This window comes from Papio anubis, chromosome 11 (genome assembly GCF_008728515.1).
Source record: "Papio anubis isolate 15944 chromosome 11, Panubis1.0, whole genome shotgun sequence".
Lineage (NCBI taxonomy): Eukaryota > Metazoa > Chordata > Mammalia > Primates > Cercopithecidae > Papio > Papio anubis.
Genome location: NC_044986.1, coordinates 94297660 through 94358607, shown reverse-complemented (window position 1 = coordinate 94358607; position 60948 = coordinate 94297660). Strand labels below are relative to the sequence as shown.

General features: G+C 38.5%; 1 protein-coding gene across 2 annotated transcripts; it reads right to left on the bottom strand.

Annotated features, from left to right (window-relative positions):
- Positions 1 to 2235: 2235 nt before the first annotated feature.
- On the bottom strand, positions 2236 to 49485 carry KIF5B (kinesin family member 5B). Of its 2 annotated transcripts, XM_003903528.4 has the most exons (26): positions 48906 to 49485; positions 41381 to 41468; positions 32862 to 32935; positions 31808 to 31912; positions 31251 to 31299; positions 30629 to 30684; positions 30037 to 30124; positions 29775 to 29899; positions 28376 to 28480; positions 27931 to 28076; positions 27112 to 27260; positions 26262 to 26455; positions 24595 to 24663; positions 22956 to 23162; positions 20629 to 20772; positions 16423 to 16611; positions 15714 to 15831; positions 14791 to 14852; positions 14587 to 14696; positions 13078 to 13179; positions 11779 to 11839; positions 11592 to 11663; positions 11319 to 11423; positions 10415 to 10631; positions 8827 to 8977; positions 2236 to 4757 (listed from the first exon to the last, which is right to left on the bottom strand). In XM_003903528.4, exons 1-25 carry the CDS (start codon positions 49029 to 49031, stop codon positions 8847 to 8849), a joined length of 2892 nt encoding a protein of 963 aa, XP_003903577.1. In that variant the 5' UTR covers positions 49032 to 49485; the 3' UTR covers positions 2236 to 4757; positions 8827 to 8846. The 2 variants fall into 2 exon arrangements, with proteins under 2 accessions (XP_003903577.1, XP_021798853.1); XM_021943161.2 differs by lacking the exons at positions 31251 to 31299; positions 31808 to 31912; positions 32862 to 32935; positions 41381 to 41468; positions 48906 to 49485 and adding an exon at positions 31358 to 31376.
- Between the last annotated feature and the right edge of the window lie 11463 nt (positions 49486 to 60948).

Here is a 60948-nt window from a genome sequence, read left to right as displayed (position 1 = left end):
CCACTGTACTCCAGCCTGGGTGACAAGACCCCGTCTCAAAAAAAAAAAAGAAAAAAAAGACCCCATCTCAATTCAAAAATAATTTTAAAAATCTAATTCTCCAGCCATCAGTTATGATACTGTATTAATTATCCACCCCCTATCCTAGTTTGCCTGCATGAGTGTATAAATTTTCTCACTAGTTTCTATCACTCCTATATTCCCTTTTGCATCCCATTCCTTAGATGTGCTGTGATTTTTTTTTTAATTTGGGAAAAAAACTTTTCAGATTTCTCCAGGAAAGGAAAAAAAATTAGTATGAAGGCTCATAGAGCACAGCTAAAAAATAAAATAAAAAGGAAAAAATACAAAACTAGTCACTACTGGAAGATCGTAGTGATGCAGCTCATTTTGAAGCTTATAAATAAAGGGAAAGAAGCATTTACCTTATCTTTCCTATACAAACTATACACACACACCCCCATTCCCACTAGATAACCAAGTAAGAGACCAAGTTTCTCTACTGCAGCAAACAAATGAAAAAAAATACTGTAATTCTGTATTCCCTATTTAATTGATGGATCTAGGCACTGATCAATAGTGACTTAACAGTTCAAGAACAGACAAGTACACATGATGTGTCACCTGATGGAAGAATACCACCACCTATAAATACTGTCCCCATCCAACAAAACAACTATCTGAATCTGATTATGTCTGTGGATCCAAAACAAATTTATAGGAAATATAAAGGACACAGAAATTTGTTAAATGATATGAAAGGGATGCAACTGCAGTATCTAGGAAACTACAAGGCAAAAAAGTTATTTTCTTCATACATTGCAATGAAAAAAGAGTGGGACTCTTCATTAATATATGAACTTCCATTGGATCTTCACTCAAACTGTTTACAAAAACTAAATATCTGAATATCAGGAAATTATAAATTTTTTGATGTGATAATGGTATTTGTTGGGTATGTTTTAAGGAGTCCTTATCTTTTAAAAATACATACTGAAATACTTATTAAAGCAGCAAATGCCGGGCGTGCTGGCTCATGCCTGTAATCCCAGCACTTTGGGGGGCTGAGGCGGGCAGATCACGAGGTCAGGAGATCGAGATCCTGGCTAACACCGTGAAACCCCATCTCTACTAAAATAAATAAATAAATAAATAAAATAAAATAATAAAAAAAATTAGCCGGGCATGGTGCAGGCGCCTGTAGTCCCATCTACTTGGGAGGCTGAGGCAGGAAAATGGCTTGAACCAGGGAGGCAGAGCCTGCAGTGAGCTGAGATCACACTACTGCACTCCAGCCTGGGCAACAGAGCGAGACTACGTCTAAAAAAAAAAAAAAAAAAGTGTATGTTTTCTAGGATTGCTTCAAAATAATGTGGGGGGGTTGTTGGGGGAAGATGAGTAGATTATGGATGAAACAAGATTAGCTATAGTTGATAATTGTTGACACTGAGTAACTGGTACTTGGAGTTTATTACTGTCTGATTTCATATCTGCTTAAAATTTTCTACAATAGTGTAAAAACATATAAAGCCCAATGTACCCCAAAACAAGAAATAAAAATTGCCACTTGAATTTAGGAACAATCTTTTTAAAGTTATTCTCCAGCTAGACCTGAAAGATCGAGGAAGTATCTAAAAAACAAACATTAACAGGTGTTATTATCCTGGTTAATAAAACCACCAGACTCAGATGAACAATGGGGACTATACAAAGTAAAATACAGGTGAGACTGGCCGGGCGCAGTGGCTCATGCCTGTAATCCCAGCACTTTTCGAGGCGGAGGCGGGAGGATCACATGAGGTCAGGAGCTCGAGACCAGCCTGGCCAACATGGTGAAACCCCATCTCTACTACAAATACAAAAATTAGCTGGGCATGGTGGCGCATGCCTGTAATCCCAGCTACTTGGAGACTGAGGCAGGAGTCCTTGAATCCAGGAGTCCCTGAATCCGCACTTGAATCCAGGTGGTGAAGGTTGCAGTGAGCTGAGATTACACCACTGCACTCCAGCCTGGGGGACAGAGCAAGACTCCATCTCAAAAAAAAAAAGTTTTATAGGTGAGACTGGTCATTCATTTCTAGCTCTACACATTTAATACCTGCTGTCTAAAAGACTGCAAGACATTAGGAAACAAAATATACATAAATATAATGATGTATCAGTCACTATTCTGTCAAGACATGCCTGAACTCAGTCATGTAAAATCAATGTAACACTTAAGTTTTAAGAAAGTCATTACATTTCAAAAAATCTTCCTCTTTATTTAAACATAAAACGCATTTACAGCATGCAAGTTAACTTAAAATTAAACGGTGTCTTCCCAAACCAAGTATTTGTGAATGTATCTTCAAGCACTGAAAATAAACCAACATAATCCACAGGTACACTCAGACTCTTCTGTCACCTCATGTTAAATGGAGTTAAGCACAAACTGAGAGTTAAGCACAGCAGTTAGTTTGCTTAAGTTAGGCAAATAATTTAATTAATCGCCATGAATAAATATTATTCTCTTTATTTCACTGAGTTTCTCTTCTGAACCATCTGTCAATGCCATTCAGAGGAACGTTAATATATCCAGTCAAAAAGATACTGCAAATTGAAATGTGTCAATATCCTAGACAATCAGAAATTTTCATTTTTAAGAGTAAGTGCTGTGTTTAATGACCTACCATAACAAAAAGCAGTTCACTGAAAACAAATTTATGAAATTCTTGGTACACTTTATGAAAGTCTGAAATTATAAATAGAAAAGAACCATCAAGATATTTTTAAAAACCTAACATTGTATATTCTGAACCACATGCTAATTAAAATTCATTGTTCACTACACAGCACCAATACCCATGATACATCTTACAAGAACGAAACTAACATATTCGGAAAAAAGAGAAAAAAAAATTCTGCTTCATTTATGAATATTGCCAAAGGAGGCAAGTTTTCAACTGAAAACAAAACATACAGGTCTATGTGAACGCAGCCAAATGTTTCTTCACTTAGAAAACGATCATAAAGAGGTGGCAGCACTCTTTTTGCTTGTTAACTGTATTACTTATATCTGGCTGCACCAACATTTCATTTCGATTTTTGGAGTGTTTCTTCTGATCAATCCTAAAAGCAACACAATCATTTTAGAGGTTGCAGACTACGACAGCAAAGATTTTTGACTATTAAAAAAATAAATAAATAAATTTATATTTTAAATCAAAATTATTATAAAAGTGGAAATTACAATAGTTAAGGAAATAGAAAAATAAGCCAATTATGATCTGAGTCTTCTGACTATGGCTCCAAATTTAATACAAATATCTGTGTATAAAACTTTTGCAAAAAGTTAATTCTGCCAGCCAGATCCTAACACAGAACTTTCCAAGTTTCTCTACTGACTAACCTTAAATCCCCATTCTCTGTGAATTTCTGCTAACACAGTTGCAGTCACCGCCCCCTACCATTGATGAAGCAAATAGTGAAATCTCTTTCCCTATTATTTTATAGTTTCCTAAAATAAGCTGTTGACTTACTTTAATCATCTGAGGAAAAAGTGGCAAAAATACGTATACACTTAGTACTAATTACAAAATTATGGGCTATGGCCAACAAAATAATTTATTTAATGATTATTAGTGACTTGCAAACAAATTACTATTTTTAGACTAAACAAGAAATAAATTAGTGTACAAATTAGTGTAGCAGGTTAAAAACACCTCAGGGATTTCAGACCAAAATTGACCTATATATATTTTTAATTCATCACATATGTGTCCTGTTTCTTCATTTTTCTCAATTTCCACAGGCTATAAATTTAGGTCAGCCAATAAAGTACTAACAGTATAAAATTATGTTTAATCCTATAATATCTTAATTCATTTTACTAATATTAAAGATGACAAATTATTACCTGTCCAATACTTATATTAGCTAGCAGGCTCACCAGAATAAAGCAGGGTATTTTCATTCCATCAAGACTTGTGGAATACAGAATCAGGAAAAAGAGAAATATAATTCCTTTTCCAAACTCTCTTAAACTAAGATCTGTTTTTGATACTTTAAAATATTTCTATTCAAAATAACTCGGCAACAGGCATTTCATGAGATAACAAGTAGCCTTGCTCAATCTCAAATGCCTAGTTAGGCATTTGTAAGGTTTCAGTGCTCAAACAGTAGTTTTCAGGAGCAAACTTCAGAAACAATACAAGTAATTTTAACCCTAATAATATCATTTCAAGGGATTTTAAAATACAGTACTGACTGGATATATTTTATGGGCATGTAGTGTTGTAAGTGGTAAAATTTAAAGACATTTAACCTAAATGTTCCATTTTCTCTTTAAAAAAAAAAAAAAAGGAAGACTAAAACTTCAATAGGAAAAGAAAAGAAGCAGTAGCAACTAGGTAATTTAAAATAACTGAGATTAAAAAATAGACAAGAAACAAATACAAAAAGTACAGTCCTATAAGGTACAGTTAGCTTGGCACAGAAAAGACTAAATTTAAGACATGATAGACAAACTGTGTAATAAATAGGGCCACAGTTGTAAACTGTCCTTTTTCCCTCCTAAGATGCCAAAATTGCACTCTAGTTGTGTTGGGAAGCAGCAGAGTTTACAAGAAGAGTAGGTAGGAAACGGCTGTACAGGCCAGGTATAATTTATACATTTTTTAAAAAGTTATAATTCTACAATCCCAAGGGAGTAGAGGTTATAGTCATTGAATGACTGCTTGATACCATGTCCTCTTCATACTTCGATTACTTTTTAATACCTAAAAATGGGAGAAAGCATAGAGAGTAAATATGTTTAGTTTTACAAAATTTGTGTTTGAGATAATCATGAAGAATAAAACAAGAAAATAAAATATGCCAATAGTTTATAAACATTTTACCCAACAGCTGTGGCTACTTTCCCCAAAATTACAAAGACGGCAATAGTAAATGAGTTGGTTTCCTTTTATTTACTGCCTAAGTAGAACTGTTTAGAAGCAGTAATGTTTAAAGGGAGGTCAGCCCTCCCTTTGTTTTTATTCTCCCCAATAAAGCTATGGGTAAGCTGATTTATGAATTATATTTGTTTAAAAAAGAAAAAGATGGCTAATCTTTTAACCAGCAGACAGTGGTCAGTGACATCCTTAAACCAAGCAACACTAACCAGCAACTACTAGTTACATATACAGAAGCTTTAAAAAAAAAAAAAAGAGGGGGAGAGGTGTAGAGGAATAGGGATAAACAAGAGGTGTATACAGTAGGAAAAGTAACAGCAAAATAATTCTAGTAGTATTAAACATCTTTGTATTAAACTGCCTACTTACCTATGCATTTAGAAAAACTCAACCTATTTAAAGTACTATGCAAGGCAGAAGACCAGCCATGTAAAACTGGGAACTAAAAGTATCAGTATTATAAATGTCATCCTTTCCAAAAATAAACACAGTGACTTGAAATGTTTTTAACATTAAAAAAATTTCTCGCCAGGCACGGTGGCTCGTGCCTGCAGTCCCAGCACTTTGGGAAGTCGAGGGGGGAGCAGATCACCTGAGGTCAGGAGTTCAAGACCAGCCTGGCCAACGTGGCAAAACCCCATCTCTAGTAAAAATACAAAAAACTTAGCCGGGCGTGGTAGTGGGCGCCTGTAATCCCAGCTACTCGGGAGGCTGAGGCAGGGAGAACTGCTTCAAAGCAGGAAGCAGAGGTCGCAGTGAGCTGAGATCCTGCCACTGCACTCCAGCCTGGGCGACAGAGCGAGACTCTGTCTCAAAACAAACAAACAAACAAACAAACCTCTGCAAATTATTTAACATTTAAATAATTTATCACTTAAGTGAATCACATACTCCCCAATCATGGTTTAAGATAGGCTACAAGAGTTTGAAAACTAAGAACCACTATCCTTGGACCAGCATCAAAACAAACCTGTAAATAATTGTATTTTTACACCATAACTTTCAAATCTTAAAAACCTAGTTTGGCTGAGTTAGCTATCTCCCTTATGTGCTAACCTGGTGTCACCATGCAGGGATCAGCTATACAAAAGTATGGTATACAGTTAACATATACCTATAATGTTAACATATAACAGTATACAGTTAACAAAAGTATGGTCTATCCTCTCTATAATGAGGTAAGTTTAAAGTTGACATATGAATTTTAATGTGAGGACAATATCCAAAAAGGATAAACTTTATATCTATGCTTTGAAATCCCCTTGCCCAGCTTCCACTTCCAGAAAGGTAGGAAAAGGCTTGCATCTACTGAATACTGTGTGATGGGTAACATCTTAACTCATGTAATTCTTTTTTTTATTTCCTGAGACAGAATTTCGCTCTTGTTGCCCAGGCTGGAGTGCAATGCCACGATCTCGGATCACTGGAACCTCCACCTCCCGGGTTCAAGTGATTCTCCTGTCTCAGCCTCCCGAATAGCTGCAATTACAGGTATGCGCCACCATGCCCAGCTAATTTTGTCTTTTTAGCAGAAGCAGGGTTCCTCCATGTTGGTCAGGCTGGTCTTGAACTCCTGACCTCAGGTGACCCACCCACCTCAGCCTCCCAAAGTGCTGGGATTACATGTGTGAGCCACTGCACCCCGCCAACTCATGTAATTCTTAAGAATGACTTCCATCTTACTAATAAAACAGAGTTATTAGTCCAAAGGGGAAGAACACAGGAGCTATCTCTAATTATCAGGAAAACCAGCTATTGTATGTCTACTGATATTAAGTACTTATTATCTATGACATAATCTTGTCAAAAATGTTTATGCTGAGTCTAATCAATGCTTTTGCATAGAAATATAGGGGAGAGAGAACAAGGTGACTACACATAAAAACAATCAGACACAACATCCAGAAGGTATTATACCCTCAAGACAACTGGGTCTACTCTTCATTAAGTCAATATCACTAAACAGGGTGCTCATTCAAGATCAGAAGAGATTTAAGGGATAAAACCAAATGCAAACAGCAGTCCTGAATTGTACTCTGGTTTAGACAAACCAGTTGTACAGGATAGTAAAAAAAATTGGAAAAATCTGAATATGGAATGGCATTAAATAATATTAAAAATATAATCTTATTGGGTGTGATAATATTGTGGCTATGTAGAAAAATGTTGTTTTAGAGATTCATTAAATAGTCAGGCAATAAATCCATAATTTATTTTTATGCTGAAGTACTGTAAAACAAGTCAGAATGAGAAAGAAACTATTAAAAAGTTTATCTGCTCAAGTTCATAAAAGGAGTCAGGATTCCAACTTGGATGGAACTCCACAGTACTGTTTTAAATTCTACATTGTGTGAACAAAATGTTTAAAATTGTTAGAAATGTGAATCCTTCAGAATATTTCTTAATTCTCTACTCAAATTTAGAGCCAGTATTATGCCAAATGTCCAAGTATAAACAAGCAACATTAAAATAAAGTTGCTTTAGTATTTGTCAGAAACAGCTAATCATTTCGTAATTATCTAGTATATTTTATTTCCAAAGCATATACACACATCAGGGACTTTCTGAAGAGTTAGAGTTCCTGCTATATGATGAATTATTAGACAACCAGTAACTAATTCAATCATGCTGTAGAAGAACGTGTTCCAAATATATTGCTAAGTTTAAAAAGCAGGCTATGAAATACAAAATTAGCCGGGCGTGGTGGCGCATGCCTGTAATCCCAGCTACTTGGGAGGCTGAGGCAGGAGAATCGCTTGAATCCGGAAGGCGGAGGTTGCGGTGAGCCAAGATCTCGCCATTGCACTTCAGCCTGGGCAACAAGAACGAGACTCTGTCTTGGAGCGGGTGGGGGAAATGCAGGCTACGAAGCAGCATATGTAGTAAAATAGGTGGAGTGTATTAGAATAGTTATCAACAGTTTAAGCTTTTAAATTGAAAAACTAATACAGAAAGTTCCAAAAAGAGAAATATAGTACATTGTATAGTATCTCTAGATGTTTTTTCTAATTTGTGATTGTTTTATGCCCTATAAAGAACAGATATTACTTATACAATTATAAATAAAACTCAGAAATTTGTTAGTAAGCTGTGCTCATATGCAATTTGGTGCAGTCTTTTTAGAAACCAATGTGTTAGTATGTAGCAAGAGCCTTAAAAAATGTTCACATTTCCTTGTAACTGCATTTCTGGGAACCTCCTGGAAATAATCTCTAACAGGTTAGGGAATACAAGATGTTTCAGGCCGGGCGCGGTGGCTCACGCCTGTAATCCCAGTGCTTTGAGAGGCCAAGGCAGGCGGATCACCTGAAGTCAGGAGTTTGAGACCAGCCTGGCCAACATGGTAAAACCTCATCTCTACTAAAAATACAAAAATTAGCCGAGCATGGTGGCGGGAGCCTGTAATCCCAGCTATTCCGGAGGCTGAGGCAGGTGGATCGCTTGAACCCAGGAGCCAGAGGTTGCAGTGAGCTGAGATCACGCCATTGCACTCAAGGCTGGGTGACAAGAGTGAGACTCCATCTCAAAAAAAAAAAAGTTTCAAATTTCATATATGAAAATTTTAGTTTTTGAAAATTTCAGTTATGGAAAAAATTATATAATTACATGTCCAGCAAAAAGGAATGTTTATAAATCATGGTACATCCATTAGACTGAATATCAAGAGCTATTACAAATGGTCCAATGCTAGATTTCAAAACAATTAAGACCACAAATTTGAATATACAGTATGATCTAAACTATACAAAAAGATCAAGCTAAATTACTTTTATAATTGCTTAAGTTAAAAAAAAAATCATAACACCAATGTGAGAATTTTTTTAAAAATCAAAAAACCTATTTGACAACCAATTTTCCACAGACAGATATGAAAAGCCAGATATAAATAACAAACCTGTGGGTAGGTATAAATGTTTACACTTGTTTGCCTCCTCCACCTCGCACTGCCACTGGCTGGCTGTTCTGAACAAATGCACCTCCTCCACGAATTGCACTTGGGTGAGTTGGAGAAGCTGCTGGATGTTGCCCGGGACGAATAGGTTTAGCTAATATGAAAAATAAAGACGGACTTTAGAATAAAGCTTAAGATGTGACTGCAATGACCTGTTAAGGTTTCTTCTATTCACAACAAATTCCCAAATGTTTTGTTTTTCTTTGCCTTTTTGTTTCTCCATCACATTTTCTTTTCTGTAGCATCCTTTTCTCTAGGACCTATATAATTCTTAGCCTTTAAAAAAAATCTTTCTGGCCAGGCATAATGGCTCATGCCTGCATAATCCCAGCATGTTGAGAGGCTGAGGTGGGTGGATCACTTGGGTCTAGGAGTTGAAGATCAGACTAGGCAATAAGGCAAAATCCTGTCTCTACAGAAAATAAAAAAATTAGCTGGGTGTGGTGGCATGCACCTGTAGTCCCGGCTCCTTGGAAGGCTGAGGTAGGAGGATCGCATGAGCCTGGGAGGTTGGGGCTGCAGTGAGCCGTAATTGCACTACTGCAGAACAGCATGGGTGACATGCAAGACCATGTCATTAAAAAAAAAAAAAAAAAAAAAAAAAAGGCTGGGCACAGTGGCTCACGCCTGTAATCCCAACATTCTGGGAGGCCGAGGCAGGTGGATCATGTGAGGTCAGGAGTTCGAGACCAGCCTGACCAACAAGGAAAAACCCTGTCTCTACTAAAAATACAAAATTAGCTGGGCATGGTGGCTTGCACCTGCAATTCCAGCTACTAGGGAGGCTGAGGCAGGAGAATCACTTAAACCCGGGAGGCAGAGGTTGCAGTGAGCCAGGATCACGCCATTGCACTCCAGCCTGAGCAACAAGAGTGAAACTCTGTCTCAAAAAACAAACTAAAAAACAACAAAAAAACACTTCCTGCACCATTTTTTTTTTTTTCTTTTTGAGACGGAGTCTCGCTCGTCACCCAGGCCAGAGTGCAATGGTGCCATCTTGGCAACCTCCACTTCCTGGGTTCCAGCGATTCTCCTGCCTCAGCCTCCCAAGTTGCTGGGTTACAGGTGTTCACCACCATGCCTGGCTAATTTTTTTGTATTTAGTAGAGACAGGGTTTCATGATGTTAGTCAGGCTGGTCTCGAACTTCTGACCTCAGGTGACCCACCTGCCTTGGCCTCCCAAAGTGTTGGGATTACAGGCGTGAGCCACCGCGCTTGGCCACTAATGATCATTCTTAAACATTAAATCATTGCTGATGGCTTATTTTCTTGCAATTCTCTTGGCTTTAATAATACTGCTCTGTATAGTTTCTCCATTCCAGGACCATTCTTGCTTGCTTCTCTAGTTCTCATTTATCTTCTTGTTCTGCTAATGTGGTTATTCCTCTCTCCCAACAGTGCCACTCTTTGCTAAGTTAGAAAATAAAGACAGATGCACCATGACAACACATAAAATTCGGATTATGTTTTCAGCTAAACGCAAGCATTCAAATTGAGCAAGGTTTAAAGGTTTTAATGTGTTCTACTAACCAATCTGTGCAGAATGCCCTCTTCTGGCCATATTCTTTGACCTGACTGCTTCCTTTATGCGATCTACTTCTTGCTGATAACGTTTGCGATCACGAGATGCATTTTCTTTAGCTTCTTTCAGGGCTGATTCCAAAGCTTTCACTCTCTCAGCTGTAGCTCGAAGTCGCTTTTCCAACTTAGGAAGTTCGCAGCGGAGATCTGCATTATCACGTACCAACTAAACGTACACAAACAAAACAAGGATTCCAGATTTAACAGGATGATTTGAAAAAGTACGAGCATTTCATAATTGCTCTTTAGAAAAGAAGTAAAACTGCATTTTATATTGTTTCCCATTTATCTAATTTAGGCAGAAACACACAGGGAATACATCCATCTCTACAAATCATACACACATCTATTTATTGACAAAGGTATAGTTTCTTTTAACTTTTTAGGGGAAGAATTGTTCTCTCCCTCTACTAAGCAAAGACAATACAAGATAGTGCTATGTTTCTTCAGTAAGACAACTAATCTGGTGAAATGAAAACTGCTTCATTATATTTGACACACTGGGGTATTAGATATAAAAAGACCACTCTCCCCAAAAGACTTTGCAGTATTTTAACTGCAGTCTTGTGTAGTAGAGATTTCAAAATTACCATGAATAAATTATGAAAATCCAGTCTTAAAATCCTAAAGAGAAAATGAGAATACATGTTTTTACTGCCTCTTTTGGTAATAAGGTTGTTAAAAATACTAACTTCTCTAAAAGTTACTTGTGGTTTCTTTATATAATTTCTGATAAAATGGCTCAGCATATAAACATTCCTGAGGACTCTGAAAGATTGAAATACTCACTTGTCAATCCTCGATTTTTTATTTTTACTATCTTGCAGCTACCAGAAAATATACTCTTTAGTACCTGTTTGTGCACTTTAGTGAGCTGTTCAAGATTATTTTCAAGAAAGGAGATTTTTTGCTTCTGAGCAGCGCTGCCTCCGGTGTCATCAGAATCAATCTCGGCACTCTGAGAAAAGAGGTCAATAAGATTATGAAAATTTAAAAAATAAAAAAAATCTAAGCTTAACTATACAAAAATTGACATGACTGTAAAGTTATTTCACTTTGAATACAAAGAATTACCTAGAAGCAAGCACCATTTATGCAAACACCCACCTCAGCATAGTTACTTTACCTTTTTAACTCTGGTAGCCAGGTCCTGAACAAAGAGTTTGCGTAGGTTGTGTAAAGTCTGAAGTTCTTTTGCCTTGGATTAAGAACAGTGATATTTTTGGAGTTCAGACTTTAAATTTAGAATAATCATGGTAGAAAAAAACACACAAAATATTCCCAAATCCTATTTATTTTCATGTTTTTCTTACCACTGTCTCTTCCAAACCCTTCAAGTCTTGTCTTGCTTGTTCTCGTCTATCTTGCATAACCCTAACAGTAGAAGAACAAACATATATTTTCAAATTTTATTCTGTAAAACTGTACTTAGCATGAGAGTTGAATAAAATCTTTTGTATCTGAAAGGACAAATTCTTAAATAAATACAAGATGCCTATTTTAAACAATTTATCCATGCTGTCTTTTTTTTTTTGGACACAGGGTTTCTGTCCCAAACACTGCTCAATGCAACCTCAACCTCCTGGGCTCAAGTGATCCTCCTCACCTGTCTCCCAAGTAGCTGGGACCATAGACATGTACAACCAGGCCTGTCTAAAAATTTTTTGTAGAGACAGGGTCTCACTATATTGCCCAGGCTGATTCTCAAACACTGGGCTCAACTGATTCTCCTGCCTTGGCCTCCCAAAGTGCTGAGATTATGGGTGTGAGCCACTGCACCTGGGCGATTTCAAAAAATTTTCACATGCCTTCTAAAACAAGTTTATTGTTATACATTCCATATATAGCAATGGAAGAGATGAAATAAAATGTGGCAGAATTCAAAGAACAAGGAATGGTTCTAATTTATATTTTAAAATATGCCACATATATTATACTGCTATTTATCCAAAATGATACTGATTGATTATAAACTATCAAGTATTCTAAACAAAATCACAGCTGCAAGTTAGCAGAATCTTCATAAAATCCACTCTGAACTGGTCCTGATGTTCCAACTATCCTAATAATATCACAGTTCATCTGCAAATTGTCTCACAAACTCAAGGTATGTGAAAAATTATAATCATGAATTTTCTACCTAAGATTCTAGGAAACTGAGTTTTGAGAAAATAAGAAAAGATAAACTATGAAAACCTCTGTTCAAAATGGCAAGGCTAAAAACCACAATGCTCTTTTATGCAAAAGAAAATTTAACAAAAAGTCAGTTTTTGTGATAGATCTTAAAATCTTCTAAATTACTTAATATATTGTTTTAGATTCATTTTTATGCTGGATCTTGAAGTAATATGGAGATAAAGAAACAGCAAGCAGATTGATAAACAGAAATCTAAATCTTAACCACAATGAAATATAAGACCTTGCTTTCACTAAAATACAAGTATATATTACAAGTATTTAGATATAAATCAAACCAACTCAGTGGATTTAAGAAAAAATCCTTTAGCCCATACAAAGTAAAATGTGTATCCACTGGCTATATCCAAGGGTAATGCCTATAATTCTCTAATTTAGCTTTTATTTTTAAACTTTAATTAAAAACAATTACTCACGTAAGTTCGTGTAGTTTTCTGCTCTTTTCCTGATCTGTGGCTTTCAACTTCTCATGTTCTACTCTTAGACGTTCCTGCTCTAACATCATTTTCTGGTTTTGGCTGACAAAAGAAAAAAAAAATTAACACAGTATCAATATCATAGTTTTCTCAATGTCATCATTAAAATTTCCAAACTTTTAAATTCTATAATCTCATCAAGGACTTTTCTGTTATCCTATCCCCCATGGAGGAAAACAGGGAAGGGACCTGGCTACTTGCAGGCATACAAAATTTTTTGTTATTTTGGTTTGAAATCATGATTTTGTTCTCCTCTGTCTTTCATCTTCCTGAATCCTTATGCCTACTTCCATCAGGTACTCATAGTAAGACCTATGCCCCAAACCTAATCATCATTTTGTTGTGTTACTCTCTTCTGGTCCCTACTCAAATTGTTGCAGACTCTGACTTCCACAAACTCTATGTATGTGCACATGGTTATGGAGGCAGGGAAACTGTCTTCTAGATAAACTAAGATGACAACTTAAAAGAAACAAAACAAAACAAAAAACCTTTGAAAATCCATAGAATTTCCAGAAAAGTTTTTCCCAGTTAAGAATTTTGAATCAGGGTCTCACTCTGTCACCCAGGCTGGAGTACAATCATAGCTTGCTTCAGCCTCAAAACTCCAACACTCCTCAAGTAATTCTTGTGCCACAGCCTCCTGGGTCACTGGGACTACAGGCATGTACCACCATGCTCAGCTAATTTAAAACTTTGTTTTGTGTAGAGGCGGAGTCTCACTAACATGTTGCCCAGGCTGGTCTTGATGAACTCCTGGCCTCTGGTGATCCTCCTGTCCCGGCCTCCCAAAGCACTGGGGTCACAGGCCATCAGCCACTGCACGCAGCCAAGAATTTTTTTAAAAAAGGAAATTAGGCCAGGCACGGTGGCTCAAGCCTGTAATCCCAGCACTTTGGGAGGCCGAGACGGGCGGATCACAAGGTCAGGAGATCGAGACCATCCTGGCTAACATGGTGAAACCCCATCTCTACTAAAAAATACAAAAAACTAGCCGGGCGAGGTGGCGGGCACCTGTAGTCCCAGCTACTCGGGAGGCTGAGGCAGGAGAATGGCGTAAACCCGGGAGGCGGAGCTTGCAGTAAGCTGAGATCCAGCCACTGCACTCCAGCCTGGGCGACACAGCGAGACTCCGTCTCAAAAAAAAAAAAAAAAGGAAATTAAATAAAGGATTTGGAGGAGACTGTGGTATCTATTTGCAATAATGGACTTAGGTTGGGGTTTTTTTTCTTCCTTTTTACTGAATAATTTAGAACAAAAGATCTAAAAAAAAAAGTTTCAAAAATTTCACCTGGAATTTAGAAGTTTTACTCATAAATGAGAAAATTCTTTATTTTCCAAGATAAAAATGTAATTTTGATGAAAACTGCAGGTTTCTAATAAGAATATACTGTGTCCATCAGTAACTGCTTCTTTCCTCCTGTCTAACTAGAGAAGTATAATACTTACTCTTGAAGATCAGTAATAAGTTTTTCTTTTGCTTCTACTTCATCTCTCAAACTACTGATCTGTTTTTGATGAGTTTCTCTGTGGCTTTGGATCTGCTGTTCAACAGCTTGCTAAAATTTTGAGGGGAAAAAGGATGTTAAAGTCAGACTAATCAAAATTAATACTGATGAATTAAAGTCATTAGATACGTGACATCAAACTTGCCTTAACTTCATTTGCAGTCTGAACCTTATTTAAGTGCTCCTTTTCCATTTCATGGACTTTCTCTGTTTGAATAGAGAGAAAATAGAAGAGTGAAATAAGCCTTTAAGGTTCCTCATATAAACCAAGGAGCAAATGGATTTTACAATAAGCATTTTCCTTAGCAATATTTGACTTCAAATTACCCAAATGTCACCTGCTCTCCCAGTTCAATGACATGTAGACTAGTATACAAGTCATATCCATTGTGTTGGTATTATGTATTCCTTTGTTTGTTCATTTTTTTTTTGCCTAATCCAGAACAGTTAAGGGAACGATAAAGAAATGAGGTAACTCCTAAGTACCCTATGTTAAGACACAGACACAGACACACACACACGCCCCGCCCCCCCTTCATAACTGTGGGAAATCTCCAGATTGGCTATTTCCATATTCAAACAAAATCTTAAAAAAAAAAAAAAAAAGAAAAAAAATTTTCGCCAGGCACAGTGGCTCATGCCTGTAATCCCAGCACTTTGGGAGGCCGAGGCAGGTGGATCACGAGGTCAGGAGATCGAGACCATGCTGGCTAACACGGTGAAGCCCCGTCTCTACTAAAAACACAAAAAATTAGCTGGGCATGGTGGCATGTGCCTGTGGTCCCAGCTACTAGGGAGGCTGTGGCAGGAGAATCGCTTGAACCCAGGAGGTGGAGGCTACAGTGAGTCAAGATAGCGCCACTGCACTCCAGCCTGGGTGACACAGCAAAGACTCCGTCTCAAAACAGCAAAAAAAAATATGTTTCAAAGCAACATTAATATGTATGATTTGTTTAGCATTCCAAGTCAGTCATATCCCTACTATTCTGTCAGTGTGAATATTAAGTTTACTACAATTATACTAAAATAAGAACATAGATGTAACTCATAAACAGTTGGGAGCTATACCTTGTGCTCGAAGCTGGACTAGTTCTTCACTGAGGGAATCGACAGATTCCTCCAGCTGTCTTTTCTTTTGTTCCACATTTTGAAGGTATTCAGTCAATGACTTAATTTTGGCTTCATGCTTTTGGAAAAAATATACTGGTATGAAGTGGAAAACATATCTCATGCATACACTTTAAAGAATATTTGACAGTAAACATTTTATTATCTATATATGATAAACTTGGGAATATTTAAACTTAAAATGTTCAGGAGCCAATTTTGAAATGTTAAAGAATTTAATCAATTAATTAAATGGTCATCATAACTAGCAAACTAAGGCACTGAAGACTCAAATATGAAATACTAATTTTAAAGATACCGCCATCTAACGTTATCATCTTCCCTGTTTGTGAAATTCCGATTGTGGTGAATGGCCCCATTCATTCAGTTGCCAAGCCAGGAAACTGGTTCCCTGCAGTTTTGCCCACCCTGGAATTCTGGAGTCTTTAACAAGTTACTACCAGTCACATCTTTCTGGTAAATTTCTATACATAACCCACATTTATACTAGGCAAATATAACTCAGTTAAATCATTCAAATTTACTGCAGCTAGACTAGGAAAAAAACAACTAAATTTCACCTACAGACACACATTTTTCTGAAAACTTGTACAATAAATACAATTTCTATGTGGCTGTTTCAAAAAATAAATTTTGTTCTGTAACTTACTTGAGAGATACGAAGCTGACATGCTGCTAACTCCTTTTCATTTTCTTCCATTTTTTTGTTGCTCTCAGTTTGTGTGCTTTCTAACTGCTTGCAACGTTTCACCATGGTTTTTACTTCTGACTTCATTTTGCTAATGTAGAGTCTTGCAACAGTGAACTCTTCATCTATCATGCCAGTTCCCTCGGGCTGCTGTGAGGAAAAAGTAAAATAAAAAATTAAAGCCAAAAAAATGTTCAATGTGTGTTTTCCCAATTAGGCTGTAAAATCTTTTTATAAAATATATTTTAGTATTACTCAATATTCATACAAAGTCTGGATCTTATTTTTTTCTTTTATTACTGTTTTCAATGAAAGGTAAATAAACACAGCTTACTTTTTGCTTTCCTTACTTTTTTTTTAAACTGAAAATAATGTTAATACATGCCAACAAGAAAAATAAATAAATGTAAACCTAAGGAAAATACAAAAATATAACCAAACTAATAAATTCTGCCTCTTTCAATTTTTTTATTTCCTCTTCACAGGACCTCTTCAGGAAATTCACTGTTAATCATGTACATGTTCAGCTTAAAATTTAACAAGAGGATATTTAGGTGGTGGGGAAAGGATGACCTTTAAGCTCAACCAAAAGGAACTGTGGTCACTGTATATTCCTTAACTTTCAGAAAGAAATAAAACTGTCTTTGCAGATGATATGATTGATAAAGTTTACATGTACAGTCAAAGACCCTGAATAGCTAACACAATACTAAGGAAGAACAAAGTCACAGGACTTGACACTATGCAACTTACTGTAAAGCTATAATAATCACAACAGTAGAGTGCTGGCAAAAGAACAGATAAATAGGTTAACAGAACAGAATGAAGAGCCCAGCAATAAAACCACAAAATACAGTCAACTGATCTCTGACAAAGGTGCAAAGGCAATTTGATGGAGAGGATAGTCTCTTCAACTGGACATCCAGATGTAAAACAATGAATCCTGGGTACAGACCTTACCCTTTCAGAAAAATTAACTACAAATGGATCACAGACCTAAATGTAAATGCAAAACTAAAAGAAAACTTTAACATAAGAGAAAATCTAGGTGATATTGGGTTTGGCGATAAGTTTTTAAATACAATACCAAAAACACAATCTATTAATGAAAAACTTGGTAAGTTGTACCTCATCAAAATTAAACATTTTTAGTCTGCAAAAGATGACAATTAATAGAGTAAAAAAAGCCACAAACTGCGAAATAATGCAAAGCACTATCTGATAAAAGACTTATATCCAAAACATATGAAGAACTCTTAAAACTCAACAATAGGAGGCCAGGTAAGGTGGCTCACGCCTGTAATCCCAGTACTTTGGGAGGCTGAGGCGGGTGGATCACCTGAGGTCAGGAGTTCAAGACCAGCCTGGTCAATATGGTGAAACCCCGTTGCTACTAAAAATACAAAAACTTAGCCAGGCGTGGGAGTGGGAGCCTGTAGTCCCAGCTACTCAGGAGGCTGAGGCAAGAGAATCGCTTGAACCCAGGAAGAGGAGGTTGCGGTGCCACTGCACTCCAACCTAGGCAACAGAGCAAGACTCCATCTCAAAACAAACAAAAACAAAACAAAACAAAACTCAGCAATAGGGCCAGACACAATGGCTCATGCCTGTAGTTTCAGCACTTTGGGAGGCTGAGGCGGGCAGATCACCTGCAGTCAGGAGTTCGAAACCAGGCTGGCCAATATGGTGAAATCCCATCTCTACTAAAAATACAAAAATTAGCCAGGTGTGGTGGTGCACGCCTGTAGTCCCAGCTATTTAGGAGGCTGAGGCAGAAGAATCACTTGAACCCAGGAGGCGGAGGTTGTGGTGAGCCGAAATCGCGCCACTGTACTCCAGCCTGGACGACAGAGCGAGACTCCATCTCAAAAAAGAAAAAAGTAGCACTCTAACAGACTTATATATGACGAGAGGAAAAGAATTACTTGTTAATGACAAAAATACTGAGGATCCTTTTTTTTTTTTTTTTTTTTAAATCAGAATAGCTATTTGCAAAGATGACTTATTTCCAAAATGCTATGGTATAGTGGGAAATAAAAAAAAAATCTATGGCCGTGCATGGTAGCTCACGTCTGTAATCCCAGCACTTTGGCAGGCCGAGGCGGGTGGATCACGAGATCAGGAGATCAAGACCATCCTGGCTAACATGGTGAAACCCCGTCTCTACTAAAAATACAAAGAATTAGTGAGGCGTGGTGGCACGCGCCTGTAATCCTAGCTACTCGGGAGGCTGAGGCAGGAAAACTGCTTGAACCTGGGAGGTGGAGGATGCAGTGAGCCAAGCACCACTGCACTCCAGCTTGGGCGACAAAGCAAAATTCCGTCTCAAAAAAAAAAAAAAAAAAAAAAAAAATCTAGTGGTCAGGGAACCTGGATTTCATCCATCTGCCACTAAACATAAGCCATTTCCACTCTCTCTCGACACTTTTTGACTTAAATCATAATTATTTGAACATAAAATGTAAGATTTTTCTGAAAAGTTGCAAACCTACAAAGCAAATTTTGAACATCATCTCTCTGGTGTTCTGCGATATAAAATAAATGTACTTTTCCATCGTAGAGATTTCTCTCCATCTCACATCATTACTCTACATCTCACATTACTTCACCATAAACAGGACAGGGCAGAAATGTTTAGACTGATGGTGAAAAGAAAGCAAGTCAAGTGGCCCGAAAGTGAGTACACTGAATAACATATGAAGAGTCATGAGAATCCTTGCCTCCATCAACAAACAGCAACTTTTATTTTGATTTTAGTTTATTCTTTTTCTATTTTTTAAAATACTTTTTCTTCATTTTTAAACTGAAGAATCAGTTAACAGCAAACAGCAACATCAAACAATACAACAGACGGAAATGTGTACTCCATATTGTCAAAACTTTTATTTCAGTTCCAACTCTGGTTAACAGACTGGGCTTTTTAGAAGGCTCTCAATATAAACCCAAGTGTATGTTCTCTTTGTTATTGTAATTAGGCTTTAATCAAAAAGGTAAAGTCTAAACAGCTACTGCAACGTACAAATCTTTCATGTTATATGCATGGTTTTTCAGTTAAGAGTCTTAGTTTGATTCTTTGGTCTTAGTTTTTACCAAGTCACATGCCTGATGCTAACAACCAATATTAGTATTCTTAAAAAGATTAGGACAAAGAGATATAAAGAAAATATGGCAATATTTTGAAAACTGAAAACTCTGGAGCTCATTACATTATTCTCTCTACTATTATATGTTTGCAATTTTTCACACTAAAATAAAAAAGAATTAAGAAAGCGGTGCTCATCTTTTACTTTTCTTTAAATATTTAAAGCAACCACAAGCCCATTCATTATTAATGTATTCCCTGAGCTAATTTTTTTTTTTTTTTTTTGAGATAGGGTCTCACTCTGTTGCTCAGGCTGGAGTGCCATGGCACAAACATGGTTCACAGCATCCTTAACCTTCTGCCTCAGTCTCTTAAATACCTTGGACTACAGGTACGTATCACCATGCCCACATGCTCGGCTAATTTTTAAGTTTTTTGTAGGGACAGGGTCTCGCCATGTTGCCCAGGCTGGTCTCGAACTCCTGGGCTCAAGTTATCCTCCTGCCTTGGCCTCCCAAAGTGCTGGGATTACAGGCTTGAGCCACTATGTCTGGTCCCTGAACTTATCTTAATTGTTGTTCCAATCATTTCACTTATGGAAATTTACTAACGTAATTTCTAAGTGCTAAATCTTTTTTTTTTTTTTTTCTGGAGACAGCATCTTGTTCTGTTGCACACGCTGGAGTGCAGTCGTGCGATTGCAGCTCACTGCAGCCTTGACCTCCCAGGCTCAAGCAATCCTCCCACTCCAGTAGCTGGGACTATAGGGACACACCACCATGCCAGGCTCATTTTTGTATTTTTTGTAGAGACAGGGTTTTGCCACATTGCCCAGGTTGGGGAAAATGTTATAGTAAAGAATCAAACATGAGGTCCAATAAATGCCACCTACTGAATTTATCTATTCGGGCGCCCTTATTCTCTTGCTCCCTCCTGATCTATTTAACATGCAGTTAATAGCACCTACTACACATGACTGATTGTGAGGATGAGATCATGAATACGAAAAGAACTTCATATTAGTAGTAAACAAAAGTACAAGTGTATACAGAAAATTGTCCTTAATATTTAGTTATTATATTTACCTTTACATCATTATTTCCCACAGCAATTCCTATTTCTGCAAGGTCTTTTAGTAAAGATGCCATCATCTCAGCTGCTCGTTTTTTCTGGTGGTTGGTCATTTCCTTAAGTTTCTGGAGCTCAGCATCTATACTCGCTAAAGTTGCCTAAGAGAACCCAAAACAAAAAGTATAGTTAAATCTACATGAAAACTCAAATCAAATACTCACAGATGTTTCAAGTTTTACACATGGTTTTACAAAACCATGCCTTTTCTGCTTTCATTTTCTTGAACCATCTACCAAGTTTTGGGCTCCCAGCTCAAACTTAAAAAATATTTTAGACCTAATAGGCTATGGTAAAAGTAGCCACATTGTTTTCCATTAAGAGCAGGCAGTTTGTGTTGTTATTTCACTAAATTCCTGAGATTGAATAATATTTTCTGTCTAAAAAAATGGGAAGCCTCAAATTTAACTAGATTTGATTATCATCTATTACTATATTATGTCTTATCTTTAGAAAGTGAGTCAGCAAATTAACGTTACAATGACACTGTTTTCTAGATGGTTAGTATGCTTTCTTCATCTACTTTCTATATACTTATTCACTGGAAAGAATCCATGTGACAATACTATGATACAAGCAATTATCCAGGAGATCATGATAAAGTAATATTATCTGTTTAATGACTATAATTATAAATCTCAAATCATAGCTTGCTTACCAGCTGCAAAATCACCAAATTTTGAAAAGTCCAACCCAGTTTGGCCCACTTCAAAATAACTCATATCGCAGATTAGATACAAGGTGAGCATCCCCAATCTGAAGTGCTCCAAAATCTGGGACTTTTTGAGTGCTTACATGATGCTCAAAGAAAATGCTCACTGAAGCATTTGGACTTACCAATTAGAAATGCTCAACTGATAAGTATAATGCAAACATTCCAAAATCTGAAAAGCGTGGGGCTTATTTTTAATGCCATTTACTGTACTGTATTTTTAATGCCATTTATTGACTTTTCATCAATATCTTTTAGGAAAGATGCCATCATTCCAACTGCTTAATTCTTATGGTAGTTGATCATTTCCTTAAGTTTCTGAGTATCAGTAGAGTGTGTATCCACCCAGGTTAATCTACAATATGATACCAATTATCTTGCAAGTCGTATAATATAGCATGCTTCTACCATAATTGTTTAAATTACCGTTTTCTCTAACAACTAAACAGCAACACTGTCTAAGCACATAAATAGATGCTAAACACCAGGCATTTCTAACTCCTATTATCAATGTAATGCTGATAGATTTCAGCTCCACAAGTGAAACATATATATAGCTGTCTTAAGACCAAAATCAGTGGCCAAGGACCACCTTTCAGAGTTGTAAGAAACTCCTGTTATTCTTTCATACAACAATTAGCTTTGTTAATAATGCAACTCAGTAAGAGTTAGTTATAATGGTGTCTTGGATCTCTACAGTACTCAATGTTAACTTCAAGCTAAATGTAACTTTGTAGATTAAAAAGAGAAAAGGAACTCATAGGGGCACAGGAAACCTTTTAAAAGTGTTATTTTGTACTGTTGACTGCTTTCTTCTAGACAAGTTAATGTGAGTGGGGAAATAAAGGGTGGACACGGGTCCTGAGTGCAACTCTAGATGCTGATTTCTAAACAAGAAGCTAGCATTAACCACAACAAAATCACAAAATAGCTCCTTCATGATGTTGAAACAATCACAGATATTATTTCTGCCATCACTGTTGGAGGTTGGCAATGTCTCTCCTGTATCAATTTTTAGCAAGTAAAAATCTCCATCTATTGGGGAACCACAACTACACTGTGCTAAGAAGGCACTGCTCCAGGTAGTGGAAATATAACAGTAAATAAAACATAAATCGTATTAAGTTACATATCCTCACATCTATTCCAAATAATTCACATAGTTGATTAAATAGCATTTTAATTTGTATTGCATATTTAATTTATTGTTTGAACAATCATCTAGTAGCTTTACTTGGCAACTAGGAGCTTTAAATGATTTTTCCTTTAACATTAGTAATAACATTAGGTTCCACATGCTATATACTAAATTAAAAAAATTAAACATTAGGAGTAGCAAACATCCTTTAAAATAGCATTTAAATTAGATATTAACAGACCTTAGGAACTAAGATAACTGTCTTCCTCCACCTCTAAGGCTTCATATACAGAAAGAATAGAAGTTGAAACCCGAGTCCTTGAAAATTGATGTTATCGATATTTGACTTACATAGAAATAAGTTACTTAAGTAGTTTTTAGGTTAAGAATACTTGTACTAAAGCATTAAAAAAGAAAATAAAGCTATATCCTACCGATTTCTGATTCAGTTCATCACTAAGCAATTCATATTCCTTAGTTTTGTCTTCAACTTCCTGAGACTTCTGATCATAATTGACAGCAAGTTCTTCTAGGGCCTGTAAAACTTCTTTCACTTCTTCTTTAGAGGCATCATTTTCCGCTTGAAGGCGATTCAGCTCAGCTTGCATATTATCTTGATCCCTTCTGGTAGATGCCAAAAGCTACAGGACAGAAAATAATTTATTTTCCCCAAAAGTATGCAGGTTTTAAAAAACACCCATGAAGCTTCACCATTTGCCAAGAACAAACGGAGTGAAATATGGATGGTATTCAGTGTGGCAACATTTATTCATTAAACAGGTTTACTAAATGTCAACTATGTGCAAGCACTGTGCTGGATGCTACAAGGCAGAAAGAAAATCAAAGACTGTATGTTTAAGGAACACAGTAGAAGAGAAGATAGGTACATGAATAAGTGCAATACAAGACAGAAGGTAAGAACCTTAAGAGAGGGACAGGACAGATAAAGTGCTTAGTAATACAGGAAAGGGTATTCATGGAGAAGCTGGCTATGAGAGATCGACTGCAGTCCCACGCAAGTTAATGTAATAAAGGAAAACAGCATTCTACAAGAGTTGCTTAAAAATTTAGATTTGGGCCAGGCGGGGTGGCTCCCGCCTATAATCCCAGCACGTTGGGAGGCCGAGGCGGGCACATCACGAGGTCAAGAGTTTGAGACCAGCCTGGCCAACATGGTGAAACCCCGTCTCTACTAAAAATACAAAAATATTAGCCAGGCGTGCTGGCGGGCACCTGTAATCCCAGCTACTCGGGAGGCTGAGGCAGGAGAATCACTTGAACCCGGGAGGCGGAGGTTGCAGCGAGCCGAGATCACGCCACTGCACTCCAGCCTGGGGGACAAGAGTGAGACTTCGTATCAAAAGCAAAAACAAAAACAAAACCTGGTATCAGCACAAAATCTGAACTGCAAGGACACCAAGAGACTGATTAGGAGAACACCACAATCATCCACATTAGTGGTTCTCCTGTAGGGATACCTGGAAATCTGCGGGAGTGTTAATAATAGGGTAGAATGCTAATGGCATTTAGGAGTAGGGACCAGGAATGCTTAATGTCCTATAATGCAAAGGACAGAAAAACATAAATTATCCAATGCAAAATGTCAATAGTGCCCCTTTGAGGAATAATGCACTTATAGTTGAAATACAAAATGCTATAGTTGAAAGATGATCTGACCAGGATTAAGTTCACCGACGGAGAGTATCTCCTTCTTACTGAAGCAGTCTTTGTCTTCACCCTACACACCACTCCCACAAAAAAATTTTAAAGGACTGCTTTTCAATTATCCCCCTGCTCTGCTAGGTGAGAAGGTAAAATGAGAATCCAAAGTAGGTAACAAGAAGAGAAAAGTCAAGAACCAGGATGAAAAAAACGATGGCAGAAATGAACAACAGATTTTATGTGGGTAGATACGACGAACGAGTAAAAACTCATTTTATCCATGTGACACTCTTATTCCCACAAAGAGAGTCATACCCAAAATTATACAACTACTAAAGACAAAGTCAATGGGATTCAGAAACCAAAACTATAAAGCTTTTCTGGAAGCAATATAAAAGGTACTCAACTCACCTCTTCCTGATCCAACATTTGCGTCTTCAGTTTCTCTACCAGTTGACTCTGCTGGTTAATTTCTTCATCCTAGAATTTGAAGTATCCAGTTAACCAAGTAGTTAACAACCTGGTTCTAGTTGTTTCCCAACACAGGTTATAAGATTACTACTCCCCCACAAATATTCAAAACCATTTCTCCAAATTCAACATGGCTTATTTTAATGTCTTTTAAGAAAATGGCAAAACAAAAGGGATTTCTTTCAATTATCAATACTTATAATGGTCATGTACTCCGAATCTGCCATCTCTGCTTAAAACACATTAAAAATATCAGCTTAAAATATTTTCAGCCGGGCGTGGTGGCTCACGCCTGTAATCCCAGCACTTTGGGAGGCTGAGGCAGATGGATCACCTGAGGTCAGAAGTTCAAGACCAGACTGGTGAACACAGTGAGCCACAATGCTCTACTAAACACTTAGCCGGTGGTGAAAGGCGGTAGCCTGTAATCCCAGCTGCCCGGGAGACTGAGCAGGAGAGAATGGCGTGAACCGGGTGGGCTTGCAGTAGGCTGAGATTGTACCACTGCACTCCAGCCTGGGCAACAGGACTCTGTCTCAAAAAAAGAAAGAAAAAAATTTCTTCTAATTTTTTTTTTTTTTTTTTTTTTTTGAGTCTTGCTCTGCCAGCCCAGGCTGGAGTGCAATGGCAGGATCTCAGCTCACTGCAAGCTCGGCCTCCCGAGGGTTCCGCACCTCATCCAACCGCCCTATTTTGTACTTTTTATTAGAGGCGAGGGGTTTCCGTGTTAGCCAGGATGGTCTCGATCTGACCTGCATTGATCCCCTTCGCCATCTCGACACTCCCAAAGGTGCTGATTGGGCTTCAGCCACCGGCGCCCAGCTCTTCTTTACTGCTCTTGTTCTTGCCTTCCATTCTTATGTTCTTAAGTTGCTATTATTCATATATTGACTTTACTTCCATATGCAAAGCAGGAAGATATTATTTCCACTCTATTGTGTTTCCCTTAATCTCCTACATCATCTTTTATTGGAATCTTCAGAGCCCTGATTCTAACAGTTGGTATCACTAAGGCTCCCAATGACCCAATGCCAAGTTTTCATTAGAACAGGGGTCCCCCAGTCCCCAGGCCACAGAGCAGTACTGGAAGCCTGTTAGGACCCGGGACGCACAGCAGGAGGTGAGCAGCAAGCATTGCCACTTAAGCTCCGCCTTCTGACAGAACAGCGGCATTAGAATATCATTAAGAGTGTGAACTCTATTACGAACTGTGCATGCAAGAGATCTAGGTTACAGGTTCCTTATAAGAATCTAATGCCTGATAATCCAAGGTGGAAGTTTCATCCCAAAACCATCTCCCCCACCCTGGTCCATGGAAAAATTGTCTTCCCTGAAACCAGTCCCTGGTGCCAATAAGGCTGGGGACTGCTGCCTTATAAAATTCTTTCAGCTTAAAAAGAGGGGGAAAAAAGATACACCCTCATACAGTTTCCACATAGAAATTATGACTTATTTTGTTAATAATTTTTACAAGATTAACAGAAATCAAGGAATATGTATAAAGATCCTAAGTGCCCACAGCACTAAAATATGAAAAATTAGAAAATAAAAACACTCATGTCAATAGTATCCTAATATAAAACAGACCTAAATCGGGAAATACCTACCTTATCATCAAGCTGTTTGTATAATTTGGCAATTTCTTCTTCACACTTTCTTCTTTCAGCATCAGTAAAATTTCCCATAACTCCAATTGTGGTTGCTGGTTTATCATTGGTAATAGCAATATCTTTATCTACTGTGAAAGCTTCCAAATTGGCTTTCTCTTTGTCAAACTGTTCATCAATAGGCACCGTCTCCCCTAAAATATGATAAAGTGGTTAATAAGAAACAACATGTCTAAAACTAATTTCAATTTCATTCCTTTAAAAAAATTTTTTTTTTTTTGGAGACGGAGTCTCAATCTGTCACCCTGGCTGGAGTACAGTGGTGCAATCTAGGCTCACTGCAACCTCTGCCTCCAGGGTTCAACCAATTCTATTGCCTCAGACTTCTCATTAGCTGGGATTACAGCTGCCCAGCACCATGCCAGGCTAATTTTGGTATTTTCAGTTGAGATGGGGTTTCACCATGTTGGCCAGGCTGGTCTCTAACTCCTGACCTCAGGTGACCTGCCCACCTCGGCTTCCCAAAGTGCTGGGATTACAGGCGTAAGCCACTGCACTCAGCGTTGTTCTTTTAAACTTTTTATTCTCTGATTGTGTTATTTTCAAATAATCTGTCTTCAAGTTCAGATGCTTTCTTCTGGTCAATTAATTCTACTACTGATGGTCTCTACTGCATTTTGCTCATTTTATTTTTCAGCTCCAGGATTTCTATTAGATTTTAAATAATTATTTCGATGTCTATTAAATTTCTTGATCTAGTCACTTACTGATTTTGCTGAACTATTTCTACATTTCTATGCTCTAAATCTGTATTTAACAAACTTAAGATGACAAATTCTTAAGTTATTACCATTACGCCATCTGTTGAGTTCATTTTCAAGCCACTGAATGGTGTTCCGCAGGATCTTATTTTTTTCTTTTTCTTTTTCATACTTCTTTTTCCACTGTTCTGCAGTTAATTCCACATTGACACAAACTGTGTTCTTAATTGTTTTGGCCCTAAGAGATGTAATTGGAGGAAAAAAGGGATGAGACTGAAATTATTTTTAATTTTATCTATATGGAATATATGTATATATGGCTAAGAAATTTATTCTTGTCCAATAATCTCTTAGACTAAATACTAAAAGACACAACCTATGAGGTTATTTACAACCCAACTAAATTTGAGTCTGCTCCAAAATCCGTCAATAGCTTTAAAAAAAAAAATCACTAAAAATAAAAGACAAAGACCTATATTTTTCCAATTTGTTTGCAAGGCTGAATTAAGAAATTACTGTTGAAAGTCAAAGACGGAATCATCATTACTGATTTTCCTAATCATCTCATACAGATGTTAACCTGTCATGCATGTCTACAGGCCTAACACAGGATTATGTTTGCCAGGCTTTTACATCATTATTTGAGTCAAATGCTTATTTTCTTTAATACCAAATTACAGCTTGTCACATAAATTTGACTAAAATTACATCTGACTTTAATGTGTACTAAAACTTAAACCAAGCAGTATCAAAAACAGGCCCATCTTGTATTATCTGTCATCAATTCAAACTGAGTGTGTCCAGCACAAAACAATATGTACAGGTTGGAATAACAGCTGACATTTTCCTACATTTTATAAACAAAAGGTGTATCTACATTTAGGTTTTGTACTTTCTTAACAACAAACCTTTGGCCAAATAAGAGTGTAGATTTTGTTTCAGATTCATTGTATGATGATGGAGAGCAGCAAATTACAATAGTGGTTCTACAGTTGCCACCTAATGAATCTTGAAGGATTCTTGTCATTTTACTATCTCGATATGGAACATATGTCTGCATACAAAAACAAAGAAAGAAAACAAGACCAGTGGGTTTCTGTACAATAAAATGTTATAAAAATATGCTACTTTAAATAAATTAAAAGGTTATTTCAGTTAACTATTTGATATTAAAATGTGAACTAGGATATACATACAATATTATAAACTCCCAAAAGACAACTAACTTACACATACTGATTCAAACACAGTGAATCTCTCTCTCTTTCTCTATAACACCCATGCACACATATACACCTATATTTAAATAATGCCCCATAAGGTAACAGGGAGATAGAAGACATGTATACTCACACTACCCTCAGCCAAAGCAGAAATGACATTTCCAAGAGCAGAAAGTGACTTGTTGATGTTTTTAGCTTCATCCAGCACAGCACCTTCAGCTCCAGTTTTACTAACCTATACATAAGATTTCAAAAGAACGAAACAAAATTACAAAAATTTTCTTTAAATTTTCTAAAATTTTCAGAGGTCATCAACAACCAGTAAAAAAGAAAAAAGAACATGAAAAGCTTCATGATCTTATTTGCCAAACATTTACTCTTAGGTACCACCATTTCTTGAGTACTACTCTTAAGAGTTTGATTAGAGAGACATCAAATTTTATCTGTAGTTTGTAGGTACTCTTGAAAATAACCGCTTTAAATGTAAATTTGTAGTTCATTAATCTGTTAGTCCCCTTTGCTACATTAGAAAAGAGGAAACTTCTAAAACTGGCTAATGCATAATGTTGATGTTGTAACTATTAGAAAACAGAGACTGAGTTTAAACTCATTATATAAGCAAACCTGCTTCTTCTAAAAAATAAATAAATAAATAAAGTATCTAAATATCTATGTTGTGTGGCTTTTTTTTTTTTTTTTTTTTTTGAGACTGAGTCTCACTCTGTCACCCAGGCTGGAGTACAGTGGCTCAATTCCGGCTTACTGCAACCTCCGCCTCCTGGGTTCAAGCAATTCTCCTGCCTCAGCCTGCCCAGTAGCTGGGATTACAGGCTTGTGCCACCACGCCCAGCTAGTATCTATGTTAAAGATAGGTCAGACCAATAAATCAGCAATGTTGGCTGAAGAAACAACTTAGGAGAATTCTCAACATTAGATAATCTTTGAAAGATGTGTATAACACTTCACAACAGAACAGAACAGATGTATCATTCTAAGCAGAAGAAACAAAATTAGCACAACAGCAAAAATGGTCACAGAGGTCCCTATTATAACATTCAAACTTAATTTGATACAGACGAGAATCAGACTGTATAGAATTGTAATAATGAAACAATCATCCAAAGGAAAGAAGCAAGTCCAACCAAACCAGAAAAGACTAATGGACAGTTACCAGTTTTAATAGGGACCCCGCTGGCCAATATGGATAAAATACATATAAAAAATTAGAAAAGGGATACCTAATAAAGTTTATAACAACATACACCGAACAAGTTCTCACCATGAACACATCTTAAGTCACAGAAACTATTTATGAGTTGAACTAGACTATGGTCAAACAACAGTAACTTGTAACTGATTATTCAGTTGATGTCATCATAAAGCAATGGTATCAGCAGTTACAAATCTCAGGTTACCAAATCCAATTTGATAAGTTTTCAAGATGCAACAACGAATCCTACATAACTCCCAATTCAAACTAAAGTTTACAAAGATGCTTAAATATTTATCAAAATACATGAAGACTTTACCTTTTCACTACCAGCTAAATCAACCAGATAAAGTTTTCCACTGAGCTTTTGTTCCGTTTGTGTGTTCTCTTGTTTTACATTAATAAGAAATATACTGTGACTCCTAGAGCTATGTTCATTCATATCTGCAAAGAAATTACACAAATATAAATAAACATGATTTCCTCTTAACAATTTCCCTAAAGCAATCTTATAATTAATCACCTGGATAAGGATATTTTAAGCTGGTTTTAAATCCTAACCGGTGTTATTTTCTACTTACTTGTAACTGCTACATGTCTGTTGGATTTTCCTTCATCTATGGTATCCATAACTTCATCTGGACTACATACAAAACGCTCTGTGCACCCCTGTGAAATAATTTTTAAAAATACATTAATGTCTGGCCAACATAGTGAAACCCTGTCTCTAATAAAAATACAAAAATTAGCCAGGCGCAGTGGGAGATGCCTGCAATCCTAGCTACTTGGGAGCCTGAGGCAGAATTGCTTGAGCCTGGGAGGTGGAGGTTGCAGTGAGCCACTGCACTCCAGCCTGAGCAACACAGTGAGACTCCGTATAATAAATAAATAAATAAGGCGGGTGGATCAGGAGATCAGAAGTTTGAGACCAGTCTGGCAAACATGGTGAAATCCCGTCTCTACTAAAAATACAAAAATTAGCTGGGCGTGGTGGCACACGCCTGTAATCTCAGCTACTCAAGAGGCTGAGGCAGGAGAATTGCTTGAACCTGGAAGGCAGAGGTTGCAGTGAGCCAAGATTGCACCACTGCACTCCAGCCTGGGAGACAGAGTGAGACTGTCTCAAAAAAAAAAGTATTACAGGGTTTTTCTAGACAACTGTACTATAAATACCTTTACATAGGGAACTCGGTTTTTGTCTTCATGAACTGAAAGGTTGGTCTTTGAAACTGAAAAAGAAAAATAAATATTAGCAACATTCTCCTAAAACTAACACTGGATGTGAAATAATTCAATTGATAGGCTTCTCTGAGCAGCCTAACAGCAATAGTTGAACTCTAAAAAAAGTGCTAAAACATTGCTCTAAAGCAGACCTTACAGACACAGTAGGAGATCTAAATAGAAACCAATGTAACAATATAGAATTTTAGGACCACTCCAACCTATACCACCCACATTTTGTAAACAAGAACGTTAACCGGGAGTGGTTCAATGATTTGCCTAAGGACAACCTATCTAATTGAGAGCTGACAGAATACTAGAACTCAGGGCTCAGATTATGTAACTCCCAGTCCAGTGCTCTAATTACTACTTAAGAAGTACCCATAAACATCGCTTTAAACAAGTTATTCTATTTAGAGGTATTCAACTAAAACTTTAGAAGAAAAAAAAATTCTATTTCCAATAACTTAAGACAGTTTCATACAGGTTACAAAGAAATAGTCTCATATCTACTATTAAAAAGGAATTAACAGATGCTATTTAAAACTGATTAACTAGCAAGAATTTAACTTACCATCTAATAGGTCCCTTATTTTATCCAAATATATTTCAAAATATGAAACCTAAAGGGCAAATTTAAAAAAACATCAATCAACTAAAATTATATAATAACTTACTCACATATTGAGGTCTGAGTGCTAGGCACTGTTTAGACTAGGAGAACAGTTATCAACATACCAGCCATAGTTCACATTCTAATGGGAAGACATAAATTAACCAAATTAGCTTAGTTATTTAAGCAGTCTTCTCACTGGACATAATTCACATTATCTTCATCTAAAACGAATTAGAATAGTTTCGTGTAGTAGAAACTTTCAAGTTCTGCAGTAAAGCAACCTCCTTTATTTTATGGAGGAGGCTAAAGACTAAATCATTTAAGTTAGTTAACATTCCTGTTCATCTAATGGCAGATGAACAAGAATCCAAGTTTACTAACCTGAATGATCTTTCAACTATGCCTTTCCATAAAAATAATTTTTAAAATTACTTTAAAGAAACTAGCATTTACTATTTTTTAAGAACAGTATTCTTGCTGTAAAATAAAATACAAACTTTCCTCAAGGAATTTACCTTAATATGAAATTCCAAATTTTCATCCATGGAGTAAATATAATTAAAAATATCTTGCACTATTCTTGGAATAATTCCCATGCCTTCTGGATCATGAAGTTTACCCTAAACAAAAAACAAAACTAGACTTCTTAGACAAATTATAAAATATGAAGTAAAAACAAAGAGTTTCAATCTACAACTTATAGTCAAGAAAGGATGGGAACTGTATTTTGTGGAAACGGCTCTGTAAATACCTAAAAAATCCAATTCAACTATTACACATACACATAGTACTGCACATCAACCACACGGGTTACCAACAGATCTTAACACTTCATTTAATCACTAGATTTAGATTATCCATGCTTGTAAAATGTTCATTGTAAAATGAACATAATAAAAAAGATTTTAGTTTCTTTCCATAATTCTACATTGCTCCTTCTACTTCAAGGCAAATTCATGCAAATACTAGGATGTCCTTGTTCTCTATGATATGAAAATCAGTAACATGAATCACACTAAAAGCAGTCATTTACTTAATATAGTACAGTCAAATAAATGATAAAAACAGATGCTCTTTAGCAGTGGCAGAAAATCACAGGCTGTTTTCTAGAAGCAAAGCTATAGTGAGTCCCCATCTATTATTAACAGCAGCACTGATAATTATGGCAACATTCTTATCAGAGAAGAGTAAGAGGTATTTTGAGGAAAGAGGAGCCAAGGAGAACAGGAAAAAGTTATTTATACTAAATAGAATCAACAACACATAAGCATTCAAAATTTCCCATATAACAGGGTGATAGAAAATTCTTGTCTAAAATGTTCATTATTTTATGGTTATGCTAACTGATAAAACAATCTCAAATATAATCTCAAATACAGGTATCCCTTACTATTTAAACTCAGGAACTGATTAGATTCCAACAATGATGTTACATGCATATTATCTGTATGAGAAAAGGCAATAAAAAGTAAATTAAAATGTTTATGCATGGTGAAACAGTATCACAAATAATGAATGAATGCTGTATGTATTGCAAACTACATCTAAGCACAGATTATAAAATGTTACCTCCATTGTGTGCGTCTTCCCAGAGGATGTCTGTCCATATGCAAATATTGTTCCATTATATCCTTCAAGTACATCTATGAGAAAATAAAAGACTTTATAATTCAGGGGATTTTCTTCCTTAAGAAAGATTCATAAGAAATTACTTAAAACTACAAGACGATAGGGTGGAGAAAAGGTTAAAAAAGAAATTACTTAAAGAATGTTACAGGGAAATGTCAGATGTTTATTCTCAGTGAGGTATAAAAGACCCTAAAAGACACACACACACACACACACACACACACACACACGTGCACACACCCTCTTCCTAATCCTTGCATACTAAATTCTGTACAATAAAATATTTGTGGGAGTGGCTGGGTGCAGTAACTCACTCCTGTAATCCCAGCACTTTGGGAGGCCAAGGCAGGCGGATCACGAGGTCAAGAGTTCAAGCCTGGTCAGCATGGTGAAACCCCGTCTCTACTAAAAATACAAAAAAATTAGCTGGGCTTGGTGGCGCGCACCTGTTGTCCCAGCTACTTGGGAGGCTGAGGCAGGAGAATTGCTTGAATCAGGCAGGCGGAGGTTGCAGTGAGCCAAGATTGTGCCACTGCACTCCAGTCTGGGTGACAGAGTGAGACGCTATCTCAAAAAAAAAAAAAAAAAAAAAAAAATTAGCTGGATGTGATGGTACATGCCTGTAATTTTAGCAACTCGAGCACAAGAGTTTAACTCCTAGCACAAGAATCGCTTGAACCCAGGAGAAGGAGGTTGCAGTGAGCTGAGATGGAGCCACTGCACTCCAGCCTGGGTGACAGAGTGAGACTCTCTCAAAAAAACTACCAAAATTATTTGTGGAAAGAGTGGCAAGATTGATTCAGATTTTCTTTCTGCTAATATGAAAGACTCCATCAAAGTTTAGTACACAAAGGATTTATAAAGACATTAAAGGAAATATATAACATACATATGTTATAAAAATATATGTTATATATGTGTGTGTGTTATACATATATGTTATAAATATATAACAATAGTAAATTTCTTAGTGATGACCCATCTAAGCAATTTGTCTGGACCCAGACTGCTTTCTGTGGTCAATTAAGAAACAAATTTTAAATTCCATTGCTTATAATAAAGAATCTCTTCTATCAGCATGTATCTCAAATGTCATTACTCTACATTCCAAAGCTTTATGTGATCAAAAAGAAAAATGTCTTCTGTCAATTTACATACAGATGAGATTTTAGAAACGAGACTAATTGATGGTTAATTAGTAGCTAATCCTCACTCACAAACCCCTACCTTCCTCTTTACCCTACCCACGAAGTATAACACTCAGTCCTACCTCAAAATCAATTACCAAGAAGTTCCTATGAAAAATCAAAATCAATTACCAAGAAGTTTCTATGGAAAAAAAAGTTATGAGACAGGGTCTCCCATCTGTTCAGAGTGCCATGGCACAGTAAATAGCTCACTGGTCACTGCAGCCTCGACCTTCTGGGTGTAGTAAGCTGCCTGCTTCAGCTTCAAGTAGCCAGGACTAGAGAGGCACATGCCACCATGCCTGGTTAATTCTAAAAAACTTTTTGTAGAGACAGGGTCTTGCTATGTTGCCCAGGCTGGTCTCAAACTCCTGGGCTCAAACAACCCTCCTGCCTCAAGCCTCACAAAGTGCTGGGATTACAGGCCTAAGTAAGCCCCTGCACCTGACCCTCCTATGAATTTTTTTTTCAATTTTTTTCTAGCTTCTGACATTAACGTTTAAATATATTCCTTTATTAGGTCAAAGGGGGGAAAAAGGCAATCTTTTGATTTCTGGCTTTCGAGGATTTTGTTTTTTGTTTTTGATAACAAGAAAAGTACTATGAAATTACATTCTATTCTAGAGGAAGTCAAAATAAAAAGAGAAGCCTCTGTTGGAAACAGCATATAACAGTGAAAAGTAAACCAGTAAGCAAGCCAATCCTTGTTTTTATTATTTTTAAAAGAAAAAAAAACCCCACCATTGGGCACAACTAACTAGATAATAGATTTCCTACAGAAACATTTATTAACGAGAAAAAAGACATCATTACTTACTTCCCTGAGAAGATTTTAAGAGACTCCAAACATTTGAAACTTTCCTTCAAAATCTTTTCATTTTTCAGAAGGAAAGCAAAATTATTTCATGTATCACATTCACTTCTTCCTCGAAACCAGTTCCACAACCCACCCCCAAAATATCTGAGTAAAAGTCTCATCCTATGTGTTCTTACAGTATCTGCATTTAATCATAATACTTACCAATGAGTATTCTGTCAATTTACTTGTTTGCTTTACTCACCAGCCTGTCAACTCCTCAAGGTCAGGACTGTGTTTAACTCCTAACACAGTGCCTGGTACTCCAGAGGAACTCAAATGCTTGTTGAATATTTATTACCATCATCAATGTACAGCATCTTTCTAAAGCCTCCCTCACCCTTTTTAATATACTTTTGTCATTCCTATGAGAAACAGAGGTGGACAACTCTCAATAAGTATTACTTCTTTCATACTTTATCAACAGAAAAAATATATTTAGCTAGTGAGATAACAGCTAAATATTTAGCTAGTAAGATCACGTTTTAGAAAAGTTGCTTTATCTCTCTGAACTTCAGCCGCTCCAACAAAATGACTACTTAGGGAAAAGCTCTGAGAATCAGAAGTCATCATATGAAGTTACTATTAACATCTGAGAGCTTACAATGAGTCAGGTTCTAACCATTTTTTATATATTATTATATTTAATCATCACAAAACCCCCTGCACTGTACTATTTGCTTTTTGCTTTTGAGACATTCTTGCTCCGTCACCCAGGCTGGAGTGCAGTGGCGCAATCTCGGCTTACTGCAACCTCTGCCTCCCAGGTTCAAGCAATTCTCCTGCCTCAGTCTCGCAAATATCTAGGATTACAGGCGTGTGCTACCACGCCCAGCTAATTTTTGTATTTTTTGTAGAGACGGGGCTTCACCATGTTGGCCAGGCTGGTCTTCAACTCCTGACCTCAGGAGATCCACCCGCCTCGGCCTCCCAAAGTGCTAGGATTACAGGTGTGAGCCACCACACCTGGCCTGCACTGTACCATTATTGATGAGATGAGAAAACTGAGACACAGAGAGGTTCAATAAACTTGACTGTAACTCCACAGCTAGTAAGATGAAGTTGAGATGCAAATGCAAATAGACGTGGCTCCAGAGACCTGCTCTTAACCACTGTACTATATATTCAAGGAGCAGAGGAACCAAAATAAACACAAGGCAGGCTACATCTGGAAAAACCAAAGGTGAATACAGTGGCAGTGAGTTCATGTCAGGAAGCCATGGTGGAAAAAACAGGAAATCTACAAAGACCTGATGAGATGCTTATCATATAGTGGGCACTGAATAAATAACTACTTAACACAAGGGAAACAAATCACTCAGATTCAGAATTCAAGAGAATACAAGTGGATAAATCTTATTCAAAAGAAACAATTGTATCTAACAAATCTACAAATAGGGAATGGTAACAGCCCTACATATAATCAAATTATAAACTTGTCCAGACAATTATGAGCGAGTGCAATCTCAATGAAATTGTCAGTGACCCAGAGAGTACTATCTGCTTTCAGGTCATTACTGGCAACTTGCTCATCAAATCTCTATCTCAAAAGAAATTCCAGCTGGCCCATCATTCTGCTGATCTTTGCCTACCAACAATTTCTAACCATGGCTTCCCATCCAATCTGTTTAACAATGATTGTCCCAAGTACAACCTACCATGTATTTAATTGCTTTCCTGTCCTCACACCTCCCTAGGTACCTACCCCTACGCCATCCTTCTCCTTAAATACGTGTATTACTGGTAACTCTGCCACATTCATATCCTTGTCCAGGACAAGTCCCACCAGCTACTACACACAGTCTCCTCCAAAATGGTACAGAGCACTTGGGTGAAGATAAAAGGAAATCATGGCCAGGTGATACTGACATAAATTACAAAGGTTGCATAGAAGAAGAAAGAGATTATGATAGAAACCTTGTCTTCTAACACTTGCTGGAAGTCTAATTTTGTACAGTAGAAATAGTTGAGACTATGAGTTTATCCCAAATACAACCATGACTGATTGAATTAATAATTTCCTCTAAGAAGACAGAGGACACATGCCGAGCATGGTGGCTCACGCCTGTGATCCCAGCACTTTGGGAGGCCAAGGTGGGCAGATCACCTGAGGTTGGCAGTTCAAGACCAGCCTGACCAACACGGAGAAACCCTGTCTCTACTAACAACACAAAAATTAGCAGGACGTGGTGGCGCATGTCTGTAATCCCAGCTACTCAGGAGACTGAGGCATGAGAATCGCTTGAACCCAGGAGGCAGAGGTTGCAGTGAGCCGAGATCGTGCCATTGCAGTCCAGCCTGGGCAACAAGAGCAAAACTCCATCTCAATTAAAAAAAAAAAAAAGGAAGACGACGACGACAGAGGCCACAATTAGCAGCTGATACCCGTTTTGTGTTTAACAACTCCTAGTACCTATTTTGCAGAAAAAAAAATTGAGATTTGGAAAGGTTAGGTAACTTGCCAAAAGTCACACAGCAAGAAAGTGGCATAGACTGGAATTCAATCTAGGACTGTCTGATTCCTAAGATTATACTCTTACCATATTACAGAGAAGGGAACTATTATCCTGAACACAGTTCCAAACAGTAAAGCAAGAAGAAGAAGGGACTGAAATTTTGAGAAAAGAAGAGAAATTTCAGGAAGCTAATGACTTCACCTTAGAACTGCAAATAGTAATAAAGCAGAACAAAAGTAATAGATGCATATATCCTAAATGTTAGGACAACAGACTTCATCTTCTTCTTTTCCTAAAGGTTAGGTACCACTTAAAAAAAAATAGATTTTGAAAGACTCTGAGTATGAGCCTATTATTAAGAGATTATGTAACTAAGGATGTACGAGAGAGAGAGAGAGAACTCATCAGAACAGCATGAGAAAGATAAAAGTCCAGGATAAGTAACTCTTAGAAAACCAAAACAAAATAAAAACTAAGGCCCTAAGAAGAACTTTTAAAGTCATATTCAGAAAAAAAAAAATGAATGAATGAATGAATGAACCTGCGCTGCTTAGGAAAGACCATAAAATATTAACTGATGATATTATAATGGAGGTATTTCTGTTTACTATCATCTTCCACAAATATGATTCTCAAAACAGAACAACAGAATAAACAGTGTTGAGAAAGACTTTAAGGTTGATGTGGATAGTATGATAGCAAAAGAATGGCTTCAAATGAACCCAAGTTTCTAGTTACTAAGGAGGATTACATTCCAAGGATAAAAATCTCACAGCTACTGTAGATTAGTTTTAAAACCAAAAGAGAACAAAGGTAATAGAAGACACAAATGTTACACACATTTTCAAAATGCAAAAAGCAATAGATTATGAAATAAGTATACCAAAATTTCATTAAGTAAAGACTATGGTTGAACTAACCTCATTTCCTGTTTGGATATGGTTATTCAATTGGTACTTTGGGCATATACTAGACTCATGCACCAACGCTTGATAAAAGGATTCAAGTTTTTCATCATCTTCTTGTGAGTATGTTGACAAATTAAGGACTAGCCAACTGTATAGGTAAGAGGCTCTGAGGTCTGCTGAATACCCAAACAGTGTGATTTAAATAACTGTCAACAATCTTATTCATTTTAGAAGATTAAGCTAGGGACCATGGCCCATTAAGCACTTTATAAATCATTTAGAATCATATTTTTCAAACTTCAATGCCTCTGACACTTTAATAGACTTATCAAATGTGCTGACAGCCAACTTACTAGATTAAAACTGAAAATATGATTAAGAGCTAAAATGAACAAAATGGAATCTGCGCCTTAAAGGTTTGCTCTCCAAAGTGCAAGTATGGGGTGGGGTTTAAAGTAGGCAGCAAGAGATATAAAAAAGACCCGTATATTCAAATTGCCCATGAATTCATGAATCAGTAACTTTCTATGAGTTAGAAAGCTAATGTAATCTTAAACTGTACTGATGAGACAGAAGTATGTCTCAATCAAAGAAATTGTGTTCTACGACAGATCCCTCTGGAAAACCACATGATGCTTACAACATGATGACCCTGTTCTTCTTTGCTGCAGTCATTTACACAATTACAAGTGTTAATTCCCCTTCATTTTACAAAGATTTCAGTACCCAGTTCACTCCCTCTCACCAACACCATTACTGCTGTAATACAACAGTATTGGTGGTTTCAAAGTCTGTAGCAGATAATCCCACTAAAATACCCTGGCGCCTCAGCTCCTCAACCAAATTTTCTGCAATCTTATTCTTTCATTTTTATTTTAAAAACAGAGATGAGGTCTCGCTGTTGCCCAGGCTGGTCTCAAACTCCTGGCCTCAAGCAATCCTCCCACCTCAGCCTCCCAAAGTGCTGGAATTATAAGTGTGACCTACCATGTCTGGCCTTATCCTTTCTTTACTACCTCAGAAGCCAACTCCATGACAACTCCTTTACCTTTTCATTACTAACTGCATTGCTTCCATAATCTCAATTTCAAGTACAGATAATACTCAACTTACAATGGGGCTACTTCCTGAAAAATGTATTGTAAGTTGAAAATACCTTAAGCTGAAAATGCATCAAACACATGTAACCTACCAAACACCATGGTTTAGCACAGCCTACTTTAAAAGTGCTCATAGGCCGGGCGCGGTGGCTCAAGCCTATAATCTCAGCACTTTGGGAGGCCGAGACAGGCAGATCACGAGGTCAGGAGATCGAGATCATCCTGGCTAACGCGGTGAAACCCTGTCTCTACTAAAAAAAAATACAAAAAGTAGTCAGGCGAGGTGGCGGGCGCCTGTAGTCCCAGCTACTCGGGAGGCTGAGGCAGGAGAATGGCGTGAACCCAGGAGGCAGAGCTTGCAGTGAGCCCAGATTGCGCCACTGCACTCCAGCCCGGGCGACAGAGCGAGATTCCATCTCAAAAATAAAAATAAAAATAAAAAAAAAATAAAAGTGCTCATAACACGTACATTGACCTACAATTCGGCAAAACCATCTAACACAAAGCCTATTTTATAATAAAGTGTCAAATAGTTCATACAATTTATTGAATACTATACTGAAAGTGAAAAACAGAATGGTTGTACAGGTACTAGAAATATTGTTTCTAATGAATGTGTATTGCTTTTCCACCATCATAAAGTCAAACAATTTTAAGTTGTTCTAAGTCAGGGACTGTCTGTATTCACCTTCTATTACTCCATCCAGTACCCTGATTCCAACAAATCTTTGACCCCACTGAGATCTACAACCCACTAATGTAACCACCTTTTTTCACTGCCCTTCAGCCTCCCTCATATCCTTATGCCTGTAACTTAACCACCTCAGATCCCATGGTCCACCATTATAATCACTCCTTTGACTATTTCCTCAATTCTCTTGTCCCCCATTTCCCTCTTTTGTACTCAATTAGCAAAACTCCAAATGGGCAAAAATTCAACTCTTTCAGCAGCTAACCTCACGTGGGCCCTTAATACTGCCTGGCAATACTCTTACACTGCCTGAATCCATCCATTTCATGCCTTTTCCTAGAACTTCTTCCCCGTTCCTCATCTCCATGATGACTCTCCTCCCTGTATTAGACAATATGGAATTGATATAATGAGTACATCCACATTTTCCCTCCCTTACATCTATAGACCTTCTATAACTCCACTTTATCTCCTGCTACTAGGATGAACATCTGTGCTCCTATGCTATCCTAATCCATCTACTTTTATACTGAATCTCAACTCCTCAAATGTGGTGAATGCCACAACACAGATTTTGCCTCAATCTAAGAAGCAGTTTTTAACAACTACAGCTGTAAAAAAATGAAATAAATCATATCACAAAGTAATAGTCATCCCTTTGATTAAACAGATTTCTACAGTAACTGGAAGTAACTCCAGATAAACAATGAGTACTCTCTAAGCTTTAAAATTCAATGGTTTTAGAAAACATAAAATTATACATATCCTTGTATAAGTTACAGTATTAACTGGAATGCACATACTTTTCTCACCCTTGGCAACCCTTGTTAAATTCAAGGGATATAGGTAAGTCTTTGGGGAAGGAATAACAATGGAATGGAAGAATGATAGACTGCCATTTTCCACTACTTTTTAGAAATGTGTCTAGCCATTTTGTTTTCCTTCTCATGCTGTTCTCTTTCTAGAACTGCCACCTTGGAAACTCTCCCAGGAATATCTAATAGAAATGCATCTCTCAAGAATAAGTGTGTAACACAGTTCTCATAATACCCTTAATTAGGTACTGTACATAATCACGGAATTTCAGCAATAGAATACTTACTAATTGTATTTGACCTTTTTATTATTTAAACAACTTTCTTCTGCAATTAACTTAGAAGAAAGGAGCATTAACATGAAAAAGAGAAAGTTGAATAAGTAGAAAAGATCACAAACTTATTTACTTATTGCTGAGACAACTCAGCAGGTTAAATATATTTACCTTTAACAATCTTCTTTGCACAATCATTATACACTTGCTCTTGGGATGTGCTTGACTGGAACACCCGATCAAATGCATAAGGCTTGGACTGAAAAACAAAAAAGTGTTTCAACTATACAAATTAAAGATAAAGGAACCTTTCTAACCTTTACAGATGCCATCATATATTTAATCTTCAAAATAGTATACCTAGTATGCATAATTTAATATCATTGAATCTTTGAAGTGGAAAGGATCTTAGGCATCACTATATACAAACCCATTAGAATAAACTCCAGGAAAACATGAATGGTCTTTAGTCTTTGCTGCAATCCCAGGGCCCCGTAATCACAATTGTAATTCCCGGTAAATTATAATTAGCACTATTATGGCAGCCAAATATTGCTGAGTGATTTTTATTTTTTTAAATACCTATTTAAAGACAGGGTCTCGGTTCTGTCACCCAGGCTGGAGTGCAGTGGCACAATCACTGCTTATTGCCGCCTCAACCTTCTGAGCTCAAGAAATTCTCCTACCTTAGCCTCCTGAGCAGCTGGGACTAGAGGCATGTGCCACCATGCTATGTTGCCCAGGCTAGTCTTGAACTTTTAGGCTCAAGAGATCCTCCTGTCTCAGCCTCCCCAAGTGCTGGGATTACAGGTGTGAAACACCATGCCTGTCCTGCAACAGCTTTTCAACCATTCTTTCATTTAACAAATACTTATGGAATGTGAGATGACATGCTAGAATGATAACCAAGACAGATTCCCTCTGTGCTTTAGTGGAGCATAAGTAATAGTGGGGCAAACATTAAACAATTAAGTGATCAGAATTCTGACTCATACAATTGAGTGCTATGAAAGCGCAATGAGAGCAAATAGGAGGAGAACCTAAGTCTACGGGAAAGCAGAATATCAGGGAAACACGCTTGGAGAAAGAATATTTAAGAATGGAAGAATAAGCAGCAACTAATTCACCATCACTCTTTCCAGTATTACTCATGAAGGATGAAAAAGGTTTCGTGTAGGAAAGTAGTCTAGGCATTGGGAGGATGCTTAAAAGATCCTAAGGCAGAAAGAATAGTATAGAATGCAAGAAACCAAGGGAAGTTGTTAAGTTGAAGTACAAGGAGCAAGGATCAAATGCAAATATCAAAACAGTTAAAAAGACATCATCTTATTCTGAAAACAGCTCTGATCTTCTGGACTCCAAAAATGATATTGGGGACTCCATGGACCACTGTTGGAGAACCACTTATATAGTCTGAGGAGCCAGAGGTATTGAAAAAAAAAATCAGTAGTGTCCATGTAAGTCAAAAAAAAATTTTTTTTCAAGGAGGGAGTGATTATGTCAAACATAGTTGTGAGGCTAAGACAAAACTAAAAAGTACTCAATGACAAAGGTCAGATTGGAATGGATTGAAAAAGAATGGGAGGTAACCAAGTGGAGCAGAAAATCTGCTGTATGTCTAAGAAAGTTTTTTTTTTGTTTTTTTTGTTTTAAAAACTTGTAAGACCTGAGGAACTTTAAATGCTTGCAGGAACAATTTAATAATCTAGGAGAAAGAATAGGTATCCGAAAACAAGAGGTAAGGGGTTCTATGTATTTGCAAGTATCTGCCTGCTCTCTAGTTTCTTCTAAAGGAAAGAAAGGAAGCTGGTCCCTAAAACACAAAACAATCATGACCCCAGAAAAAGCCCTCAACATTAGAAAACACTTTCTAGGTCTTAGCTGAAAAAGATCTACTACACTCCACATCCCCACCTCAAAGTCTGAAATAAAAGTAACAATGAACCAGACACTCCTAAAGCTGTTCCCAATTCCCCTTTCCCTTGCTACCTCCCAATAGGCTGGAAAGCCAAATACCTGCTAGCTTAGTCTCCCTGCAACTAGTAATCACATGACCAAGCTCTGAATAATACGAAGTGGTAGTCTGTCTGAGGTCTCTGAGAAGGGTGTTGTTATCCTGATAAAAAGGACCATCTCAGCTGAAACTGCCCTTTCTCCTTCCTGGAATGAATGCCTGGAGCTGTAGCATCCATCTTGCAAATATGACAAATAGAATGATGAAAAGCAACAGCTAAGGATGACAAAGTATAACAGAGTGAGGAACCATGAAGGACCTATATTCAGGCTTTCTGTTATGTGAGAAAAACATCCTCTTATTATTTAGGCCACTATTAGCTGTTGGTTTTCCCTCTAAAGCTGAAAGCATTACTGACAGACATAATAAGCTGATCTCACTTTGGCATCAATTTAAAATAGGCATCAATGTCTGAATTTTCTTTAGTTGTGACATATGTGAATGTATCCTTTTCTTAGATGCTACTGAAACAAATAACATTCAATTCTACAGGTGTGGCTAAAAGAAATCTATTATTTTACTGCTGACACAAGATATATTCATGGTGAACAATTCTGAAAACAAATGTTAAGTACAATCAAAATAACAATCACCACCCAGAAATGAACCATACTAATAGTTTTTCTATGCAAAAATAATTTTCCCTCCTCATTTATTCAGCAGACATTCATTTAGTGACTATAAAGATATGAAATACTGTAGATGAGTAACACAATTTTAGAAATAATTAGCACAGACTGTAGCGTTCAAAGAGTAATAGAGGATAAGGCCAGGCAAAAACCTGAATACTAAGTTAAGCTGTATACTTGGATCTAATGTAAGTGATCTAGTGATGTCAGCTGAATTTTATATATATCTACATATATACATATGCGTGCACGCACACACACACACACACACATATATATATTTTTAAAACAGTCTCACTCTGTTGCCCAGGCTGGAGTGCAGTGACGCCATCTTAGTTCACTGCAATCTCTGTTTCCTGGGTTCAAGTAATTCTCGTGCCTCAGTCTCCTGAGTAGCTGGGACCACAGGCACGTGACACCACACCTGGCTAATTTTTGTATTTTTAGTAGAGATGAGGTTTTGCCATGTTGGTCAGAATGGTCTCAAACTGACCTCCAGTGATCCACTTGCCTCAGCCTCCCAAAGTGCTGGGATTACAGGCATGACCCACCATGCCTGGCCTCAATGTTTACATCAATAGATAATAGTGCTCCTAAACCATTTACCAAGAGATATGCCAGACAATAATGTAAACAGCTTCACAATAGTAAACAGTTTTAGTAGTAAAGCCTGCCTCAAAAGTACTTTATGAAGCTGCTTACTCTTGTTACCAACTCAAAGCAAATATACAAACTACCATCACAACCTTACTAAAATAATATAAATGGCAACTATTAAAAGGTAACACACAAACATAAAAATAATTGAGACTGGAGTGATTATCTTTCTAAAAGTTATTGTTCAATAAAAAGTAACTCAAGTGCTTAGCATTAAGTTGACAAAACAGTCTTCTTATCTTGACTGCAAATCCAAATTATGATTTTGTAATACTAAGTAAGGCAAATGTTTTAATTAAAGATCTAGCCATAAATTAATGACTGACTCTGGCTTCCTGGAATGAAAATTGACTTTGTAATACATAAAGATTATTTCTAATGGTCTATAATTAAGGCATATCTCTATTTTTCAAATAGATTAAACAAAGAAAAACTCATCTGGACATCTGTATTTTTCAAACCTGGTTTTAGCCTCGAAATTTACATTATGTAACTTTTAATCCCATGTATCTTCAAAGATCCTTGAAGTTTCAGATTTCAATTTTACTAATAACTCCAAGTCACAAGATGCATTCACATCTGACTGACGCTTTAAGGGGACAAATCAAAAAGGAGTAAATTGATCTCGACTGCATACTTTAGGTTTCTTAAGGGAAGTGATTCCTGTTTTGAGTATGCATCAACCAGGCTGAACACCAAATTTGGTTATGAAGGACACCCTTCTGGCAGGGATATATCTTTCTCTGGAATTCTGAATAGCTGATTATTTCAGATCACTTGGGAGTGTACTATATTACATTTTCCTTAGACACTATAGTGGGCTAACATTCCACAACTGTAAAGGTATGTGATGATGGTTCCTTCCCTCCTCCCTTTCATTTTTCCCTCTTAAGGTAATCAAGAAGGTCCAAACACCAAATCATTCACTTGAAAAGGGAGAATCTTGTTTTCCTTTAGGCAAGGAACTGGGCAAGATTATCTAATTAGTTTTATTCTCTTCTAATTTCTCTGAACTACCACAACTTGTTTTTGGAAGCCTTCACGGTGTACCATATAAGGAATAATGATTTGTAAAGATACTTAATGATGCAAATAACCATATTCTACTTTCATGGTTCATAAACAGGTGTAATTTTTTATTGATTTTTCTTCCTGGCATTTTTAGCAAGCTCCTAATTTTTTCTATCATTTTTTTTTCTGGTGTTTTCAGCAAGCTCATTTCAAAGACATAAACTGTTTCCCTTGTCCTTGTTTTGCAGGTAACAAGTTCTCTAATTTAAAGCAAATAGTTTATATCACTTATAGACTTTCGTAAAATAATTCATTTCATTCAATGTTACATTTATAACACTTCACCAAGCACTTAATTAAAAATAAATTCTGTATTAAAGGCTGTACAGCATACAGAGAAACACTATGAAATTGAAAGATTTGCCTGCCATGGTGTCCTATTAAAATCACTGATTACATGAGTAGCAGGAAAAAAGTTTAGACAAAGTATTAAAAACTGAAGTTAGAAGAAAAATCAGAATCCTTAAAAATTACTTTCTCCATGAGCACTGATTATGCTTCTAACATCATAAACTATTCTTTCAATTTTGATCTAAATAGAAGATTGTGTACAAAATGTTCTTAAATCATGTTTTAAAGAATTGAGTTTTAAATGCTGCATTGCAGCAATTCTCTCCTAAACTGTTCATTATGAATCAGGATTAGAAATCAGTAAAATGAAAAAAATAAACCGAGAAGATTTTACCCAGAGATTTTCTAATTCTGCTCCTCCTGGCTGCTCTTATAACCATTTACAAAATGAAGTAATTCATTTAAAAAACTGAACAAAAATATGAGACTTCAGTAATTAATGTCGTTACTATAGGCAAGAAACTATTTCTGAAAACAATGAACCAAAACATGTTGCCTTTCATTTTTTAAAGCTGTTATTTAGTTGTAATGTATTTTTGCTTACACTTAAAACAAACAAACAAACAAACAAACAAAAACAGGCCAGGCACAGTGGCCCACACCTGTGATCCCAGCACTTTGGGAGGCCGAGGCACGTGGATCACCTGAGCTCAGGAGTTCTAGACCACCCTGGCCAACATGGTGAAACCCATCTCTGCTAAAAATACAAAAATTAGCTGGGCGTGGTGGCGCGTGCCTGTAATCCCAGCTAATCGGGCAGCTGAAGCAGTAGAGTCGCTTGAACTTGGGAGGCGGAGGTTGCAGTGTGCTGACATCACCCCACTGCACTCCAGCCTGGGCAACAAGAGCAAAACTCAACTCAAAAAAATCTCAAAAAAACAATCAACCAACCAAAAAACAACTAAAATGCTTACCAGTTTACCTAAAGGTTAACTGTTCATTATGGATTCAAAAACCAACAACCTATACATTTATTCCTAATATTACCGTTTATATAGAGTACTGAAATTTTGAAACAGAACTTATAAGCAACTTTTTCCCAATGGAAACCTAGAATAAATGTATGTTTCCTTTATTCATTTTCCTTTAGTTCTTTCTTCATAGTTTATGTCATATCTGGGCCTCATCAAAGGTTACCTTCTAATCTTAATACATTTTATGAATCCTAAATTTTAGCATTCCAACAAAAAGAATCATAGTGATAACTACAGATCTGTGTAAACACAAAATCTGAAGAAATAAGACATTCTTAAGACAAGTGTAAAAGGAAAAATAGGTTTGTTATGTGCCAACCACTGCTGAAGCTGAGTACTGTAAATTACAAAAACTCTTAAGAAACTAATGGCCTCAAGTGTGACAACTAATCTAGGCCTTGCAAGCCTCCAGACTATATGTAAAATATACCATCCTAAAGGAAAAGGATTACTGCGCTTAACTACTCCTACTCCGCCTCTGTCGGCCTATGATGTCATTTACACAAGAGGTTTTCTTGTGCACTTGTTAACAAAGAACTGGCCTGACAATCTTTACACAGTAATAGTTGGCAGTTGTTAGTGGCCTAATGACTTGTTTGCCAAAGGCCTACCAAGGAGCTAAGACATTCATTTTTCGGAGCTGAACTTTGGAGAAACTTTCACATCAAAACCCTAAAGAACTTTAGTCTGTCTTCAGTGTCAATGCTTTCAATCATCCTTGTCCCATCTCCTGTGACCTCTGCCCTATTTCCAAATTAAATAGCCCCATACAATTATTAACTACAGAATGACATTAGAGGAAAAATTAACATGTTAAAATTTCATACTACGGTAACAATGTAGAAAGTTAGTTCTACTACATAGCATTGCCAAGAAAGACCAACATAATTTAGTCACAGTTCACTGTTTCGTATGCCATACTTTACAATTAATTTTTAATCTCCTTCAACTAGGAGTGCTATTTTCTCAGACCTTTCAATGCCAGAGATCAGACCTTAAAAAACCCTCACATTCTGGTCTCAAATGATCACTCAACTCTAGTTATGTTTTACATTACAAAAAAACAGTATCTCACTATTCTTGGGATTACCAAAGATCAATTTTCTTCAAGATAGACCTTAACTGCAGAAGCATGAATCTAATACTGGTCAATTTTTATCTTTTTTATAAGCTTGTTTTTATAATACTTTGTCTGATATAAAAACAAAAAGCTGATACTTTTTCCTAGGCTGTTATCCCATAAAACCTAGCAAGAGTGCGATTTGTCTTTCGGAGCACTTATCTGACCCAACCAAAGTCGGCTAGGTCTGCTAGATTAAACAAAATTGATCATTCCGATTTATTTAAAAAAAAAAAAAAAAAAAAGCTCAACTATTTCTTTCTACAATCATCCATTTACCATTTGTAATTGTTAACATGAAAAGTCATTCACCACTCAAAAAGTGGTGGGTGAAAGTTTGAGGTGTAGATAATATTTGTAGCTGTTTGGTGCTTTTTCCTTCTCCCAGGGGGAAACAACACGGTTCAAGGACTGGTTATGTTTCTATAAAACTAAGCATCTTTACTAAAGTATAATACGGCTTGTCTCACAGCTCAATGTCCCCAGCTGAACTTTATATAAGCATTACATATTTTCCGAATGGCAAATTTGGGGTTAATCCAAAACACCAATATCCGTAATTGCACACACAGAAACGCAGACAAACGTGCACTGAAATTGCTCCCCGGACGTTCCTCCGTTGCCCCAGGTGGGGGAGTGTCCAGGGCTGAGGCTGGGCGCCTCCCGTCTCCCGGCGCCGAAGACCGGGGTGGGGGCGATCCCGGAACGCACGCGAAGCTGCGCAGTCTTCCTCCCCTGGGTTATCTGAACCGGCAAACCCCGCCGGGGAGGGCTGGGGACACCGCTGCTCCCTTTCAATTCTGCACCCTGCCACTTCCCTAAACTCTGCACAGCCCGGCCCGAAGAAGCGGGAGGAGGGGTGCCGGAGGGGGTCACTCACCGCGATCACGACCGTGTCTTCTCCCTGAAACTTGGCGACGTACTTGTCGCCGCGGTTCACCTCAGACTCGTTGAGAGGTCTGAAGCGACACATCACTTTGATGTTGCACTCGGCCAGGTCCGCCATCTTTCTCGCAGCCGGGGCCGGCGGCCGGGAGCCACTCCCGGCTGCTTAGTCTTGCAGGGAGCGCGACGGGGCTAAGGGCCTGGGGTCCCTAGGGCCGTGAGAGGGAGGCAGCAGTCAGCTGCGCTGCGCAGCGCTTCCCCGGGCGGAGGCGGCCGGGGAGCCGGGACTCGAAGAGCCGGCGCCGGCAGCCGTTACCCTAAGGCTCACTTCCGATCCATCATGGCAGCCATGGCGGCGGCGGCACCGGGGAGAGCGGCGGCGGCTCCTCAGCGACGCCCTCGACGGCCTGGGCGTGCTACCGAGGCTGGGGAGGTTCTGGGGGCCGGGAGAGTGGCCACCTTCTTCCTCCTCGCAAAGAGCAGACCGGGCCTACCCGTCCGCCCGCTCGCTCTGCTGTCCGCTGGCCGGCTGGCCGGCTGCTGCCCTATCACTCCTGAGGCCGCCGTTGGGCGACTGGGCGGCGCGGGAGGAGGAGTGCGCAGGCGCGGTGGGCCGGGAGGCCCGGCGACCAATCCGTGCCCGCGCTCGCAGCCGGTCGCTGCGGCCGCGCCGCCGGTTCCGCCACCACTCCTGGCCCGGAGTTGCAGATTCAAATTGTACAGCACTGCCCGTCTCGCAGAAGTGCCTGGGGACGCAGGGCGGCAGCTCCCAGTCGCCATCCCCAGCCGCCGAAGAATACCCCAGAGCTAAGGCAGACGTACTTAGCTTTCTTTTCTTTGGGGGAGAAAGGGGTTGCTTTAACTACTTAATGTGGTTTGTTTAAATAAATCACTAGGCTGGTCCGGGTGCGGTGGTGTTTGCAACTAGTTGATGACAGCCAGAGATTTGTTTCTTCTCCACTCCTGCTGTGTCACTTGACCAGCTTTAAAATTAAAAACATAAAGTACTATATTCCTAAAAGGAAGTGTTGCTTTCATTTTTTTCTGGCGGCGGGAATCATTCCTGGTCTACCTTTTTAGAGCGCGTTGCCAGAAAAAGTAAGATTTCAATGAAGGGTAACTCTTTCCTGAGAGTGGGATGTAGGGAGACAGGAATAAGAAAGAAAAAGGAAAATTTTCATGAGGAATGAAGAAGGTTGCTGAAGAAATGTGGAACAGCAGGTTGAGGAGGGGGAAGAGCCCTCAGCCCCCCTCACACAGCATCTCTGTCACTTCATCTGCCCAGTGCCTTGTATCCAGCCCGCACCCTCGCCGCCCCCACGCAGTTCAGCGAATTCCCGCCACTTCGCCGGCAATGAACATACGGAACTCATCAATCCCAATACTGGAGGAATGACTGACCTGGAGCATAAAGATGGTCTTTATAAAAGGCCTAGGTAAATTTGTGCATTACATATCCAAGGAAAACCACTCCATAGCTGATTTTGCCTTCTAGTTTTAGAAGATGAGTACCATAAAATTCCACGGGGAAGTGGATCTGAGGAAGTGGCTCTGAGAGAACTGCAGTAACAACTCCTCCCCCGGTCCCCAATTTCTGTTTGTAAAACGAAGGATTGAACTATGAAAACCTCCAGGGCTCCCTGTGCTCACCCAATCATCCTAATACCTCCAGAAACCAATTCAGAGTTCAACAGATTCAGGTTTATTAATCCACTGCCTTGAAGAAGAGCTCAAGCTCAAGGAACCTTAGAGCATCTCACCAAAGAAAAGAATAGATGGAATTAACCCGGGGCTTTCTGGGAGGTGTGGAGTTCTGATAACATTTCAATGATGCAGTGTTTTGAGAGGCCCCAAGCAAGGCAGAGCTGCAAGTAAAGGCATTAACATCAGATCTGGCCAGGAGTGTGGCTCACGCCTGTTAATCCCAGCACTTTGGGAGGCTGAGGCAGGCGGGTTACCTGAGGTCGGGAGTTTGAGACCAGCCTGACCAACATGGAGAAACCCTGTCTCTACTAAAAATACAAAAGCAGCTGGGCATGATGGTGCATGCCTGTAATCCCAGCTATTCGGGAGGCTGAGGCAGGAGAATCACTTGAACCCGGGAGGCTGAGGTTGCACTCCAGCCTGGGCAAGGAGAGCGAAACTGCATCTCAAAAAAACAAACAAAAAAAAATCAGGTCTGGACTACAGTGGACCCCAGGTTCTGTTTCTTTGAATACTAAAGTTAAGATGGATGGGAAGGGTTGTCTTCAGAAACCCCTTTTTCCAAAGCTCTTCACCTGGCTTGGAAGTCAAGGCTGCTTCTCTGTGTCTTAGGTCCTCCAAGTAAGAGTGGAAGGTTTTATTCTTACTGATATAATTTCAAGCAACAGTTTCTAATAGTCTATGATCTTTGTAGAATCGGTTTTCTCAGTAAGAAATCAGTAGGCCAGGCATGATGGCTCATGCTTGTAATCCCAGAACTTTCGGAGGCTGAGGCAGGGGGATTGCTTGAAGCCAGGAGTTTAAAACCAACCTGGGCAACATAGAGAGACCTTGTCTCTACAAAATAATAAAATTAGCTGGGCATGGTGGTGAGTGCCTACAGTCCTAGCTACTACAGAGGCTGAGGCAGGAGGATCACTTGAGTCTAGGAGCCAAGGCTACACTGAGCTATGGTCGTGCCACTACACTCCAGTCTGGGTAACACAGCAAGACCCTGTCTCAAAAAAAAAAAAAAAAATTAGGTAACTCAAAGAAGGAGTTTGTGTGACACTTTATAAATGTAATATGTCCTTAAGAGAAATACTCTTTTCTGCTTACCTTTCAGCTGGCTTTACACTCTGTTAGTCCAGTCTAATCAATGAAGGTAGAGTCTTACTTTGTCACTCTTTCAGTCCTAGTATTCTTTACCTGGTTCCTTCATCATATCTATATCCTGTCATCCTTATCTACAATTGCAGAAAAAGTCAGCACTCTCCCTCTCAAAAACTAATTTCTCAGTTGCATTCAAAATTCTTTCCAACTTTGTCCAATACCTGGATCTTACCAATGGCCACCATCTTATTCCATCTTTGATTTCTCCCTTTTCTTGGCTTCCCTGGAGAAAAAAAGGGAAACAAATACGCTCAGCCACCCTGTCTTTAAAAAAACAATGAAACCTAACACCTTCATTGGTTCCTGTTGACTAGTTGCCTTCTGTCAAAGATAAAACAAGCCAGACACTAGTTAAAGTGGTATCAACAGATTTTAATGCATAACACACTATTGCAATGGGGAAAATAAGCCAGAGTCAACAGAACTCAACTTTGACTTGTACAGAGGTAACTAGATATTTTAAAGGGAGCACAGAGAACTACAAAGGGGGATGAGCTGGAGCTCAGTAGAGCCCGGGAAGTGAAAAATTGCAAAAAGCAAGAAGTGGGGGTTGGTCCACATGGAACCCATCTGGGTTCGCTAACTGATCCTTACGGAGATTAGGCTCCTGCACTCCCACAGAACCTAGGAGACAGGGACCCTATCTTCACGTATTGGTTGGAACAAACAGTATCTTTTCTATAGTCTTGAATTTTCTCAGGAAGCCACTTTAAAGGAAGTAAGGGTCATCCCAGGAATGTGACCTTGAGCTGTTAAACTATGTTCATGTTTTGTTCAAGTCTTTATAGGCCACGGTTGAGGCCTACTCAACAAAGGCTCAGAGGAACCTGGCTAGAGTTTGGTCAAGGGGAGAATCTTTGCCACTTCTTGCTGCCATTTAGTGGGTGAAATTGACTAGAAGGGACTGTGATTGCTCAGAGGCAGTTCCATCTGAAGACAGCAGTGGCTATGCAGCTTCCACCACGTGAGAATTGTGGGCCCAACACTACCAAGTTTTCCTTTATCCAGAAAGACATAATCCAGATTTCCTTAAAACTCTCAATTTTTAACTTCAATTGGCCATCAATTTAAAAATAATTTAAATAATGCATGAACTAAGTAAAACATCCCTGTGGGCTGGATGTGGCAGGTGGGCCTCCAGTTTGCAACCTTTGAGCAGGATGTGGTGAGGGCTCTGTCCCCAGCCCTGGCTCTCTTATCTCTGGGCTCACTTCTTTAACAATTGCTGGAGTCTCTTACCTACAACTGATGTTTTCATCTGTGTGACATTGCCATCTCTCCAGCTGCTTACAGGCTACCTTGTGTAGAATGCTGTACCGTAACCTCAAATTTAGCATTCCAGAAATGAAACGAATTATCCCCCACTCCCTGCCAATACTTAATTCATGACTGGTATCAGTATTCTTCTATACTTCCAGGCTAAGAAAGTTCCAATCACCTGTAATTCTGCTCTTCCCTTTATCCCCTATATATGCAAAAGAGAAACATGGTAGTCTGTATTTGAAGCTCCTGAACTTCGACTCTACCATTCCCCTATGTTCCTCAACTCAGAAGACCTGAGGATTGATTGATCTAGAGCAGTGAGTTTCAAATTCTACTCCATGGAAACAGAGGTTCCAAAGAGGTGACTGAGGACACATCATGCGTGTGGGCAGGAAAGGAGGTAGAAGGAAGGGAGTGAAACTCTGGGAACCTCTGCTACTGAAGGTACTGGCCAACTTCTGTTGCCTTTCAACCCCTGCCTCTCTCCTCTTCCTGCACAACAGATTCTGGAAGCTCAGTCTTCATAAAAATAAAAACCAGAGGCTGGGTGCAGTGGCTCACGCCTGTAATCCCAGCACTTTGGAAGGCCAAGGCAGATGGATTGCCTGACCTCAGGAGTTCGAGACCAGCCTGGGCAACACAGTGAAATCCCATCTCTACTAAAATACAAAAAAATTAGCTGGGCGTGGCGGCGTGTGCCTGAAGTCCCAGCTACTCGGGAGGTCGAGGCAGGAGAATTGCTTGAACCCAGGAGGCGGAGGTTGCAGTGAGCCAAGATCGTAGCACTACACTCTGGCCTAGGCAACAGAGTGAGACTCCGTCTCATAAATAAATAAATAAAAGCCAGAAAGGGAAGTGTCTGCAAGAGCTTTCTGCTTTCAGACCTGACATACATACTTTTCCTGGGAAAGAGAGCACAAAAAGCCTGAATGTTATCACAGAACCAGGAAGGAGAAAAATGCTATGGAAAAACAAAATTGTTCTTAACATTGTCCTGTCACACTACTAAAGAATAATGGTATCAGGCGATAAGGGTTTAAGAAATATTTTCATGGGGAAACAAAAGATTGATTTTTTAAAACCTGGTTAATCCTAGTAATTCTTCCAAATATAGAACAGACTGCCATTTTTCAGCACTAGCAGTGAAACAGCAGGTTTCCTTGAGAGCACATTTTGAGACTTATTAGCATAACTTTTTCTTATGGAAATGCAAGTGGTGCTTTCACCTGTACAGATTAAGAACATTAAACCTCCACTGTGGGCTGGGCTCGGTGGCTCAGGCCTCTAATTCTAGTACTTTGGGAGGCCTAGGCAGGAGGATCACTTGAGGTCAGGAGTTCAAGACCAGCCTGGCCAACATGGTGAAACACCATCTCTACTAAAAATACAAAAATTAACCGGGCATGGTGGCAGGCACGTGTAATCCCAGCTACTCGGGAGGCTGAAGCAGGAGAATCACTTGAACCCAGGAGGCAGAGGTTGCAGTGAGCTGAGATCATGCCATTGCACTCCAGCCTGGCCAAGAAAGTGCAATTACATCTCAAAAACAAAAAAAAAATCTCCACTGTGGAAGTTAGTCTCCGATGAACTGTGCCTTCCTGGGTTCACACTTTTGTGCAGCCTCTCTCCTTAAATCTTACATGGTTGGCCCTATGACTCACTTGCAACCAATATATGTGGCAGAAGTGTGACACCACATGCTATCTGAGACTAGGCAAGAAGAAGTCTTGCAGCTTCCACCTTAGTTTCGTGGAATACTCTAGGAGCTCTGAACTGCCATCTAGGATGACCAACCACCCTGAGACTACCATGCTGCGGAGGCCAGATGTGGGCATTAAGCAATGGTCTCAGCTGATCCCAGCCTTTCCTCCAGAGACCAGACTTGTCAGTGAAGCCATCTTGGACCATCCTGGCCAGCACACCCACCAGTTGAATACCAGTGAGTAATTTCAATTAACACTCTTGGAGTAGAAGAATCACCCAGCCGAGGCCTGTCCTAATTCCTGACTCATAAAATCATGAGATATAATAAAATGGTTATTGTTTTCAGCTGCTCCGTTTTGAATCATTTGTTACGTAGCGGTAGATCCCTGGAATGATAACCTAAAACTTGGAATTTAAAATGTTTCTCCTGGAAATAATCCTGTCAAATGCTACTTATATGTAATAAATGTATTAGAGTGGGCTATATTCTAAATTAATTATGAATTAAATGGAGGGAATCTAAGAACATCACCACTGTTTAAAAATAAATGTACTTATTTATTATAAGTACATTTATTAAAGTTATTATAAGTACATTTATTAAAGTATGTTTATTTTTAACATTACTACTGTAAGAAAATTTATTTTCTGTTTCTAGTTGAAATGACTGGAAATGGGCTTTTGGAATAGAAAATTATAGCATTTCTTTTTCAAATCTGTATAAGACACACCTGCTCTTTTCTAGCTCCAGGACCCCATCCTGGTCCAAGGCCTCACTACTTCAGGTCCAGGTTACTACGGGAGGTCTCAGCCTCTTTCCCATTCGAACATTCAGTAACTATAGGTTGAGTTCCCACCATGGGCCAGATGCTGAGATAGACTGAAGGAATACAATAGTGAAAAAGACTAAACAATTCCTCCCACATCCACTGTTTTGCATGCAATTTTCAGATTAAGTCTCCAAAATCATTATGTTTATTACGTCATTTCATTACTCAAGAACCTACAACAACACCCCCTTTTCCTACTCAAACTAATTCAAATTTCTCTGCTTGGATTCCAAGGCCTTATTCTAGCACTGACTCCCCATTACATAATTAGGGTTTCCCACCGCTCCATGACTTACATTCTTAACTCCTGGAAACTGGTCTTTTCACTGTCCTTCATTATAATTTGCTAATTTCAAAGTCGATCTGATCTGCCATATGTGTCTCTCTCCTTTGTGCTTATCTAGATCCCATCCATCTTTCCTCAGGTTCCGCCTTCTGCAAGTGGTTTGTACCACACGGAACTATTTCAGAGGTCAGAGTGAAAACTCCTACGTGGTATTTAATACTATAGTTTTATTTATTTATTTATTTATTTTTAGATTTTTTTTCAGATGGAGTCTTGTTCTGTCGTCCAGGCTGGAGTGCAGTGGCACTATCTCGGCTCACTGCAACCTCCATTCCTAGGTTCAAGTGATTCTCCTGTCTCAGCCTCCTGAGTAGCTGGGACTAAGGCACCTGCCACCGCACCCGGCTAATTTTTGTATTTTTAGTAGAGACGGAGTTTCACCATGTTGGTCAGGCTGGTCTCAAACTCCTGACCTCAGGTGATCCACCCACCTCAGCCTCTCAAAGTGCTGGGATTACAGGCGTGAGCCACTGCACCTGGCCTTATTTTTAATTTTTTGAGACGGGGTCTCTTTGCGTTGCCCAGACTGGTCTCAAACTCCTGGGCTCAAGCGATGCTCCTGTCTTAGCCTCCCAAGTAGATAGGATTACAGGCACACACTATCGCATCCAGCTTCATTTAATTCTTTAGAACCTATATATTTTTTCTATTTTATCAAAGAAACACATTCATAGTTTAAAAAGTGAAAACTACACTACAACCCTGAAAAATAGAAGTTCTGTTTCCACTCGATCCAACCTCCATTTCTGTTCTCCAGGGCAACTACTTTAAATCTGTTAGCAATTTCTTCTAGTATTTATCTCCATGTTTCTAAGTAGCATGATTTTATTGCTGCTTTTTGACTTATGAACTATTATTATTAAATGAGGTTATAGCTCCTTTACACTAGCCTCCATCTGAATCAACATATTTTCTTCTCTTTATCTTCTCAATATATATTTCTATCAGTATTTTTAGTTAAATTAATATACAGCATTTACACGCTACATAAGTATTATTCCCAGCTTAGCCATATAGTGCACTACATTGCCTACCTTGTACAACTTTTTGGTTTTCTCTGGATTTAAAAATTGCCTAACTTTTTCTACCAGTTCACTCTTAACACATTCCAAATAGCCACCAGCAGTATAAAGCTACTCTTGATATTTTGAAGGTATTGCTCCTTTTGTTAAGTCTGATTCCGAGTCCTAATCATTTGTATGTGATCTGAATTTTTCTTCCAGGCAGCGTTTAGTCTCTTTTTGTCTACATTTCTCTTTTCTTTCCTATTTTCCATTTCTTTGTTTTCTTGTTCTCCTTTTAGAGATATTCTCTTAACTTTATTTTCAACTCTTTTCTATTGGTGATGTGTGTGTGTGTGTGTGTGTGTATAATTAGGAGGATAGTATCTCTTGGATGGACTGGGCATGATGGCTCACAACTGTAATCTCAGAACTTTGACAGGCCAAGGCAGGAGGATCACTTCAGCTCAGGAGTTCAAGACCAGCCTGGGCAACACAGCAAGCCCCCATCTCTACAAAAAATACAAAAAACTAGCTGGGCACGGTGGTATGCACCTGTAGTCCTAGCTACTTGGGAGGCTAAGGTGGGAGAATCACCTGAGCCTGGGGAGGTCAAGACTACAGTGAACTGTGATTGCGCGACTGCACTACAGTCTGGGCAACAGAGCAAGATCCTGTCTGAAACAAACAAAAAAAAGTCTTTGATGTGCTGATCCCACCCTATGGGGTGTGTGTGTGTGTGTGTGTGTGTAAAACTCTCTGAACCCTTAATTCTCCAAATGGATGTTTTTAATGAAATGTTTCTATTCACAGACCAATATCTTCTCTTGTTATTCAGATTTATATATATATATATATATTTTTTTTTTTTTTTTTGAGATGGAGTTTTGCTCTTGTTACCCAGGCTGGAGTGCAATGGTGCAATCTCGGCTCACCACAACCTCTGCCTCCCGGGTTCAAGCAATTATCTTGCCTCAGCCTCCCAAGTAGCTGGGATTACAGGCATGTGCCACCACACTCAGCTAATTTTGTATTTTTACTAGAAACGGGGTTTCTCTATGTTGGTCAGGCTGGTCTCAAACTCCTGACCTCAGGTGATCCACCCACCTCGGCATCCCAAAGTGCTGGGATTCCAGGTGTGAGTCACTGCCCCCAGCATGTTTTGTTTTTTATTTTGTTTTTGTTCTCCAAATTTTCTCTGGAGTCTGTCACTCATGTCAGAGGATTTCCTCACATAAGTGGTGGGCCTTGGTATTCTAACAACTTGAGTAAGAAACTAAAGCATGTGTTGGAAAACCTTGTGCATGTTGGTAGCGTTTAGAGATTAATGCGTTTCACTAAGGTGTGATTGGGCAGAAGCTAGCCATTTCATTAGGGAAATTCTAAATGTCTTTTTTATTTTATTTTTATTTTTATTTTGAGACAAAGTCTCACTCCATCACCCAGGCTGGAGTGCAGTGGCATGATCTCGGCTGACTGCAACCTCTGCCTCCTGGGTTCAAGTGATTCTCCTGCCTCAGCCTCCCAAGTAGCTGGGGTTACAGGTGCGTGCCATGAGGTCCGGCTAATTTTTGTTATGTTTAGTAGAGACGGGGTTTCGCCATGTTGGCCAGGCTGGTCTCGAACTCCTGACCTCAGGTGATCCACCCGCCTCAGCCTCTCAAAGTGCTGGGATTATGGGTGTGGGCTACTGTACCGGGCCACTGTTAATTTTTTTCTTTACTGTACAGAACTTTTTTAGTTTGACATAATCCCATTTATCTAAAAATAGTTTTGCTTTTGTTGCCTATGCTTTTGGGGCCATATCCAAAAAAATCATTGCCCCTACCAATGTCATGGAGCTTTCCCCCTGTTTTCTTCTAGTAGTTTCATAGTTTTGGGTCTTACATTTAAATCTTTAATCCATTTTTAGTTGGTTTTTGAATATAGTAGCAGATAAGGGTCTAATTTCATTCTTTGGCATGTGGATACTCAGTTATCCCAATACCTTTTATTGAAGAGACTATCTTTTCCCCATTGTGTGTTCTCAGCACTGTTGTCGAAAATCAGTTGGCTATAAATGTGTGGATTTATTTCTGAGCTATTTATTCTGTTCCACTGGTCTATGTGTCTGCTTTTATGCCAGTACCATGCTGTTTTGGTTACTATAACTTGGTAGCATATTTTGAAGTCAGGTAGTGTAATGCCTCCAGCTTGGTTCTCTGCTCAAGATTACTTTGAATTCTTTTGTGGTTCCATATGAATTTCTGGATTTTTAAAACTTTCTACTAATATGAAGAATGTCACTGGTATTTTGATAGGGATTGCATTGAATCTATAGACCTTTTTGGGTAGTGTAGACCCAATGTCGTTTTAAAACATTTCTTGTGAATTGGTTCGTTTCCCTAGAAAGGAATTATCTTATTTTTTGCCGGGTTTACATAAGTCTGGCTGCCAGTTTTCTCAGAAGTGATGGGGTTAGGCAATCTTAACATTCAGTTTGTAGGTTTTATTTCCCTGTTTTCAGTAAGGCGACTCACCCGGTCTTCGTGTGTGTGGTGTCCCTGAGTCCACAGCCTCCCTGGTTCAACTTCTCTAGAGAGTGAGCTTCCTTCTTTCTGCTGTGTTGGGGGAGAGGACAATCTTCTGGCACTTTTGGTGGGGGGGGAATTGCATTTCAACAGATCTTTATATACATTTTTAACTAAACCCTCCTATTTTCAACTCTACCCTGCACCCCAGCCTCCTGGTGTCTACATTTCCCGAGGCTTTCTGGTGTTCTATATAGATAATTAACTTACTTCTTGACATTCTGCCTGCAAGCTTAGGTTTTTAGCTTTCTCCAGGCTATTTAGGTAGTTACACATTTCCAACATTTTGTTGAAATCCTGTTTGCTGATGGTCTTCTTTCAAGTTTTCTTTATGCCGTGGCTTTAGGCTTTGGTATTTTGTTTTTTTGGGGTTTTTTGTTTTTGGGTTTTTGTTTTTTTTTTTTTTTGAGACAAGGTCTTGCAGTGCTACCCAGGCTGGAGTGTAGTGGAGCAATCTCAACTCACTGTAACCTCTGCCTCCCAGGCTGAGGCGATTCTCCTGCTTCAGCCTCCCGAGTGGGTTGGACAGGCATATGCCACCACACCTGGCTGATTTTTGTATTTTTAGTAGAGACAGGGTTTCGTTGTGTTGGCCAGGCTGGTCTTGAACTCCTGGCATCAAGTGATCTGCCCGCCTTGGCCTTCCAAAGTGCTGGAATTATAGGCTAGGCTTGAGCCACCGCGACCGGCCTGGTATTTCTTTACTAACATTTTAGTGGAGCTTCAAGGGGTTTGAAGAGAAATGTAAATGTTCAACCTCCCATATTTAATTTGCCACAGTTTGTGTCTGAGTCTCTAGTTTAATTATGTTGTCACCCCAAGAATATAAGTTCCTTGAGGGCAGTGACTGTGGCTCATTTCCTTCAACAATGCTTAGCTCAGTGCTCAGGATCTCACGAATGCTAATAAGTCCTCTGTACTGATTGAAATTGGAATTCAACGAGTGCCTATTAATTAACATGCTCTGCTCAAAAGGTGGTGGAATACAAATATGAACAGGGTCCCGTTGAAAAAGACCAGGATTCTGTTGGGGAGTTAGGATAGTAGAAACCATAGGGATAGGTTCTATGAAAGCAGGGCCATGAGAGCACAAAGAATGGATATTTTGGAAAACTTTCCTGACCATTTAAAGTTGATATCAGGGATGATTGTCAAGATGTTTAATAAAACTTGCCTCTCTGTGCAGAACGTTAGGTTAAATGCACCCTTGGTTGACCAGGCGTAGCAGCTTCCCTCACATATTTTTGTATTTTTTTTTTTTTTTGGAGATAGGGTCTTGCTCTGTTGCCCAGGCTGGAGTACAGTGGCTCAATCACAGCTCACTACAGCCTCAGGCTCCTAGGTACAAGTGATCCTCCTGCATCAGCCTCCCGAGTAGCAGGAACTACAGGCATGTGCTACCATACTTAGCTAATTTTAAAATATTTTATAGAGACAGGGTCTCGCTATGTCATCCAGGCTGGTCTCC

Excerpts from the sequence above, each read along its gene's own strand:
- KIF5B (XM_003903528.4), bottom strand. The coding sequence starts at position 49,031 with ATGGCGGACCTGGCCGAGTGCAACATCAAAGTGATGTGTCGCTTCAGA. Across the intron at positions 24,664-26,261 it reads ACAAACAGCTTGATGATAAG|GATGAAGAAATTAACCAGCA; the intron begins GTAGGTATTTCC and ends TTCAAATTCTAG. Across the intron at positions 10,632-11,318 it reads TCACTAAAGTGCACAAACAG|TTGGTACGTGATAATGCAGA; the intron begins GTACTAAAGAGT and ends GTGTACGTTTAG.